General features: G+C 41.1%; 1 long non-coding RNA gene across 1 annotated transcript; it reads left to right on the top strand.

Moving 5' to 3' along the window:
- The first annotated feature begins 40,814 nt into the window (after positions 1 to 40,814).
- LOC116793551 lies at positions 40,815 to 47,736 on the top strand. The gene is made up of 3 exons (XR_004359524.1): positions 40,815 to 40,922; positions 46,544 to 46,667; positions 47,651 to 47,736. It is a non-coding gene; the product is annotated as an uncharacterized LOC116793551 (long non-coding RNA).
- The last annotated feature ends 24,353 nt before the right edge of the window (positions 47,737 to 72,089 follow it).

Here is a 72,089-nt window from a genome sequence, read left to right as displayed (position 1 = left end):
ACAGACAGCTTTGCTTGAATCCCAGCCTTTTCAGAGTCTTGGCCAATGTGTGACTGCTTGATTTAGGGGGTGACTATGGAAGGAAGTGTAAAGAAAATTAATAAAGGGTTTGGAGGACACCCATTGTATTTACCTGGGGGGTAAAGGAGGCAACACTACAAAACACTAGAAAAATAAAAGGCACCTCCCATGCAGAGTCTCTGCCTGGTTTGTCTGCAGTGCAAAAGCTGTCCTGTAACCTGCTTGCTCCTGCTCTCTGGGTACTGCCTGCTGTCTGCCTCCTGCCCTTTCTGTGCCTTTCCCACCATGGCTTTCGAGGCAGTTTGAGTATATGGAACATCTCTGTCACGCAGAGAGCAAGAGCTGGCATGTTCAAATCAGGACTCTTGTACCTCTTCACCAAACAGGTCTTAATATACTCAAGTCCTGACTTTGATCAAGCCATTGATGAGGAATTCCACGATCTTGCAAAGATCTACCCCAAAAACATACCAGGTACATAACCTCTCACAGGATTCACAAAGGGTAGGAACAGGTCCTCTGCAACTCAGTCCTGATGAATGTGCTACTGTCCTTGGTGTCAAAATGATAATGGCACATGCATTATTCTTCCTGAGAGCCCTACAGTTCCTTTTTATCATGTTTTGCACTCATTTGTACAATGAACAATGTCTTGCCTCCCATCACTTACATACCAAGAAGCTTTTTGTCTGTTTATAAATAGGGTCTCACTTGACATAACAAAATTCATGATATTATTTCCTCATCCATAAGCATTTCTGTAGTGCTCATTTCTGCATTTACATTCTGCAACTGTCTTGTACAACTAGGCACCCCAGGGGCCAGAAATTGGGCTTTAGCAGTAAGATCTTATTTTTCTCTTTTTTTGCTGTTCACCTTAACATGAGAGTTTAAGAACGCCGAAGGTCCATGGTGGTTTAATAAGGGAATGGATGCAGGTACCTATTCTAAGTGCAGGGACAGGCAAGTGCTGTCTAAAAAGATACCCTAAACATAGATGTCTTTGCTTTATTATGTTCATCATGTCTAATTCATCCCTCCCAGCACATGGCAGTGGGGAGCTGCTCATAAAGAAACTGATATTCTCATGTATAATGCAGCATTACCTAACCTTCCATATAGATCACTGCTTTAGGATGAATTATCTTAGAGCTCCATGTCCCTGTGTTGCATAGTATGTATCTTACAATAGTTTTGCTACTTATCACAATTGAAACCAAAGGAATAAACTGGAAGGAAATGCACTTTTCTCTTGAGTGGTTCTTGTTAGAGCTTAGTTGAAATGTAGCATCTTACAGAGACTCCATTTATACACAATTTGATGATGAAGGCTTTGCTGCAGGCAACCTGGAAACATGAAATAGGGCTTTAATCATAACACTTCCACTTTTCTCCATTGGGAGCTGTAGGTGTGCAGTGCCTTGGAATAGCAGCCTGTTTTTATTTTGATGCCCAATATGGATTTATGTGCCTGAGCTTAGATATGCAGATTTGAAAGCAATGTCCCTGTGTGCCAGAGCTACCCAAAATCCAGAGGTCTCACAGAAGGACAAGGGGCTCTGGGTGGTTGACAAGCTGAACATGAGTCAGCTCTGTGCCTCTGCAGCAAAGGCCAACAGCATCCTGGGCTGCATTAGGAGGAGCATTGCCATCAGGCTGAGAGAAGTGGCTCTTCTGCTCTGAAACCCTCTGCTCAGTACTGGTGAGACACATCCACCGTGTCCAGACTTGGGCTCCCAGGGCAAGAAAGACTTGGTGGTGCTGGAGACAGTCCAGTGAAGGGCTACAGAGATAAGTGCCAGGAGAATCTGACGTGTGGGCAGAGGCAAAGAGAGCTGAGCCTGTCCAAACTGCAGACAAGAAGGCTCAAGGGATATCTGATTGCCAGTTTCTATCAGTATCAGATGGTGGAGGGTGAAGGAGGCAGAACCTGACTGTTCTCAGTGCTGCACAAGTTGAAATACAGGAAATTCGGTTTAAATGCAAGGTAGTTTTTTTTTCAATATGAGGGTGGTCAAACACTGGAGCAGGTTACCCAGAGTGGGCATGGAGACTCCATAATTGGAGATACTCAGAACACCTCTGGCCATGTTCCAGAGCAACCTGCAGTAACTGACCCTGCTTGAACAGAGAGGTTGGACTGGACCAAAGGCCCCTTCCATCCCCATGATTCTGTGATCCTGTGGTTTCCCATGCAGCTGGAAATACATCTCATAGGATGGAATAGTCTTTCCACAAAAACCAGGCTTCTTCTAAGGAGAAGTGCATAGGTGGTTATGTCCTGGAGCAGGAGTAACTTCCTCATAACTTGTTGGCAGATGCTTGACACATCTGTTTGCTTTAGACTTCCACTGAAAAGACATTTCTGTTCCTGCATCACATGTGTCAAATTCAGCTTCTGGGGAAATGTACAGATGTTCACACACAGAGAAGAAAAAAAACATGCCACAAGAGTATGTCATGGTCGTTGATATATCTTACAATGTATTAATGAGGGAAATATGTTTCCTTTAATTAAAACGTTTTGCCTGGGCTTCAGATATGTTGTGATTTTAACAGGCTTTTACTTGTGTGTGGTTAAATAAACACGTTGGATGTGTGTGTGCACAGTGATGCTCACATGCTGCTCTTGCCGTCCAGCTGTAGGGACGAGCCCAGTGTTGATGGTGAGGGTGTTGTGGGGAATTTATTTTAGGAAACTGCTTGCCAATACTTCTCTTGCCTTTCATCTGCTGCTTCTTTGTGTGATTTTACTCAGGAAAATTGAGTACTTATGAAACAGTCTGAGACTTTGTAGGAGTTAAAAGTGGCAGATATCTGAAGAACGGGGAAGTGCTACAAGTGCCAGGAGGGCTGGGAAGCATTGGGTATTTGGTGAAATAAATCGAGTGAGAAAGGGCTCTCTCACTCATCTTCACTTCATCGTTCCTGTGGAGCTTAAAAACCAGTAGCTATTCCATTTGATTTCCATATGTTGGCCATATGATCGTGCTGTCTGTGCATATCCTTTTCCCGTTTCCCCGTACTTGATTTCTAGACAGAATTCTGTAGGTTTGAAAGGTGCAGTAAATTTTACTGTTAGTGGGTTTGAGAGCTTGAATCTTCTCTATCAGAGTATATAATCTTTTTTTTAACCTGTTTCCAGACCTGATGTCCTCTCCTGTACTGACAAGTTTTCTTTTTCCATCAAGTAGGACAAAATGTGTGGTCTTGAGTTATGTGAGTGGGTAATCTGTGATTGTTCTGCTCCTGCAGTCACATCATCATTTGGGGATTTTGTAGTCTCCTGGTGCATATGGGGCCAAAAGAGTTCCAGCTGTGAATAATTCAGTCTTTTTCCAGTATTATTGAGGCTGCTGCTACCTAGAAAACTCCAGGTGCCCTTGTGGTATCTGATTTTGACCTCATCTGTACCAGAAGAGAAGGGAAGCTGTGTCTCAATTCTGGGCTCCAAGGTAGAAATCCAAGCCTGAAACTGCTCCTGGACATGACTTGTAGCCATGTGTAAGAGCACATCTCACTGGGATATTACAGATAAATCCTGTTCCCCCCCGAAAGACAAACATTTGGGCATTTCAGGTGTCACACTTTGCAACTGCTGGCACATACATTTCCCTAAAAATTTGGTCGTGTGTTACGCAGGGGGGACAAAAATCTCACCGTTCAGGGCCCACATCTGCTCCCCAGCTGCAACCAACAGCAACTTTATCATTGGCTTTTGTGATGCAGGGTAAACTGTGGCAAATATTGTCTTCCTAGCTAATGAATTGAATGGTCTTGGGAATATCTCAGTAGGAATGTGGGAATGGAAATAGGGAGCAACCGTGGAAATTTTTTTACACAAGAAGGAAAAACTGAGCCTTAGTACCCAAAGAAAGACTAGAAAATAGATTTTCCAAAGTTCTTTTAGAAAACAGAATTACAAAATCAATGGATAAAAGGCAATTTGCTGGATCTACAGATGATTTTAGTAATGCACTTGATGTGGTTTCTCATTACATTCTTGCTTGCAAAACGAGTTTACTCATTGGTTTGGGTATAAACAATGGACTGCTGAAGGATAATTATTAGCAGCAACATACCGTGTTTTGGGGAGGTGTTTAGCAGAGATTGGCACCAAGACGGGATTTGTGTTGATTCCTAACTACTGTGCTAACAAAATCTTTAGAGGGCAGTCACTTGGGAGGTGGCATGGACAGTGAAACTGCCCAGATATATCCAAATAGACCTATAGAGGATGGGCACATGAACAGGAAAGAGCCCAATGCCATGAAATGTGGGAAATGAGAAGCTGATACATGAGGAAAACCTCATTCTGAGAGAGAAATCTAGAAGAACACTTTGCTGACAGAGACTTGAGGTGATAGGTAACAAAAAAATGAAATACAACTTCATGGTGTGATGACATCGCAATAAGAAATCCCTGAGCAGGAATTTTTGACCAGAATGAGAACCTCTCTCAGGACAGAGTGCTGCATTTTGGGAGCCTCAGGTGAGACTGGGTGGAATTTCAGAGTAAATCAGCAATTTTGTGTGTCCATGTTTGGATGTGTTTATGTGCACCCAAGTGACAGTAGCTCAGTCTCTGGGAACTGCTGAAAGTGAGGGCGAGGATGTGACCGTGAGTAGGAATGTGAAAGGCATAAACACCGTGGCGTTAGAAAAAAACAATGCAGGGTTTTTATTAAGGTCTTGCTAAGAATAATACAAACGAAACTATCAACTGGAAAATTGAAGCAGGATATAAATGAAAACATCCTGAATGAATGAGATCATTTAGGCTGGAACTTTCTCCTTTGGGTCTTTTAAACTCGGTTTGGGGACCACACTCAGCGCAGTGCTGTGGGGGTGCAGTTCTGCCTTCTTCCCGAAGGGTGGGCGAGCTAAACTGGATTGTAGGTTGTACGAGCTTCTCAAGTCTGAAAAATACTGTGCTTTTTCCAGATTGCACTGTTGGATTGCTCCACAGAGCAAACCCCACACCAACCACAAGTGAACAGTCAAAATTGTCTTCACCCTTTGGCCCGAGCGGGTCACCCAGGGCTTCGTTTGGTTCTGTTCTCAGCACCTACAATCCAGGGGTCTGTGCAAGGGCTCAGTGGTGTAAAGTGTGCAGGGCAGTGTTGCCCTTCTGCACGAGGGTCTGCAGGCTCAGACATCACAGTCACTGTGTGTGGAAGGCTCAGTCTGTGCAGACAGGGCTGAGGGGTGCGGACAGACAGATTAATGTGAATTTGTGCGGTTCGTTGGCCGCGCGGAGCTTGAACAATCAAATCCCTTCAGTTCACTCCACTAACTGGATTGCTTATGACAAAATCACAGCTTTTTCTCCAACCCTTTTTAATCTCCATTTTGAAAAAAATTGGAAATGACATGGTAAAGTAAGACCAATTAACATTAACAATTGCAGTTTATTTGCTTCCACTGTTTTACAGCGTGCAGTCTGGTAGGGCAACATGCATTGCTATTTTGGAGACATCAAAATAAATAAGTAAATAAGTACATAACCCCGTGGGCTTACAGATTGAGTCAAAGAGCAGGAGATTATTCCTGGCACTGCACTCAGAAAAAATTGTTCCCTTTGAAGACACCAGACATTGACAGTTTTGCATCAGGACAAAATTAGGATGAGGTGGAATCTCTCCATTCACATTGTGCCAATTCAGCAGATGTTTCAGGCAATTCTGGAAGGTGAAAAGAAATGAATAGAGACTAGAAACCAAAAGCAACCCCAGGTCCCTTGAGACAAAGGCTACTATTTCTCCCCTGACCAACTCTCCTCTACATGTAGTGAGATAGTGTTATCTAAGTATTTACATTTGTATTTTAGTGCTGTGTAGCACTTCTATATAGAAGTGATGCCAAAGCTTTATAACAAAGAGGGCATGTGTCATTATCTCAATTTTACAGGTAAGGAAACAGAAGCACACAAAGGTGCTAAGATTTGCTGGCAAAGCACTCAGTAAACCACAGCAGAGCCAAGCACCTGACAGATGATCCTGTGTGTTTGCCTTTGGGCCTTGTCATCTGTCATCTTAATGGTAGAAACATTTTGGACTTGGTCACACTGGAAAAGCAGAGGACCTAGGGAAAAAAAAATCCAGAAATTTGCCAACTAAAATCAAAACATCCAATTTAAAAACTTCCAAGAAATAAATGTTGTGTTATTGTTCTCTGTGAGGGAAATGCTCTCAATTAGAGCTTTATAAATGTGAAGCTATGCCCACCCTCGTTCCACAAATTAAAACCAGCTACACTTGAGAGAAGCTCCTAAGAAGAGCTACTCAGTTAAAACACCAGTAATTATTCTAACATCTCATATTCTTTTACCAAAACAAAATAACATAAGCTTGGAGACTGACTGACTTCTATCATAAGCATTAACATGCTGTGCTTGGACCTCTGGAGATCTGTCAAAAACCGAAATGTTTTGTCTCCACATAGGTTTCTGCTAATGGATTTTCCATGCATCCCTTGTTTCAGTCTCTCTTACCACGTGTGGGACTCAGAAACTCATTGCTGCTCTGGGCAGTATCAGTTCCTGCTACTACCTTAAAAGCATCAAGGGCTGATTGCACATTACATTTTTTATTATGCTCTGTGTATTTTTAGAGGAGAAAGGAGCACTGTTTTCCACCAATTTAACTTAGTGTTCTGAGTGAAAAAGATATCAGGCAGGGGAAAGAGCAAGTATATCTTTCAATCTATTACAATGTGTTTTAAGTATGTTCCTAGTGGTGGATTTCATATTCTATTTTAATTGTATTTAACACTTTGATCCCCAATCCTTGAAGAGTACTCCACTGCACAGGCTTCTGTGCAATGAGGGATGGGTAAAAACAAAACAAAAGGAGAAAAAGGGAATCACTACCAGGGGAACTTGGCTTGTTATTATGAGCATTGGCCTGGCAGGAGAGCTCATGGGCAGAGCAATCTGAACATAGAATCATAGAATGTCCTGAATTGGAAGGGACCCACAAGGATCATCAAATCCAACTCCTGGCCCTACACAGGACAATCCCAGGAATCCCACCATGCACTTCCTGAACTCTGTCAGGCTTGGTGCCATGACCACTTCCCTGGGGAGCCTGTTCCAGTGCCCAACCACCCTCGGGGTGAAAACCCAGTATGTTTTCTTGCAGATCCTGTGCAATTCAGCTGAGCAGTTTTCAGATGCTGCTCTTCTCATTCTTCATTCGTTTATATTTAAAGTATTGCTTGTGTTTAAGAAGCTGCAAAGATTAAGCAAAACATCTGCTTACTCATATCCCATCTGTACAGCACAAGGGACTGGACAAGAAGGTAACACAGTAATTGTGAAACATGGGATAAAAATTCTCTTAAAAGAAGGAAAAATCCTGTTGCTCCATCCTTGCCTTCTTTCCAGCCTTGCTGATTGTATTGCAGTTGCCTCTGATTTTCACTGAGGCAGCACTTTGACAGCTTCAGCACTCTGTGTTTCGTTAAAGTTTCAGAGAGAGAGGTAGGAACTCATTTTTAAAGATTTCTTTATTATTCCTTCTATTTGAATTTAATGTTTGCCTACCTCTAACACACAAAAAACACACACCAGAGATATAATGGATAATGATTTTGAGATTTTTTTAAAAAAATCGTTTGTTCTTTTTGCATAATAGCGCTCACCTAACATTTTCTAGTTTTCCTTTACATCCATATGGACTAGAAATTCAACCTTAAGCAAAAGCCAACACAAAAATCGCCCAAGCTTGAGTTCTTGTGCGGTCTCTTGATTTAAGCAACACTTTAAAAAACATTAGCTGTTGCAAGGCTCCATAAAAGAGGTTGCAACATAGAGCGGGGGCAGTGGCTCAACATCTATGAATTTGCCTGCTTTCCTGAAGTCAGTAGAGGTAAGACTCTGCACCAGCTGACATGTCTGTCCCAATGCATTTTGACTTGCAATTGGGTTTTTTTATTATTTTTAATTTTTTTTTTAATTTCAGGGAAACGGTTAAAGTGTGGCCATCTGGCTCCCACTGAAACTGGAGAGGGAGTCTCTTTGGCTCTGTTTCCTGTACAAATAAGTCAGCCTCTGAAGCTTATTAAAAATATTTAAAAAACAACACACAGATGAATACAATGAAATAAGAAACAAATGCAGAATGAGACCCTGTAAATGTTGCATGATGAAGTGCTTGTACACAAACTCCAGTCGTAATTGTGTGTTAGAGCAACATATCTTCTTCCTAGAAAGATGAGTACTGATGAAAATCATCCTTGACTCCAGGGTAGGTCTTGAGGATGATCCAGAAGAGATTGAGCTGATGCTCTGGGAGCCCTGGTACAGGTAAGAAAATATTTCACCTGTAACTGAGCCAGTTTTTATGGTGACCACACTGTGGAACATAGAGCCCCCACATAAGGGAGGGATTCCTTATGGGATGAAAAGCGTGATCTCCACAGCCAGCGACTCACTGACCACTCTGTGTGATTAGATCAACCTCTCACTTGCCTATGGCTGCTTCCAAATACACATAAAAAGCCCCAGACTTCACCTAAGCAGTGAAATGCACTGATGCAGAAAGGTGTTTTGGTAGAAGGTTCAGGTGGAAGAGGTGTGAGTTGTCATAGTTACTGTTTGGTAAAGGCATAAACCTTACTTCTTTTTTCTGTTTGGATTTTGACTCTTAGGTGTGGTTCTTATTACTTGGTGTAGTTTTGTGATGACTGCTGCTTGCTCTGAATTTCTCTTTGTGCCAGCATTCACTGTACTCTGCTTCAGAATGCACAAAGTATTTGCAGCATGCAGAATGCTGTATGTTCTTGAAAAATTATATGGCCCTGTTTTCCTGTGAAGTCTGAGATTTTCACCTACCACAAGTGGAGAATAATACCAAGATAAGCCCTAGTTAGTTACTGCCACATAATCAAGTATCACAGGTATATTTGTCCTATAATTAAGGGTAGATTTTGCCAATCATATTTTTATCTGGATTTCCTTACCCTGTGAGAGATCTCATTACAAGAATTAAAGCTTCTACTGGCACATGTGCTAATCTATGCTAACAGGAATGCAAGAATGTGACCTTTACTGCTGATACTTTCATGTAATTTTACTGGTGTAGAAAAAGGTCTTAATCTGTGAACACAGCAGTGGTTCCAAGAGAATTGTAGGCAGTACCAGAAAGGTAATTTGAATCTATTCCTAAATATTATTACTTTGATGAAGTTGAAAATACCTCCAGTTTTTGTTTGTCATCATTGTCAGCAGTGATTGCACCTGGCTTCTGGTGCTCCAAGAGGAAAGCTGCTCTACTTCTTTTTCTTTTACTATTTTTTTTGTTTGTTTTGCTATTTTTAATGCCTTTTTGCAATAACAACCAACGAGCTTCTCCTCAGCAGTCCAAGCACAGCGCTGTGGCACCCCACTCACTGCTGCCTGGCGATGTGGAAAGAACAAAAGCCAATAAGCAGTGATGACAACCATGTAATCCAGTGTTTCACCGCTCTCTATCTCAGGGAAAAAGCTGCATTCCAGTGCCACTCCGACACAGGTGAATGTCTGCTCCTGTCTGAGACCCAGCAGGAGGCAGAGATGCTGCCAGGATGAGTCTTTTACTCTGCTCTTTACCTGTAGTTGTGTTCAGGCCCTGCAGCACACTGATATGCTGAAGAGTGTTAGTATCCACATCAGAATATTAGTCCTTTTCCTGATGCTATTCCTCAGTCAGAGGGGGAAAAGAAGCATTGGGATCACTTTCTGGAGAGCACATGCAAAGCAGATGTGCCACATTGCTACTTAGAGTAGTGGGAACCTGGTTTTTCCTGGTTGTTGTGCAATCAGTTGCTCTTCAGGGCAGAGCACAAGCCTGCCTAGCACCCATTACCAGTTGTGAAAATTCAGATATAGGAAGAACAGATGTCAAAGGGAGTCAAGGGAATGGAGCAGGGTTCAATGCAGAGACTTTCTTGTTTATTTGGGATGCATGAATTGCTTCTTCATATATTGCTCCCTAAAATACTGAGCTTCTCAGGACAGTTGATAGTTTTAAGTGTTGAGTTTATCAAGGGATGCTGTGGAGAAGTGAAGCAGAGATCAGACGCAGGTGAAGCAGAGATCAGACACGATACCATCCAGCCCATGCTACACAATGAGATTACAAAAGCCAAATTTCAGTGAGATTTCAAATTTTCAAAAAAAAATAAAAAGGATATCAGCATCCTTTTTGGCCAGCCCAGAAGCACTTGTCCTCGTTTATATGAGAAACCACAAGACCCCTGAGAACAGCACAGCTCAGAACCTCAGTAGCAGCAAGGTTAGGTGCAACTGTATCTGAAGGGTGATACTAAGAGATCTTTCATTCTCTGTACAAGCAGCACTGAGGTGGTTGTATTCCCATCGATTCATAACAAGGTAACTATCCTGCAAATGGTTTTCTTTAGGGTAGAGGTAACTCATAATCTACTGTCACAAAGGTACTGTCCATGACTATTCCCAAATGTGTTTCTTGCCTTTCCCTAGAGCAACAAAGTTGATTCACTTGGAGAAAATAAGAAGGTTTCATAACTAGTGTGTCTCCATTGTTTTTGTTTCCCCCCAGAGACTGAAGTTACAGGTTTCTTCCTGCTGCAGAAAACTGGCAGCAGCAATTCTCCTTTTCTTGGGTGATACTAATGCCTCATTTCCACTTATTTCAGTGGCTCTGCTGCTGGGGAGGTGTTTCATTGTGTATGTTTCTCTGCAGCCATTCTAGAAAGCAATGCCTTCTTCTCTGTTAATCCTTCTTACTGTTTCCAAATTTTTTTTGTTCTCGTTATTAGCGCAGACCATTGAAGTGCAGCCCTCAGCCAACATCTTAAAGTGACCCAAGTAGTGGTGTAGACACCTTAGTCTTTGAAAGAACCATTCTGTTTTCTCCTGTGATTCTAACTGTAGTTGCTAATGTGTTGATCCATAAGAAAAAGGGTGCCACGTAGTAACTGTATGGTCAAAGCTGCAGAAAGGAGTAGCTGAGAGGAAGATGTTCTCCCTTAGATCAAGACTTGTACCACAAAGAGATCTCAAGCTCCTCTCTGTTCTCTGTGTTGATGAATTGCTGTTAGGTCTAACAGTTCTTCTTTGTATCAGCCCATAAATACAGCTGTGTCTACTGGATTTTGCCCAAGGGCTTATACATCATAGTTTGCTAAATTTTAATCGTGCTTATGTTTGCATTTGAGTGGAGTTCACATGTCCTGTAAAGCCCTTAATCCTCAGTTTGCCATCCCAGGCAAAATGCCCAGTCTCAGCTGAGCCCTTCCTAGCAAACTGCTCTGACTCCATTGACTCCTCACTGTGTCCTCTAATGCATTTATGGATCTGGTAAGAGCTGTGCTAGAGATCTGCACTCCTCAGACCAGCAATACAAGCTGCTGTTGATACCCTTCGTTAAGAAATAACATACAAGCGTTCTGTCAAGCAACTGAAATTCATCCATCTCTCCTGGTGACTTAAAAAAAAAGAAAAGAAAGTATCTTTGTATCAGTGTGCAGGCACACTGACAGCTGGAAAATATTTTAACACAACTGCATGGAAACACCGAGTATGTTCTAAAAAGTTTGAAGAGCATGTTGTAATTATTACTTGACTCCTCTGTATACAGTGTTGCAAGATTACTCCCTTTTTAAAAACCAAATTAACTGCAGTTTGCATCCAATTTCTGCATGCAATTGCCATGATTACGTGTGCAGTTCACATAACTGCACATAGAAACTGTCAGAGTTGTCTGTTCGGATATGTGAAGTGGAAAGGCTGTTGTCTTTTGCATGCATTGGTTTGGCAGTTGATTTGCAAATCTGCCCCTACTTGTGGTCTGCTTTCCAGAGCAAAATACTTGTTTCAATTTAAATAAGTGGCATCTCTCAGTCATTCCTTAAAAATGACAATTATAGGCTGAGGTGTGTTCATTTGACAAGGACAGATCTTCTCCTAGAACAAATTGTTCAGAGGAATTTCATTTGTTGTTTCTTTTTTTCCCCCTCTTTGATGTATGGTAGTACAAAGGAATCCAGGACATGGCTCTTCAGAAAAAAAGACTTCTGAAATATCCTATGGGCAGCACTTTATTCCTGTGTAGTTCTACCCACAAAAAACTTCTTGAAACAGTTGCAGATATGCTTGTTAAGATTTAAGTGCAGTGCATGGAAACTCTTGTGTTTTCAAGTTAAAATACAGGCTCCTCGTGCATAGTGCTCTAAAGAAAATACATGCAAAAATTATGGTGTGCACAAGGCCAGGATCTGTCTCTGAAAGTAGAGCAATTATGAGGACTGTCACTGCTGAAGCCGTTAAAGAATCAAACCAAACCAACCAAGAATACTTTATAGTTTCCATTCCGTTTTGCCTTTATTTTTATATTATGACTTAACGGCTTCAGGCCGCAACAGAAACTGCAGCCTCTCAAAATATGAAACATAAGTAAGAAGAGAGAGCTTTCAGCTTGCTGACATCTGAAACACACCCTTCACAGGGTGTGAAGCTTCACCACCATCATCCAAGGACATTGTGCACCAAGTCAGTGGCAAAGTCAGTGCTGGAAATGAGATCTGGCTCGCTCAGTCTTTTGCTCTTAACATGGGCCAATACAATAATATATTTTTTTTTCTATTTGTTATTATTTATTTGTTTATTTCTGTATTCCTCTCCTTCTTTTCCAAGTTCCTGTAAAAACTTTGGGAACTACTGGCTTTTTCTTGAGTTTCCTAGGAAGCCTTCTCACATCCATTTAAATACCAGCACGTTTCATACTCACATCCTTTGGCCTATGCAAATCCTCTTTATTGTCATCTTCAGAGGGAAATGCTATTCAACTTTATTTCCTTAATTTGTCTTTCTCTTAGAAGCTGACCAAGTTCTTCAGATTTCCTTTATTCTAAGCCAGAATTGGATAGTTCTGAAGCTTCAGAGCTCAAGGATTTGGGTAGTGCAGTTAGAGCAAGCAGAATTTGAATTCCTCAGTAAAGGTAGCACTGGATGAGGCTCCATCCCTGAATGTGATGAAGAATGTACAGAACTTCAGAACTGCCCTGTGTCTGCTGATGCTGCTTAACAGCACTGGAAAAATAGTGTATCTGTTGACTCTGAGCAAAAATGGAAAGAATTGTCTTGGATCCTTTGAGTCATCGTTCAATTAGGGGGGACCTCACTGCCCTCTACAACTACCTGAAAGGAGGTTGTAGTGAGGTGGATTGGTGTCTGCTGCTATGTCTCAAGTGAAAGGATGAAGGAAAATGGCCTTAAGTTTCACCAGAGGAGGTTCAGATTAGATACTAGAAAAAAACTTTTCACTGGAAGAGTGGTTAGGCATTGGAATAAATTGTCCAAGGAGGTGGTGGAGTAACTGTCTCTGGAAGTGTTGAAGAGGCACCTGGATGTGGTGTTTGGAGATAGGGTTTTGGGGTGATTGTGGTGGTGCTGGAACTCGATGATCTTGAAGGTCTCTTCCAACCTTGATAATTCTGTGGTATACCACCAAATTTTCACACTATCATCTCGAATATGTCACGTTGCTCAGAATGAGGATGTAAGAGGCTGACATCAGAGATGGGAATTGCTCCTCAGAGGTCCCTCTGCTTTGCTGTGAGCCCATGATGGTTTTGAGTCCACTGGACACTCAAATGGACCTGGTAATATTGCTCTTTGAGCATCTTTTAACAGTTCTCTCCCAAAGCCGGGGTTCAAAGTGCATGGACACCCTTGATATAACAGAGCCTTGCTGGGTCACACCATGAAGCCCAGAAGCTGCATTTCAGCTGCTTCACAGAGCACAGCTACCACAGGTTGTCCACTTGCAAAATTGGCTGTTGAGGAAAGACAAAAAGGAGCTCCTGGTAATGCTGTGTCTCAGAAATTACTGTATGACTATTTTCTTGGTTGCTAAAACAAGGCACAAAGCCTCCGAAGAAAATATTTATTAAGCCACAGATGGCAAAGCTGAGCCTCTGATTTCCCTAAATCCTTAAGAGGATTGTGATACAGCTTATAGGAGCATCTTAGTGGCTGGATGCTCAGCTTCTTATTAGATATGCCATACATCTATACACCCACAGTGACTTGAGGAGAGAGACAGTGTTTGCCTTCCAGCTTTGCTAATTGCACACCTTAAATTAGGGTAACAGATAACTATTTTTTCTTTTTTTTATGTTTGTGCAATGCCAGGCTTTTGAGGACAATGCAGCAATCCTATTTTGTATGTCTGATTTTAGATATGCAGTATCTATCTTCTTGATTTTAGTTACAAAATTGAGAGCAAGCTGCAATAGAAGGGTGAGTGATCAGGGTAGTCATACCTTTGTTTTGAAAAAAGCACAGAAAAGCAGAGGATCGTACCAGATAAGTACAGAAAAATAAAAGAAAAGATGTAATTACTTTTATTGATATGTCTTTTTGTTTCCTGAGATGCTGTTTTACTTGCACTCCTTTGTTGTTCCCTACATTTCTTGAAATGCCTGTCTCTTGTTCTCCTGCTCTTATTCATCTTTATTTCCTCATCTTTTACAGTTGTAGAGGGATGAGGACTGAAAATGTGTTTGGAAGAGATCATAGTAATCTGTGTCCAGTCTTGGCACAGACTGTATACAAGTCCTATCTCAGCTGTCTTCATTACACTGTCCTACACACTGTTGAAATTCTCCTGGTTTCTAATGCTGTTGGTAACAGTGGTTTTTCAGCAGAATATGCTCAGTCCAGACAGCTGACAATACACCATAATTTTACTGAAAGTCCCCTCACTCAGCCTATGACTTTTCTAGAAAATCCAGAGCAGCTTTTCTAGTGAAGAATGTGGGGAGACAGTGGTAAACGTGATTTTTAAAGGAAAAACCAGTGGAACAGATTTTCAGTTTTCAATTGCCATGATACTAAACCGAACAGTAACAATGGCTGTGAAATGTAATTATAAATACCTGAAATAAAGTCAACCAGTATAAAATTAAGGCACACTGTAAAGTGCACAGAACCACGATTTTTCCACTCCATAATGGAGACACACCTACCAAATTCATAACTACGACAAAGGAAACATCAGTTCATAGAACAAATAATATTTTCTCCTTACTGAAATACCAGACTTCCTACTTCATGCAAGACACAGAAACACAAAGGGGAGTTTTCTGAATGTTGACTTCAAGAATACATCCATTTTTCTTAATCTCTGAAAATCCACTGGAAAGTGGGTCTAACTGTCCTGCCTCAGGTATCAGCTGTAATGCATTGACTGTCTGGAGAAAAAAAGGAAGTGCTGCTTATTTTGGAATGGCGAAGGAATGTTGTGGTTTCTGGGTAGCTCTGAGCGAGTCATCGAGGATGAGTCGTTCCTTAATAGCATGAGGGATTATGTCATGAGAAAATACTCTATGCAGGGCAGAGATGATCTGTGATATAAAGGAACCCTGCAATTGCCTCAATGACCTGTGCTGCCAACCTGGGCCACTGGTCCAGCTGAAGGGCAGAACTGGTAAAGTTGTCATGGAATTTAAAGGCTGACTTGTGAAAGGCTGGAGTCTGATTGCAGACCTGTTCTGTTGGGTAATTTGCACTGTAAAAAAAAAACCTTTGAATATTTATTGGTGGTTACAGTGTTCTGGAATTTTGTAGGAGGATTCCTAGATTAGCTGCTTTTCAAGCTTCATTCCATTTTTTGTCGGGTAGTTTCGGGCAATTGTGTTCCAGAACAGCTGGGTGAAACTGGAGAGCACACAGGAAAGGTTTTGTGCCTGGCAAGGGAGCCTTGAGATTTGCTCAAGACTCTCCTCCCTAATTAAATGGGTGTCTTCCTTGACTTTGATCTTATGAGTCATTCATCTAGAAACTACTTATGTTCTGCAAGACATCCCTGAATAAGTCTCTCAATTTATTTATATCTCTAAGATGATTTAATACTAAGTTAATGATTTAGGGACCTATCTGATTCCCAGAAAATCCAGTCAGAGACTCTCACTGTCCCATCTAACCAACTGGGTATAATACCTACTTACATTTAAATACCGTTTACATTTCCACAAAAGAATTTATATTGCTTTCTAATGCCTTGGATGCAGAGCTTTTTATAGATTACTACCTCATAAATCGTTAATCCTTACTTTTTAAGTTATCTTTCCTTAGAAATGGAACCAAAAACAAAGCTACAAGTACAGACCTAAACTCTTCACATTTTGAGAGGTTCCAGATTCAGGTACCTTGAATATAAACTTCGTTCTGTGGCTTTGAATTCAGACTAAACAGAAAATAAGCCTATTTTCAGGTTCCAATTTGAACATATGGTAAATTCTTAGGAGATTATTTGGCCTGATGGGTTTGTGACACTGGAAGAAGGTTGAAATCAGAAAAGGTAATTTCCTTACTCTTTACTGAAAAGCAGTAAAATCGATTTGTTGCTGATATTTTAGGGAGATTTGTTTCTAGAGACAGCAGAGAAAAGCTAATTCAGCCAGAAAGTCTTCCTGTTTTCCAAGACAAATCTGTCTGTTATTCTGCTACGTCGCCACTGCCTTCAGCAGATGGGGAATTAGTAGCCAAGGAGTACAGGAGCTGCTAAGAAATTCTGTCCTTGACTTTAAGAATCTAATCCATGGAAATGGAAACCTTTTTTGACTTGGGAACTGCTGGTTTAGGCAATCACTGGTGGCACATGCCGGCTTCACGGGGGAATCTGGGAAGAAACTTGGGGAAGTGTAGGAGAGCAGGCTGTGCGAGGCACGTTGGCTGTCGGTGTCACGGGGGAATCCAGTTGCAGGGTACTCAGTCCTTGCCTCAGGACCTCGTGGGGTGGGAGCTGAGCTGGGATGGTGAGAGCACAGCTTCTTGATGAACACATCGGCCGGCAAGATAATAACTGGTGCAAAGGCGTGCGGAGGAGCGTCTGACTCGCGCTGAGGACAGCGCGGAGCCGCACCACCCACGAGGGATCACTGGGCTGATAGCTTAATTGAAAAGAGTTGCTCAAGCACGTACCACGCCTGGCACGGAGTTAGTAACTTCAGCTTCAGGTAATGTTTTAACAAGCTGTTTTCTTTTTTCTGTTGTCACCTGAACCAGAAGATTCTGCCGCCTGCTTATTGCGTAGATACACCTCCAGTCATGCACCAAACCTGTTCTTTCATTGTTTTTTCTTTGTTTTGTTTTTTAAACTGGTTGCATTTGTGTGCTCAGGCCTCTTCAGCACTTCAGGTCCCAAGTGAAACAGTAAATGGGAGGATGCACAGCAGAAAGCCACCATGAGTGCACAGGTGAGAGGTGGAGTGTTTTACTTCATTCCAAAGAACAGGAATCGTATCTGGTCAGTCAAGCTTTTATTCCAGCTCCAATTTTTATAGAAACTATTTGCAGAAAAAAATAAGCATTCAAAGCTAGACTCCTGAATCTAAATTATGTGGGCTGATTTATAACAAGAATTGAAAGCTCAACGCTTCCTTGATTTGATTGTACTTTAAGGTTAAATGCAAAAAAGTAGAAGTCGTATCAATAATACACAGCAAAGTAAAAAGGAAAAATACCCTACCCTACCTGACAGCTCTTCCTCCTTTGAAGACACCCCTGCCTCTTTTTCTTTCCTCCAGAGAAGGAAATCGCTGCATATCTTGAAGAATAACTAATTTCAGCTATTTTGGATAAAGAGGAGAAAACAAATTTCTACGTCAAGCTTTGTCAAACACCGAAGCTTCTAAGTTTCTAATTACTGAATGGGCTGGAGGTTGAATGTTTTGGATGCTGTGGCTCTCTCTGTGGTGATCTGAGAACTTACAGACAGGTAAAAATTTACTCCACTGCAGCTGCTCCATTGCTGGTCTGGTCTGTTCTGGCTTTGCACAGAGACCTGTGACTGAGGAGAGGGTTGGGGCCTTTTGCACCACCTTCAGTGTCTGGATGACTTCAGGATAGGACTCTTGACAGGTCATTGTGTGGATCTTGCTATGATGGCCAACAGGATCTTGCTATGATGTCATTGTTGGTGGAGACAGGTGAATAAAAACTGTGAGAAGCTGGTTGTCCAAAAGATATTGGGAATCTTGTCAGATTCTGTGAGTTGCAAAACTAGTGGCAACCAGCTTCCAACATCTCAGGTTGCTGTTCACAATCTGTACCACATCCAGACTTGATCTTGCCCTGCCAGGTCAATAAAAGACACTCTCTTGTCATCCTGATGTCATCAGAATTGATGCTGTCTCACTCCTGATAGCCTTGTGTGTGCATTTAATGAAAGGAAGCATAAATTAGGACTGCTTTGTAAAAACAGCACTTAGAGCAGAGTTAATAATGGTGACAGATAGGTACAAGTGACCTGCTAATGTTTGGATATCAGAGAGTGAACATCTGGCCTTTTCTTAACACTGCCCTGAGAGATCCTCAACCAGCACAGTCAGCACAGCCTGTACCATGCCCATGCTGGTGCTCAGATTGACAGAGATCAAGCTGATCCAAGACCCTGGAATGTTTCGATGTTTTCCATATGGGGAAAGAGAAGAAAAAGGTTTAAAGCAAACATCCTATCGTCCCTTATCTACCGCTTGCCCAAAATGAAGTCGCAGACTTGTTTCTTTATGGAAGCACCCGGGGTTTCATTTCAGTGACCCGGCAGCCTCCTGACCACCAAGCCTAATCCCCCTGAGCCTTAACCACTTTTGGGAAAGCTGAGCACTGCTGAAAGCTTCTGGTGTTGAGTAGGGAGCCTACAGCCATCCAATAAAACCCACTAAGCACAGAGACCTCGGGGGTCTGGTTGCAGCCCCTTGTGTGCTAAAGCTGCAAAGTCTCTGAGGACTGTCCAGTTGGATGTAAACAGCATTCCTCTGCTGGGGTGGCAAACGATACCTTCCTCCCTGCTGGGCCTCAGGATGTAGCCAAAACTTGTTTACTCTGTAATTTAGAGTTCATTGTAATCTAAATAGGGATTTTTGCAATGCAAATAGGGCTGTACAGAATGTAATACATTTTATTTATCGCTACTCTTAATTATGACTATATCGCTTATCACTCATCACATAGACTGGATTGCAAAACACAATGTTTCAAACACACTTTAGCTCTCAGATCATGATCAGCAGAGAGAATATATTATACTTTTATATGCTTTTTCCCCTACAGTGTTTTACAATAGCCTGCATAAACCCCATTTTGCAGAAAAGGTTTCCAAGAAATTAAAAAAAAAAAAAAAGAAAGTCTTGATTCATGTGCAAAGGTAGTTTCTGATTGCATAGAGTGGCCAGAAGTCTAAGGGGTCCTTTGATTTCCTGAAGTGCCTGATTGTCCTGGTTGGTACACATAAGCTTGCTATTAACTCCAAAATTCCAAGTATTAGAAGATCATTCCAGAATGATCTAATGCAAACATAAATAATTGCAGTTCAGCATGGCTAGAACAGTCTGATGGACTCAGCGCTCTTTAAAGGAACTAGAAATGCACTGCAGAGATTCAGGAACAGCAATGTTCATGTGAAGGAAAAGTCTCCTCTCTCCTTGGCCTGTAGGAGGTGATCTAGGTTTGCTTCTTCTGTAATTTACACCTGTCATAAACTGATAATCAGGCTCAATAAAAAATGAATTTAAAATACTGCCCAGTGCAGAGGGATGAAGTGGTTAATGTTTGTTACATTCCCTGATGCTGGACCTTGATCTTCTGACAACACCCACCATTCTCCAGGTGACACTGCAGATAAATGATTCTCTTCAGCATGGAAAGCAAGTGATAAAAGTGCTAAATGCTTCACTCCCTGCCAGTGGAATACCATCCTCTAACCCAGAGGTTAGAAAACTTTTATTAGCTGATTACTCTTCCAAGTAAATGTATTTACACCAGGTCTAAGAACCCTGGCTCTGTGAGTACTACTAAACCATCCAGCTCCTGCTGTACCCTACTGCATTTAAGAGGGTAGTGTAGCTGGGAACAGGTAACCCAGAGAGACCTGGAACTCCATCCATCCAAGGGGGCTTTAGGACCTGACCAGGCAGAACCACGTTTGATCTACAGCTGGCAATATCGCTGTGCTGGAAGGAAGGTGGAACTAGATGGCAGCTATAGGTTTCGTCCAATCTGTCCATATCCTTTCAAGTTCCCCACTCCAATAATACTGTGATAAATGCTGATGTGTTCCAGCTCTTACACAGCACTCATTGCCATCACATCTGAGAAGATGGTCTGTCCTGCAAGGACTGCAAAAGCAAGAGTGTGCCAGGAGATCCCAGTGCCTCAGGCATCTATCTAAGTTCCCTTCCAGCACGTGCACCTGGGCTCCTTCCCATAATAAATGAGCAAGAGGATTAGGTTGTGATGTGCTTCTGGATTTTGGCCTAAAATGGAATTGAGAGCATGGATGAAGAATTTGGGTAGATTGAGGAGATGCTGCATCTTCTGCAGATCAGACACAGCCCCAAGTGCCTAAAAGCACTGCTCATTTTATCTGAATGTTGCCACAGTAAGTACTTTTTCAGCAATAAAATTAGTGATGAGAGTGGCCACCATAAGTGAGAGTAATGCTGGATGGAGATACTCAGAAATCAGTGCAGGTATTTGGCAAACTGGAATATCTGACAGTGTTGGAATTAACAAAGCTGGGTTAGCCTGGCAGTTTCCCCTGCCAGTATCCACTCTTGTAAATAAGAATTTCGTTTTTGTTGATATAATTGCAATTAGCAAAATGTTTTGTAGAGAGAGAAGTTCTGTGAATCGGGCATTTCTGCAGTATTTTCTGTGATACCTCAAGTTCAGAGTGGACATGAGATATTATTCTACTTTGACTGTCATTTAATTTGAGCATTATGATAATGCTGAAATCACGGCTAAGTGATAGCAAGTAGTCTGCATTTGAATATATTATCTTAGGTCTCACCAGCAGCAGAAGTTGCATTTAGATAGACAGATGGTAGTGTAAGAGCCACCATTACTGTTCCATAACATTAAGGAGTTTTTCAGTCTGTGCAAGTGCTTATTATGGTAGAAGTACTAGCAGCAGCCTGAGTTTTCTTCTTAAATAATCAAAAACCCTAACAACTCCAAAAATAGTAGTCACCATGGAGTAGCTGGTGTAAAGGTGGAAGCAGTAAAATTGTCGTTTTTGAAAATGCTATTTGGGAGCTTCCACAATTTATTTTCTGAATGATTAGGGAGACTGTCACAATGTAAAAGACTTGGAGGTAAACTGTCCAACGTTCAGAGGTACAGGGCTTGTCACAAGAGCAGTTACACTGCAGCTAAATCCTTGGTGATGTAAACAGCTGTCAGCTCTCAATTAAAGAGGGATCACTCTATGGAAGGGTTTTTCCCCTACCTTTGGAATAAGTGAACCTGTTGTCTGAATGACAGAGCATCTACCTGTGCGTGGTGCTGCTCAGAGCCATGGCTGGTACTAGTTTTCAATGCACAAAGCAGTGAGTATTAAGAGGAAAGAAAAAGCCTGATACTTCTTCCTCTACGTGGGGTGCATTGGTGTACAAGGGTGAGGACAAATCCTCCTGGCTGAAGTGCAGGCAGGGACCAGCCCAGCTCCCTGTGGCCACTGACACAGGGTGGGTGTGTCTGGCACTGATGGTTCCGTGGCCTCTGTCTCAAGTTTACTGTCAGTCATGGTAGCAGTAAGTAGCACTTTCATGATCTTGGTTGGAAAGAGGCAGATTTGCCTTGTCTTACTGCTCTGTCCTCTGCTCTCTCCCTGTATAGTGTGTCTGATGTAGTCACGAACATCATTAAATATTTGCAACCACGTCCATGGGCGTGGGGCAGTCTGGATTAAAGCATAAACTGAATGAGCTTTACAGTATTTTCTCCAAGAACCCAATTAAAAAAATATGCTTTCCATCACAAAGATGCTATCAGCCCCAAAATCATACTTTATATTCCCAGGACAGATCATTAATAGTATTTCAATCAAAATTTGATTATAATAATCCTAACCTGTTTAGTACAAGCCCTGCAGAGCCTTTTATTTTTTTAACTGGATGAAAATAATAACAATGCCATCATCAAAAAAGTTAAAAAAAAAGATATATTTGATACTGAGGTAGTTTAAACTCATTTCAGCAGAGACTGTAGACCAGGGTCAAATGTTTTCTATAAAGCTGCTCTTTCTGAACACCAGCGTTTATGAAAGTCACATCCACTAAATCAAAGGGTCTTTCTTGTGAATGTTTTATCTAATTCCAGTGTTACTAGCACGTCAGAGAGTTGTGCTTTTTGGGAGGTTTCCAGCTGTCTGGTAGAAATCCAGTTGCTTATTCATGGAAGAAATCTGATCAAGATGGAAGATACTGCAATGAGTGGAATTACCTTTTGGCTTTGATGAGCTGGTCTGAAACTGGAGAGAGAAGCAAAATTCTATTATATATAATTTTCCCTCTCTAGTTTTATTTATTTCCTTTCCCTCCCCTCCATCCTTGCACTTTTCTCTGGGCACTTGGCAAATCCACAAGTGCTGTTAACGTTGCTCTTTGGCTGAAAGTTAAATGTGTATTTTTGCACACAGCTGCTGACTCCTCCCTGTCTTGCACCTCACTGACATGCCTGGGTCCCGTTGGCTTGGTGCCTGGGATTGTGCTGGTTCTTGGAATATCCCAAGGGAAATCCCATCAAATTTCTCCTCTTCACATGACCTAATGATTGTTTGAAAGCGCCTGATTTTGCAGCTTCTCTCTTTTAAAATCGGAGTTTTGAAGTTTATGTATTATATTGGACCTTGGAGAACTTAACTTTGAGCCAGGTCACTTCTTTTCACCAGGGCATGAAAAACTTTACTGGAAATTATGTGATATCCATGTAAATACTGAGAAATACTTGTGCACTGGACATTTGCCTTCAAGACACAATACAAACAATGAAAATAAACCAACCTTTAGCCCACAGTCATTACCTGTGGTACCTTCATAACAGATGTAATGCCTTGTGCAGAGTTCAAGGCTCTCGTATTTAAAGACTGAGGAATTTTGCTCCCCCAGAGTTAAAAAGAAAATGTTACTGTTGCAGCTAAAGACAACATTATTTTGTCAGTTTAAAATGTGTTGTGAATAACATAAACAAGTACAAAAAAGCTCACATGCGTACCAGTCAATATAGGATATTTTTATCTACTATTGTAGTCTATACCACTTGTGGATTAACCATTTTAAGCAAAAATACACCAGGCCATTTGGGCCTTAGCATAATGATGTTGTGATTTATTACACTCTGCTTTCCATCCTGCAGCAATTACCAGAAGAGCTGATAATGGTCTGCCATTAGTTTTCCAGAACTGGGAGTAGCTGCCAGCAAGAGCCGCTCTCAGGGAAAGGCAGTGCCTGTTTACCTGCCCTGCTCAGCCAGTCCAGGGAGGACAGGTCAGTGAAATCCTCTGGGAATACATAACAGAGGACCAGCCTGTTGGAATGAGAACAACTGGTTCTTCCAAGGTGGTGCAGTGGGACCCAACAGTATAGAAATGGACTTGTTATTAAATTTCTATAAAAAAATATGGGACCTGACTAAAATAATGGGTAATGCATCAGTTTTTCTACCCTGCAGTTCACTCACATCAAATTAAGACGTCCTTTATTCCAAGAATAAAATGACACCACCCTGTTTTTTAAGAGCTTGCAGCTCTAGATACTGGTGCAGGTTCCTTATACTGGAGTTTACTGTAAGCACTTGTGATAGTTATAAGGAATCTTTATAATGCACGGGGTTAGAGATATTTCCTGTTTTGAACTGGTTTCTTGATGACCTTGGTGTCAGTGTATTGAAGCTCAACACACATTTTTTGGAACTTTATCCTGCCCAGCTGTGACAGCTGCTTGTCAGCTGCCAAGAGATGAGACCCTGTGGATCTCCCTGCAAAGGAGATTCGTCTTCAGATATAAGATAATTTCATACTTCTTGAAAGCTTTTGGGTTTCCATAGCTATCAGCAGGGTTAGTTTAGTTCTCTTTTATAGGAAAGAGATTGTAGGCTGCAGAAAAGTAGTTTGACAGAAGATGTCATAGCCTAGATCTTGCTAAATATGCAGAGTAGGATTTCAGCAGTTAATGAACTGAAAACATCAGGTGATACACAAACATTTTGCAAACTGGGAAAAAGCCTTTTTGTCTTCTCTAAGAAAAGGAAAAAGTTGGACTATGTGTTGTCACTGGAGAATGAAAAAACTGCCTTTTACTTAGTCTGTATCTGTCTCCTCTTCTGCTGGTTTTCTCCTTGTTTGTTTTGACTCTGCTCTATCTGTGCTCAGTCCCTGGTATTTTTCATGAGCAGTTATATGAGTAACTGTCTGTTACTGGAGCATAGTAAGTACAGATTCTATGATTCTGACTTCGTTAGGCTCAGTGTCCAAAGTTTTAGAATGGTAAAATGGACTTGTAATGTGCTTTATTTAAAGGAGAGCAGTTACATGGTTTGCCTTCCTCAAAATGTACCGTTTTCCTGTAAGATGTCTGAAAAGAGAGAGGGGAATCCTGTTGTCATTCCCATTGGTGAAAATCAAATGTAAGGATCTGGATGACATCCAGTAACAGAACTAAAACCAGTCCTGTGTCAAGACAGTTTAACCACCAGGGGATTGCAGATGCCAAGCACAGGTAAGTAAGAATTCTGCATTATTACTGCTTTCTCCTCTCTGCTTTCTTTCACACATACACTCATGTTTGTGAGTGCTCTCTCTCCTGCAATCTCCAGAGTCAGTGGGATTCCCAATGAGTTTTCAACAAGAACATGAATAGCAATGACTGTAGGCACTTGAATGCACTTTGGCAAGGAGGCATAAGTATTTTCCCACCATCCGTCTCCCTATTAGCAGCAGCAGCAGCAGCATTTTTTTTTTCTCCTCATTTCATTTTACTCCTAAACACTTCTGAAGGGTTATACTGAAGTCAGTTATCAGTGAGTAGCAAAATAATCAGGTATTAATTATGGCTAAGAACAAGGTCCAAAGTGTGATTCATAGTTCTTCAGTTCATCTAGAGTAAATAGGACCTTATCTGTGGGGCTGCTTAGGTTTTTTACTTCAGTGATACGTGGAAACTATAGCTCAAGATCTTAGAGGAAACTTTGAACCCACTACACCAGTTTAAACAGGTTTGTGGCCTTTGGCTTTTTAATCTTGGTTCACTGTTAGATTTGAATGATTGCCAAACAGTGTAAAAGCCTGGAAATTGGATATTAATCTTGAAACTCTTCTTCAGATTCTTTTCCCAGGGAGGATGTTACACATTAAACATTGCCCATCCATCTGGACACGGAAGAGTGTTTTACACTTGGTTTCAACTCTTATTCTCAGTGAGAATAGAGGAAACTCAGTATTTTGCAAGAGTAGGCACTGGAGCCACAAAGCAATATAAAGATGTTCTTGCTTAAATGACTGTATGGTTATTCTCATTAATAATATGACTTTGCACTCACATTAAACCTTTCCAGTAAAGGTAGCAAAGTATTTTGCAATTTATAATTCACAAAGAAAGCTCATACTTGTATCTTATTTTTGTGGCTTCACAGAATAAGCTGTGCCAGGGGTGGGAAGAGTTTATGATATTGAAGTGCCCCAACTAGCCTAACAGAAAATATTAACCATTTGTACACTATATTATTTTAGTCATTATTACGTTTTCACCACTTTTTTGAGGAAATAGGGATTTGAATAATGGTTTTGTTTTAATTTGGAATAAATGTTTGTACTTCTATGGAAGAATATTGGAATTAAGAGTACTTTATAAAAAAAACCGAAACTTTTTTATATTGAAAGTTCAGCTCATAATTCACATAATGTTTATGAAAACTCTACCTTGCATGGCAACCTTTCAGTCTTTTGCCCACATAATTCCTGTTGGTTTAAGAACTCCAGCCCGTGCTCAGTTGATATGAAACCCAGACAAATAGAAAAAATGTATAATACGAGTTGTTCTTCCCATGTATATATGTATATATACATAGAACTTAAGATTTATGCCTGGTAGTGGTTTAGCTGCAGTATGTGGAGAAGGTGTGTGGTATAACCATACCCTGGTTCTCTAACTAAATTTCCTGTTTGTGCATTTATTCAAGTGACAAAAATTGGTGCTTCCATTCATCCACAGAAGAATCCAGTATCAGGGGCTTCTCGAGGACTTCATAGGCCTTGAACATAGTCCTGTTCTTAGGACAGTAACATCAATTTTTCTTTCTGAAAGATCTTAAGATGTGAAGTGAGGTGTCCCTGATTCCAGTACATTGAGTTTGTGCCCGAATCAGACCATGATGATCTCGGTGAGAAGGTCACACAGAAAAGCCCAACAGAGATCATAACTTGAGCAGACCAAAAGCAAAGAATTCAGCAAGGAAACCTGTGTGTGTCTTAAAGGCAGTGTCTTCATCCAGTGCAAATCAGAGCAGGTCCAGTTAGGGTTTGCCCCTTGATTTCTTCAATCTGTGCTTATTTACCCTGGTCTTGGTCTGACTCTTTGCCCCTGACAGTCTTGTAAGGAGCAAACTGTATTTGCAAGTCTAATAATGTGGCTGAAACTGGTAATTACTGTACATACTTCCAGAAGATCTATAATATAATTAGCAGCTGCTTTGAGTTGCAAAATGACAATAAGAGAAGATTTATGTGCTTCCCTTTAACTTAAGCATGGTTTACTTCGATAAATACAATTCTGAGATAAGAATAAATGCGTATTGCATTGGGCAATCTTCCCTGTGACACTGAGATATGTATTACCTCTTTGCTCCAATTACCCCAAATGATGTTGCTTTCCCTTTTTCTCTGCTTTGATTACCTTTTTAAGTGTTCTGTACCACCCTTGCCAAAGGGATGCAATTATCCCTACAGGTTAAACCTCTTGACTTTGCGTGGAGAAGTTGTGTAAACGTGTTGCCGGTGTGGCGGCTCTGTGAATCAAACTCTCTGCCCTTACATAACTTCTTTTATTAAGAGTTCCACCTGAGAGCCTGAGGAAGCCTTGGCTGTTTGGGTAAGAAAATAACTGAAGCCAGGGAGCAAGAAAGCTCCTCCTGTCCTGGTCTGCCTGGTCCCTCACCATCGCTGTGCTGCCAAAGCTTGTTGCTGCTCTGCCTTCTTTCCATCGTGGATGTTCCAGTGCAGAGACAGTGTCCACCACTGCAGCCTTTAGACAATCATTTACCACTTCTCTAGACTTCATTAAGCAGAAACTGGCCTGCAGTACTAGTGAATGCACTGTGAGCAGGGCCTTCCTAGACTTTGAAGCTTGAGGAAGGAGCCCAGCTGACAACAAGTCCAGCTGTTTATATCTCAAGAGCCCAGAGAATTCTCAGTTTTTAAAGGCCAGTTCCACCCCAGGTAGGTGTTTCCTGACACAACCTTAACAAAAAGATGTGTGAGAAGGCCCTCACCAGAATTTCATCCCTTTCAGGCATGGTTTCTCCAGCAGGACCAATGACTTAAGTTCTTCTACTGAGGGTTAAGATTGCAGAGCTCATTATAGGGGTATAAACTCCATTGAGGGTCTTCCTTGCTTTCCACCCATGTCTAGCATGGTGAAGACAGATTTGTTCTGTGGCCTTTCCAGCCCTCTGTGCTCAGAAGGGATTAAGATTTAAATCTTCTACTGCCCCCTCAAAGAAGGTGGAGTGAACATCAAAACAGCTTCACTGAAGCTCATAAAAACCTGTTCTCCTGAAACATCCTTGTTGCTGAGCTCACTGCATGAGGAATCCTTCTGTAGCCTGCCAGCCTTCAGCTCCATGGCACTGATGTTGTGCAGTTCACTGATGAGGAGCAATACTAGATGCATTTATGATAAACTCTTTGTTGGACCTCTAATCTCTGCATGGCTGTGCTCATTTGAAATGGGGAAGCAGACTACGTGCTGTGCAGCACTGTACACCCCGCTTAGGTAAGAGCTAAAATGCCAAAGAAAAGATCATGACAATAATAATAATAATAATCATGATGATGATGGTGATAATGATAAAAATAAAATGACGTAATTGGAAAATCTCTCCTGTTACCTTTGCTTAGTCTGAGCAATTCGGAGGAAAAACTCCCCAGTTCCCAAATCATGGATTGGGAAAGAAACTCCCAGACAGCAAAATTAGAGGCGTAGTTATAATTTGTTTAATAACGGAGTGGCTTTTTGGAGGAAAAAGAGGAGATGCTTGAGATTTAAGACATAAAGTTGCCTAAAGCACAGAGTGAATGAATTGATGGTAATGTGGAGCTCTGGTTTGACTCTTCAGAGGTGTAGGGGAAACAAATGCTTGCTGTTTCAGCTGTTTATAAAATAATTCCTGGTTTCTTCTTGAATGTTTACCCATTGCCACAATTTCCATCCAAATTCAGAAGGATTTTAACTATTTTTCAGAAAGGGATTAGACCTAATGAAAGCTTTTCTGCTGATTTTGACAGGATTTTGAAACAAAACCCAAAAGATAACAAGCTTTAACATCTGTATTTTCTGGTTCACTCCTATAGTAGTAGTGCTGCTCTCCCTAAAAACTGCAGGATGATCTGGGACCTCATCCAACTCGTGCTGAAGTCTTTCCACTCAAATAGAATCCTTGGTGAAAAAAATTAGAGGTGATTCCTAAGTAAATACAATGCACTGTCTGTGATGGGTCTTGCAGTTACTCTTGCATTTGTTCCAAAGCCTGGTACAGGACGTGTAGGAGAACTGCACAGTATGTCAGACCTTTGTTTGAATTCTTTCCTTTTTATTTTGCAGGTTTTTGGTTTTTTTTTAATATAAAAAAAGGAGCAGGAAATTTATGAAAATACAGGCTGTGTCAACACAGTTCAATTTCTCAACTTGTCATCTTGTCTCAGTTCTAACTGGAAGAGCCTGAAGAAGGCCCTATGGCCAACTTGTCAGCTCTAATCTCCCCTTCTACTCTTAGCGGATATTTTATTAACACTTTTTAAGACTGTTTTTTATTTATTTTGTGGTCTACATGCTGAGGCAGCAGCCAGTTTGGTTTTCTTCATCTTACTCTCTCTTGCTCTCTGCTGCCTGAGAGAGAGGTTGGCTCTTCTGCCACGAGAGTCCACAAATCACAGCAAAAGGGGTTGTTGCAGTTTTCATAAATGTGGTGTTGCTTGAAAATTATAGACTGCAACTGCTTATTGCAGTTCTGTGCAATGGCTGTAAATTGGGCCCTGTGTCTTTCTGGTGACAGTCATTCCCGCAACAGGCCTTTTAGGAAATTGGAAGGGAAATTAAACAAGAGCCAGGGGTAGCTTTCCTTTTATCTTTGACATGCCTTCCTGAAATCCTTATCTATCATATTCAGGCAGAGATGTTGCTGAAATGGTGGTGGATTTAGATGTTTTCTGCTCCTGAAGCTGCAGACTGCCGACCCTGCGCGCTCTTTGAGGCACATCTGTGTGTGGGGTCTAGATACACATGAAATGTTGTGAATGGTGGACCAGGATGACATGGCACCAATGCAATGTATTATTTCTCCATTTTCACTGTTCGTTCATTTAAAAAACCAGCTTTCTCAAGGCCATTTAAAAGGTTTGAGCTGAACACACTCTGCCCATAGGTAGGGAATGGTTTGCAGAGAAGGTTGAGTGGTCAGTAAAGGAAGGCTAAATGGTGACTTCTTTTCTCTTGCCCAGGAGATAAAGATGAATGAACTGAATACTCGGCATCCCCTTTGTTGGCTGTCTGGGCTGTGGATTCAGGTATGCAGGAGTAAACAAGTCTACCTGTTTGGTTGCTCATTCCTTGCAGGATGTCCATGGAGGCAAGGAAAAGTATGATTGTCTGTTCATCTTATCCACTGGCCTAACTGCCTGAGCCAGTGTAAAGGGTGGTAGGTAGTGCATAGAAAACTAATATAATCTCCTATGATATAAAATATTATTTTTTTATATATGTACACATATGGATATGTATGTTATATACAATCTATAATGAAATAACTGTACGATCCCACCTTCCCATCCTGAATAAGGAAGGAAAGTGCAAATGCAAGGTGCATTTCTGAGACTCAATGCCTTCTTGAGGTGATGCATCTTACTCACCGCCCTATGTGCTGGGATGTGCCCAGTCCTAATCCAGCCCTGAAGTCCTGGCCTTCCTTCAAGTTTGGTTTGATGGGAAGGGCTCCTCACCTAACCTTACCTTTCTCCTCACCACAGAGCTTGCCTGAAATGAACTTTGTGTTGACACTTGTGCAGGCAAAAAGCCTCTGTATGGAAAGGAAAGGCCTTTTTGGATCTGTTTAATAGAAGAAGAACACATGTTAATTCTGGCTATGGCAGGTCCTCCAGGCTCACACCTCTGACACACCCAATATAAAGGGAGTTTAAACAAGCACTTACCCTTAAGGGTGGGAGGGATGCTCAGTTTTATCACCTCACCACACCCCAGCCCTGGTTCCTCCAGGCCCTGTTAGAACAACCTGTGTTAAGTGCCTTCCATGCTGAGTTTTGTGTCCCTTGGTGCTCCATGATACTGCAAGGAAATGGTCAGGTACAAAAGCACCTTTTTTTGCACAGATTGGAGAGAATCAGTCAGTGCTAGGAAATGATGGGTTTAACACCCTCAGCCATCTCAAACCAAACCAGAAACGTGACCTTGAAACACCTGTGCCTCTCCAGCACTGCTGGTGTTGGTGCCAGTGGAACAATGCCTTACCTGAATCTTCAGGCACACCTGGTGGGAACTGGCACAGGTCTGTGCTTGGACTCCCCACTCTGCCAGGGCAAAGCCTTGCTCGCTCTCTATGCCCTGTGTAAAGGAGCATGAGCAAATTAACCGGCACACTTAAACGCAGTGATCTCCTTATCTTTGCTCTTAGTATTGCTTTTGATTATTCTGAGTGATAGATCCCGAGAAACCAGATTTGCTTTTGATCTTTAATACCACATATTTGCTTTTCACTAAGCCCAAACAAGGAAAAACTGTAACTCAATTTCACTTTCCCCTGTCCCTTATTTGTTTTCATGTATGAGCACAGTGCTTCAATGTTCAGGCTGTAGATGATGCCAAGGAAAATTGAAGTCCAGACCAAGAAGCTGCTTTCACTGGAATTTAGAAAAACAAATACAGAAAGCTTTTCTGTTGCTCGTTTTATTTCATTTTCAATAAATCTAAATTTTGGGTCAACTCAACCTGACAGTGTTTATCTAAATAAAATGCAATGGTTATGGGAATGAGAGCTGAACCTTAAATCAGAGGAGGAGGAGATTTTTATTAGTATTTGGCTAGGAAGAAGGCAAGTGTCTAAAGAAGAGGATTTGAAGGCCTTGCCATGTTCCTCTGAAGTGGGTATAAATTTTATCAGTACCTTTGAAGCAAGTAGAATCGGACTCTAAATTAGTGATTCTGCATTACTTAATAACTCTTGCTCAAATATAGTGCTTCTGGCTAACTTCACTTTTTAGCTGGAGAGCTAACTGGAGGGGTTATTTGGAGTTGCCTTAAACCTATATGCTGCTAAATGATTTACTGGATATTTAGATACCTATAATCCTGGAATTAGACCTACTGGGATATAAATCCCTGAAGCTCACAAGCAGTTAAATAAGGACTAAAAGGAAAAAGAAAAACCCATCTAATCCTTTCCATGCTAAGGTATATAATAGCACAAAATTGGAAAAATCCATCTTCCACACCGAATAAAGAGTGATTACAAATGAAGGCAAGAACATTATCCAAAAATATTAGAAGCTGTAGAAGTGCTATGATCAAATAGAACAACAAACAATTCCTGAAAGAAATGGAAGCTGCATAAATGTTTATGTATGTGTTTTAGAGGGTCTGCACTGATGCTAAGTAGAGTTCCTTCTGCACGCAGTTTTATCAAAATTTTAGTGAACCAAATTCCATACTTTTATTGCAAAATTTTCCTTTTTCTCTGCCAGGATAGCATATCCAAAGCTCTCATAAGGAGATGAAAACCATAGGCTGGGTTTGCTGAGGTCTTCTGCCTTCTTGGGAACAAACACAGACTGAAGTGGCCAAGATGGAAGTTTAGCTGCCTGCCTTCGAAGTGGGTATCCTTCTTGCTCTGTGAGTATCCTTCTTGCTCTGTGTTTTCCACTCCTGATGAGTTAGTAATGCAGTTTCATTGTAGACAGGCAAGATCCACAGTTTTGTTTGCATTGTGCCAGAAAAACTGGTTTTGAAGGACTTCAGTGGGATTCAGTGCTGATCCAAAGTACTGCACAGTGCTGAAGAAACAAGGACAGAAAACTTAAGCTCAGAGAATGGTCCCTGTTGCTGAAAGGGGCAAACTGTTCATTTGATGGGATGTTTGAGTCTTTGGGCAGGGCAGTATCTCTTGAACTGAGGGTTGTTGTATGCACTGCAGTGATCCTTTGGGAAAGGAAATAATACACTTCCATGCAAATTCCCCAAGTGTTCCTGGAAGAGCCAAGTGCTGAACTGACTGTGGTGCTTCCAGTACCTCATCTGGTCATTCTCAAATTGATTTCACAAATATTTCATGTTTGTCAGGTGGGGCGATGAGAAAGAGAGGAACTCCAAGAAGGGTTGATTCCACCCTTGCTCTGCTGTAGAGCCGTATCACCTTCATATTGCAGAAGTTGAGCAGCATCCTGCAGTCCTGGTGCTAGGAAATTAGAAGCAATTCCCTCAGTATGGTGACTTAATGTGAGCAATGACAAATACTGCAGGATCTGGCCCTGCACCACTACTGTATAAATGTAATTTTGTACAAATAGTCACATTCATGTGCAACCAGTGGATGGGTTACTTTGATCATTTAACAAAACGAGCAGAGGCAGGTATTCAGAAGCAGGAGCTGATCATGGTTACTCTGCCTCTGGGGCTATCTTCGCATAATTTCCTTTGTTTGGTAACACAATGTGCATTCCAGATGTTGGGGAAGAGTCATATAGTCCCTTTATGGTGGAATCTATATGTTTACCAGTACCCATGTACAGTTTGTGTGAACGTATTTGTGGCCTGTCTCTGCCCACTGACCTGGGTTGTGGATCCATTTGGCAGGACCAGTGGGCAGTAATAAGCCTTGGCCAAACGTGGTGTGCTATAGTCATGTGTTTCCCAGACTGCTCCAAATCTCAGGGCAATTTTACGTGTTTTGCCCTTCAACATATGATTTATAGCAGTGAGTCGTGGAGTCGGTGTTTCCCTTGATGAATTTTATTCCACAATAGGCATCATTGAAATGAAGAAGTGTCAGAGTTCACAGAGCAGAGTTTCTCACGTGCAGCACTGCAAGGTGCCTGTTCTCCTTCCCTGGCACCTCAGCATTAGTCATTAGAGACTGGCTGTTTGATGAGCCTGGAGGATATGTAGCAAAGCAAAACTCGCTGCTGGGGCAAAAGAGCTTCCTCAGAGTTTGTTTTTTTTTCTTGGAGATGCACTTTTTAGGAGCTCCTCCAACAAATACCAACAAGGGCAGAAGCAGATAAATGCTTAGCTTCCTTTGCATTCCACAAGAGGTCCCAGCTGGTCTTTCTCTTCTAGCAGTAACCCTGGGGCAGAAGGCAATGCTTTTTATTTCCTCTCACAGTATGCAAACCAAAACCTTGGTAAGGCTTGACACAGCCGTTCTTCTCCCTGTGTAATTCAGGGGGGTTCCCTAAAAATTGTACTGGATGCAGGGTGGCCTAAGACTTTCTTAACACTTTGCCTGAAATTCTATTCAGTTTTATCACTGGGCTTTGCATGTGGATGAATTTCAACCATAGCTTCTATTTCACCTGTGTTACTGATTTTTAAGGCTAGCAGGAACCATTATAAAAATCTTGGCTGAATCCCATAAACCAGAGGATTTTGCCTAGTGATTCTTGCATGGAGCTTGTGGTAGAGCTTGAGCACATAGTTTAGAAAGGCATTCAATCCTGATTTAAAAACTCAAATGACAGGGACTTTGCCCTCGATAGTTTACTATCCATTCTGGCTTGTTCTTGTGGGTCAGTTGTCTGAGTTACAGAATTTAGGCTGTACAAGAAAAGGAAGCAAAATATAGCAGTGTCTGCCTTCACAACCTTAGTCTCAGATGAAACTAAGAATTGCATATATTGAGATTTACTTTTTAAAAATCAGTACACTAGTATTTTCAGTTCTTGAAAGAAATACACATTGAGACAAAACTACCTGAAAGCTGAAGCTTTTTGTTTTTTTTTTAATATTTGTAGTAAGCCTCCTGTATGTTTTTAAACCTGTCATTTTTCTGGCAGTTGAAGTGTTTATTTATGTACTTGGAGGCTTGATTCTGGGAGTTAGGGAAGTTGGAAAAAAAAAAAAGCTGCTCTTTAGCAAGCCAACAAGGAACTAAGAGTTTACAATTTGTTTTCAAAGAAAAAAAAATGTGTATTGCATATGCTGTGAAAGTGTCTTGATCTGCCTTGGTTGTGCTGCAGTCAAGCTCTACCTAGTTAGACCTTGTGTTCCAGTCAAACCCCTGTGAGCTTGTCCTGAAAGCTTGCTGAGTCCATTGCACTCATTTCTGGGTTGACAGATGGGGTCCCAATATTCAGATTTCATGCCTAACCCTGTGCTTGTTTGATCATTCCAAGAACACATGGCATGAGCTGTAGAGCAGCAGCCTCAGCCTTTGCTGACCTCTTGGCAGGGGTGTTTTGTCGGGGAGCAACAACACCTTTTGCCTTCCTTGTTGAGTTGGACCATTGCAGGAGCGGCTCCTTTGGTGGCAGGGAGTGCTGAAGGGCTCCTTGGGAAATTGCTGGCTCTGAGCCATGACAGAAAGTCCCTGCTCTCCCTGCCAGGCATCTTTCAAGAGGACAAACAGAGGGCAGGGTACTAAAAAGTTATGTAACATTAGGCAAGTCCAGGTTAAGGGGTTAAGGTCCTGTGATAATGAAATAAATGTTGTTCACTGGAGCAATCATCCTCTTAGTTGTTTGGGGTTTTGTTTTGTTTTGGTTTTTTTTTTTTTTTAGCTTTGTTTTGTTGTTTTTGTTTTGTTGTTGGTTATTTGTTGGGTTTTTGTTTTGTTTTTAGTTTTTGTGGTTTTTTCCTTACCCTGTAAATGTCTCTTCAAACTTCATAAAGGAAGCCTACACTAACAAGCATGGGGAAGGAAGAAAACCTTATCAGCTGAAGCCCAAGTTAATTCTTGCCCATTTATTTAAGACTTTGCTTGTGGATGAGAAGAATAATTGCATCAACACTAGTTGATTAGCCATTAATATCTGTAGCAGCTGCTAAGCCACTGGGAACATATAATTTGGGTAACTGGTATAAAACTGGCCAAGTGCTACTTGACTTCAACAAACCTTAAGGAACCACCAGGAGTTGGTCAGGGGCACAAGTGTTCTGAGGTGTTGCCACTGCATCTGTGTGACATCCATGTTCTTGACCCTTATTATGGAAGCCAAGTAACAAGTGGTTTACTAAATTTCTCCTCTATCAAGTTTTAGAAATCATAGAAAATTTGTGTTTACAGGAAATGTTCTGAAAAAAGTTACCAGCCTCATTTTTGGCTGGATCAGTTGTAATGATTTCTTAGAGAATTTTAGGCCTCTCCTCTGCTTTTTTAATCCAGTTTTTATTGAATGAAAATTACTTTCTTGGTGAAAAATGGAACATCTTTGGACTACCTCGAATTGAATTTGAGTATCTTGGTGTTTCATTGTCAATAAATAAAAGGAAAAAAATTACATCCTTTCTAGGCTTATCCATCACCTAAACATCCCATCTGTCAATATTTAGCTGATATTGGGATTATAATGTTTCGGTGTCTTTAATAAGGAGCATTTTACGTGTAACATGGAGTACTTGCCTTAAAAAAATACCTGGTCTAGTGAAAGGTGTCCCTGCCCGTGGCAGGGGTAGGAATGAGATGATCATGAAGGTCTCTTCCAACCCAAACCCTTCTATGATTACAGGAAAATGTTGTCATTTAGCAATATAGTTATGCTCTGTGCTTCTGTGAGAGAATATTTGAATCACTGCGTGACCCTAAGTAATTTTTAAGTATATGTAAATTCATTATAGTACCTACATACATGTGTACAAATGAAGTCTCTGGGACAGAGAGACATATTTACTACAGCTGACTGGTCAAAGTAAGAACAGTAATCTTCATCTGTAAATAAGAAATCAGTGGGAAAAACCTCTGCATTTAATTTCAGGATTGCTATATGTCCTAGATCGTGTAGAAACGAGTTCATTGCCTCTGAACATGTTCTCTGCTGGCAACAGATATCCTCAGGTTCCACAACAAAAGTCCCACTGATATTACTGGGAATGTGGTTCTTCCCAGTGTGTGTTGGTCTGTGAGATACACACTGAGCCCTTCTGCAGGTGTGATTCTCTCTGACCCATTCGGAGGACAATGAGTGAGAACTTTCTCAAGGCTCCAGTTATTTCCATCTGGTAAAGGAAGGATGCACCTGACACAGGTGTCTGCTGGCCTTTTCAACTCTAAATGGCCAATCTCCAACTGGCTCAGTGGTGGGACAGTTCACAGAGGAAGGGGAAACATCCCTGTGTGCACACTTCCTTTCAGAGCAAATCTTCAGGCCATGAAGAACCTGTTCAAGGTATTTCAACGTGCTTTGGATTGAACTGTTTATCTAGAGAAGTTTGATGCAGATATTTGCTGCCCATTATTTTCTTACACAGCCTGGAAGAGCTGTTTATCGTGTGCTCTAGACTCTGAAATCAGTAGTCCCAGAGCAATGCCCTCTGTTTTTTAATTTTAAACTGAAAAGACCCCAGCATGCTCTAGCTTTGCTTCTCGGGTTTTGCCTTTTCATTTATTTTTTTCCTAACAGGGACAAGCCTTAAGCACAGGTGGCTGCTGTGGTTCTTTATTTCTGCTGATAGCTATTGACCTGCCAACTGGCTATTCTCTTGGTAATTGTAAACAGGTTCCTAATGGTTAAACTTCCTTCCATTTAAATTCTGTAGTCCAAAAATAATCTAGTATTTTATTAACCAGGGAACATATTATTAAACACATACATCATTCTTACCAGACTTTACCTCTGTAAACCTAAGTAGTTTCAGGACAATGTTTTAGGGGTTTTTGGTGTTTTTTTTGGTGGTGTTTTTTTTTTCTTTTAAAATTTTTGGGATAGGTCTCTAAGCAATTGAAATTAAAAAGTGAATTGAGTGAGTGGTATGTAAGTAGAAAGCCTGGGAGCCAGAAGCTATACACAGTTTTGACAGTGTGTTTGAAACTCCATGAGAAAGAGTATCTGACAAGTAGCAGACTCCTTGCTGGTTATGAGAGACTCAGAAGTCAACAGTTGATTTCAAGGAGTATATTTCTCTCACTTATCTTGGTTTAAATGAGTTATGACACCTAGATTTTTTTATTTTATGCTATTTACATAACTTGTTTGAATTGCAAAAATCCATTATACTTTCTCAGCTATCAAAAGAAAGGGAAGACCTTCCTGGCATCAGCTGGGTGACCCCTTGAGTTAGCTGATTATGAAAATATCAGAGCTTTCATATGTTAATGTGATCCGGGCAAGAGCCCTTCCGGAACGGCCAAACCATATGGAGTTTATATCTCAGTCGGTACGTGGGGAAACGAATCCAAAGTTATTTACTGCAGGACATGGTGACTTGCTCCTTGACTCTCTGAATCTTTGTGAAGGAGTGTTAATGCTGGGGGGAGCTGACAGGCTGCTATCACAGGCTCGGCCGTGCTACAGCGCAACGAGCTCTGCTCAGGCTCTTGCACACGCTGCCCTGCCAAAGGACTTCAGCCTTCACCTACAACATCCTTGTTTTTCCATTACTAAGACTTTCCTGAACGTAGGGAGCCAAAGAGCCACATTAACACGGGCCTGCACGCCAGAAGGCACAGCGTGTCTCTGGGACCAGGAAACGCGCTCGTTGTTTAACAATGGATGGAGTTACCCGCGTTTGTTTTTCACCTGAGTTCATCTTAACCGCCTCGGGTAACATCATTTAGGTCACCTAATAGGTTATATAAGTGAACTGTGGCTGGCCAGTGTGTCTAAATTTCCTTTTCCCACAGTAATTGGAATAGACAGCTTTACTTTTCCTCTCGTTGCCTCAGTTGGATGTCACTTGGGTACGATCCTGTTGTGCTCTTCTAGAAAGGTCTGTGGGTTCAGCATCGGTGGTGCAACTCATCTGGACATCCCTTTGCATGGCTAAAAATCAGTGTGTTACTACAATCAGTAGCTTTTACCATTGGCATGGCTGCTGCTTCACTTCAGTGAAAGTGTAATTTCCTTTTTTTTTTTTTTCCAAATATGTCCCTACTCTGCCTTGAAGGATGTGTATTTTTCTACCTTTCTACCTAACCAACCAAAAAAAAAAAAAAAACAATATGGGATTTTCTGGATTTCTCAGTTCCTGAAACAACTCATGGCCACAAATGAGTAGTCTCAGTGGAGAAGAAGGCAGAAGGCTAAAGAGGAGATAGTGAACTAAATGGCATTGAAGATCCTGTGGTCTGGGCCAAATTGTGATTGTGTCTCTTTTTAATATATTTGGTAATTTTTAATGACAAAAGTGCTTATTCTATAATATTTCCTTATTTTTCTGAATAATTTTAATGTGTTTGAACATTTTCTTTTATTCTAAAATATTTCTTTATTTTTCTGAATAATTTTAATGTGTTTGAACATTTTCTTTGTTTTTCTTCAGGAGGTGTTTTTGAAAATTCAAAATCTTGAGTCATTTGTGATATATATCCCCCTCTCAATCCATATAAGATTTTAAAAGTGCATTTCTGGTTTTTTTTAGTATGAATATAAACTTTTCAGGCCGCATAAACTTTTCTTGTGAATCATGAAAGCCAAACCCAATGGGAAGAAGTAGAAAAGAGAGAAAACCTGGGCATAATTGGTTCAGGGCTGGGAGAACAGTGCCAGAGAAGGTACTTACTCCAGAAACCTTCCCCTTGCCACGTGCCCCTGTAGCAGGGCTCTTCCTCCTGGAGCCATCCATCACAAAACACTGTTTTTCACTGCTGCTCTTGCAGGGGTCGTGCTGGGAGGGTCCCTCCCAGCTGACTTGAGCAAAGTAAACGCGGTGTTGAGTTGCTTGGCGTCCACCTTAGAACTCAGTGTGGAATTTGGGAGCTCTGTGGGGCCCCCAGTGCTGCTCGTTAGCCCGTCCTCACATCTCAGCAGCAGCCTGGCCAAACCTCTGCTCTTCGTGCCTCTGCTGTGCCCCGGCACCACAGGCACAAATAATTTTGGATAAGACTGCACTGAAGTTTGATTTAATAAATCTCTCTAATAAGTGCAACAAAGGAACAGAAAAGATCCCTTTGGTGGCTGAGCCAGCTTAAATGAGCAGAATGCTTCCTAATTAACAATCCAGTGGTTCACTTCGCGTGCTCGGCTTTATAAAGAGCAAAGTGAAAAATACTTTAAAAGCGTTCAAAGACATCTTTGTTTTAAAGGAGTAAAGAAATGCTGCTCTATCCACTGACCACCACCATGGACCATAAGGCCATGCAGCTCTAGGTCACTCTCACAAAATGGTTGCCAATATTTCCTCAGCAGACCCTCTATTGATTGCATAAATACAGTACAGTACCCATGAGGTAGCGTTGACCTGTCACATAGTAAAGATGTGGCAAGGCCCATAATTCATTACCAGTTGGAAATAGAACATCATTGGAGAGATAAGGATAACAATGACTTTCCATCCAATGATAAATTACTAGCAGCTGCATTATTTTCCCTCACTTATATATGGCTCTCTTTATTGAATTTAGCTTGAGATAAATAAATGATCTGCCAGGAGCCTGGTTAATATTACTTCTCTGGGACCCATTTCAGGCCCAACTAGGCTTTTGCTGATAATATCTTTAAGCTTTTCAGTAGGGAGAGACATAACATTTGTTTCTGACAAGAACCCTATGTCGCCTTATCTGTTTCATTTGAGAGGCCGTCGACCTCAGCTTCTTTAGTTAAAATGAGAGCTTTACTGTAGAGACTAAGTTCTTGAACTTGACTCTCTTCTTACAATGAGATTATATGTCCTGGTTGTAAATTCAAAGCCACACATGATATACAGTTATTCTTAGCATTTCCTGTTGATCACAGGGTGGTATTGATTGCCCCTGCTTTTGAATCTTTCTCTGATTTGTTTGAAAAGAAATTCCATCTTTTTTTGTGTTATTATTTTTCACGCCACAGTAATCTGTGAGCTTGTTGATGCACACTCGTATTTAACTTCATGCATTTGTTCCACTTGAAAATGACTGTGTTTTTTACAACCTCTCCCTCCTCCTTTTACCTTAGAAAAGAAGGCTTAACAAATATATCCACTTGATTAAAAATAAAAAAGTCAGTTGAAGAACAAAAGATTAACTCTTTCTGTGAACTAAGGTGCCAGAGAAGGCACTTGAACTCCCAAAATTCTTTTTCTTGCCATTAATAATTGATGTACTGCTTCAGTGATCCAGGCTTTGCAGGTACTGTTGGAAGAGAGAGAGCAGGGAGGGGATACAGTGAAGGTGTGAGGCAGCAGGCAAGTTCAGCCTGTGCTGCACTTCTACAGTAACTGTTTGGATACCTCCATTGTGGTATTTTTGTTATTTCTGGGAAGCCCTCTCATCAGGTTTTAGATTAAAATCAGACAGTTGCCATTTTTCATACAGCGTGAATTAGAGGAAATTAAACCCAACCACTTCTGATAAATCCTCTCATAAATAAACTGGCTGGTGGTGTTAAATAAAAGTCCAGCCACAGTTTGATTCACATTGCAGAGAACAAAGAACGAGTTCTGCCTATTTTAACACTCCATCATTATTATTGTTATTTATACTATAGGAATGCCTAAAGGCTCCAGCTGAGTTTGGAGCCCCCATCTGCTAAGTGCATAATCAGGCTTGCCTGGAAGAATTTGCAATAGCAATAAGATGGGAAAAAAAGGGGAAGGAACTATTACATCTTTCTGTGCCTTTTTCTTTACAGTTGGGAAACTGAGGCATAAAGAAGGAAAGGAATCTGCTCAAGGCAGTGAGGAAAATCTTCGGCAAGGTTGGCAACTTCCAAAAGATCGTCTGAGTTTCTGCCAACTCTCTTGATGTAAGATCCTTTCCTACAGTCTTTTTGGGGGGTCACCTGTCTCCTTTATGGTTTCCTGTCTCCTTTATGCTTTCCCACTAGGCAAAAGTTAGAAGATAAAATGGCAATATGACAATAAATCTCTTTTATCTGATGTTAGAAGAATTTGCGGTTAGAAGAGGCACACCCTGAATGGCATCTTGCATAGATTTGTGTAAAAGGAGATATAATCTGTGTGCATTTTAATTTTAATTTGAACAATGTCTTGTCTTGAAATGAAATAACGAAAATTTGCCTTTTTGTATAATAGGAGTAGTTTTGGCATGTACTGGCTATTTGCCTTTTCACATCAGAAGATAAAAAAAATCTTGCACAATGCTACTAAAAGGCAGAAAGGTTAATATTTATTAAATCAGAAAAATAGGATAGTCATGTGACACTCAATCTGTGTCAGCCAGAACCAGTTCTTGTTTACCTTGAGAGGCTGACAGAATCTTCTCACCAATAAATATTAGCTAAACTCTTCAGAAATTAATTTCCCTTACAATCACAAACACAGGCAGCAGGGGAAGGGAAAAAAAAAAGGATGGTGGATATGAAATAAATTATTTGCTGCCAAAGAATGAGAATGCATTTTCCATTTCTGCTGTGCTGCCATTCTAATGTTTCCCTGAGAACCCGGAAAGTATCAGGATGAGATTCACACACACACACAAAGCCAAATTAAAGTGGCTTCATGCAGAGCTTTCCATAGTAGAATGAATTGACTCCTGTGCCCTCTTGTACACACAAGATGTGTGAGCAGAGGGAGGGGAGGAGGACTGCAGCAGGACACTGATGTTGTAGTAGTCCCCAGAGCAAGCTGGGGCAACAGTTCCAGGGGGTTCTGACCACAGATTCCTGTAGCTTTTTCACCAGATTACTTATCTCACCAGATATTCTGTGTGGTGATCTGTTTGGGCCTGGGGATGTATGGATTGCTTCTTGGAGGGGTGAAGTCATCAGACCTCCCCACTTCTATCCAGACCATGTCATTGCAGCAGGAAAGGGAAATATATAACACTGGAAAAGTTACTCTAGCGAATCGTTCTTACTGAGATCCCTGTGCAGTGGTGAGTAAATGCAGTGACTCTTTTCTGTGAGACTTGGAAAGTGACTTGACCAACACGTGGGGAGGCTCAACTGGAAATAAAACCCTTTTGGATTTGATTATTAAAGCACCCTTCCTTGTTAAGAAGTGACTGCTTTTTCCTGCAGTATGGGGAGTGCCTCTGTATTACCAGCTATGTGGTGTTCCATCTGTTGCATTGCTCTTTCCACAGAATTAGTTTTTCTTTTTTTTTTCTACACGAGTCATGCCTATAACAGTTTCTTTGTCTACTGTGAAGCTACCGTAGAGTTTAATCTTCAGCAAGGTGCTGAGAGGTTTTGCAGCATTGCTGTCAGTACATCTTTGACAAGAATCTTTTGCAAACTTTGGCAGAGGAAGTTTAGCTTCTGTATCTACCTCCAAATCTAGTTGGGTTCAGCTGAGCCACAGACTCCTTGTCTTTTGATGCTTAGTCAGCCTCCACTCCGACCACCTGTGTGCAGGAACACTGCAGTGACTTCCCTGCTAGTTGTCAGATGCCATCTTTGCAGGCAATTAGACCCACCTTTGGTGATGATTATTATCCCTCCCTCTGGATCACCACCTTTACAGACAATTTACAGTAACAGATCACACCAGTGCTCTGTGGTTCACATCAGTGTCGGGTGTGCAGATTTAACCTGCCTTCTTCAGTGATGGTTCAGGAGTGGTGTGGTGTTAGTCACTTGGAGTGTTATTCACAGGGACCTGGGCCAAGGCCAGCAACTCAATTCACATTATTGGCTGAGCAAGAAAAATGCCACTGGTGCTGACCTTGTCATAAATCCCCAGCCCCTGTCCCCATGCCACCAGCTCTCCAGACCAACCTTTTAAAGACTGATTGTATCTGCGTTCCGGTTGCCAAAATTGTTTGGGATTTTTGTTATTTCAACTCTGTGGTCTCAGAGGAGCAAATTCCTCAATAATTTTGCTTTCTCATCAGCCAAAGGCGCCACTCTGTGCTATGTGCCAGCAAGGCTGGAGAACAAGGCTGTCTTTAAATGAAAAAGCCCTGCCTTTTTCTCCTCGCATTCGTACAAGTTAAACATGACTTCTTACTTCTGTCATTCATCCTATTAAGAAAACCCCAGACTGCCAAGTGTAACCTCATTTGCCAGATTCCAGGGGATGGCAAGCATTTATACCTGAATCATAAACCCTGAAGGAAGGGCCTTATCTGATGTGGTTCACCAGGCTTAATGGACTGGTCTATGCAGCTGCATCACCTTGGGTAAGAACTTCAACAGAGCCTCTTAAAAATAGCCTGCTTGATGTTACATGCATTGTGCCCAAGGACACAGGTGTTTATATTTACAGACTTTGTACTTGACTGCTTTAAGTGGTTCTTTGGTGGTTGGATCTAATTGAGCAATATTCTAAACTGGGTTTGATTCAGTTTGGAATTCCAGCTCTGCAGCGAGATTTTGGATCAAATGTGGTTTGACCAGTTATCATCCTCTCTCGGCCTCACTCGTAGGATGGAGATGCATTAATGTTGTGATTATTGCATTAACGCATTAGTGTTGATGATGTAAGACTGAAGGAAGACTTTCTTTGCTTGTAGCCATTACTGCTGAACCAGTTGTTCTGATGATTTACCCAGAAAGCCCTAACTGTCCTTATAAATGTAAAATTTCTTTTTTTTTTTCTCTTCTTGAGCAGATGGAAGACTTAGATGGAAAGGAATAAAAACATAATTTGCCAAAGCCCTCAATTAATCATAATCAAGTTTGTGCATGTTATACTCTACAAGGGTAACAACAATGAAACACAAGGAGAAAAGGATGCTTTCCTCAGGCAATTCTGGAGACATAAGAGCAATAAAGAAGCATACTTCAGAATAATGTGGAGATATATGACTGCACTAAATAAAAATGCTTCTTTAACGTACTGTAAAAATAAAGATGTTTAGTTAGATTTATCATTCATGTTACAAGCACAAATTGATCCCCTGGACTACGCTATTGGCTCTGAAAGTATCCAAGGGATGGTTTCGACCCACTCTTTTCTGTAATTACTTAAACATTGTTTCATTTGTTAAAGAGACAACTCGATTATTCCTTTTTACTCTGAGGTAATAAATATGGGGCACCTTGATCACACAGATACGGATTTTTGACTTTTACACTATATTTAAGCCATCTTTTAATTGGATATAGTGAGAGGGATGGCTTACTTATTAGTTTCCACGAGTCACATCCAAACTTGTGAAAAGGCATTTTTTTAAACTAGTTTTACAAATAGCAACATGTTAATTGAAAGCAACCCCACTCCCCAAATCCGCTCTTGATTGACTTGAGAACATTCAAAACCAGCGAGATTCGTTTCTGCAGCCTCATTCAACCCTTGCAATGAGCAAATGAAACAATTGTTTTATTTGTAAGAGGAGATTATCCCTTGAAGGCAGATAGGAGGATACTGCCTACAGAACCCCATTTGCAGGCACAAAGAGCGCTTAGTCAAGTTTTGGCAGTGATACTGAAGCTATTAGTTTTGGATATGAGTTCACTGATGTTCAGTGCTGTAGATTTCCAGTTAGTTCATGAAGGGCCTTTAAAAATTACACACAGAGCTTCATTAATTGCCTCAGAAAAGAAGCAACAAATATCAGGCCCTTAAAGTGTGTGTGCACAGAATGGCCATTGATTTCAATGAATATTCCCCACTGGAGAACTGATCCTACGTCCTGGGAAGGCAATCACAGTTTTTACAGTGGTTGCATCAGTCACTGCCCCAAAGTGCAAGGGCTTTGGAGGATCAGGCCCCAGTAGCTGCTGTCTTCTATCTATCTCTCTATCTAATTTATCTACACATCCACACACATGCATATATATAATCCTGATTCACTGTGTTAAAAGTGTAACAGTGATTTTTTTAACTCAAGTTGGAGACTTGAGACAAGATGCCAAACGCAGGGTCTTTCAAAAGAAAGAAAGAAATAGAAATCCAGCTCTGTGGTCTTGAAGGGTTTTTTTGTGTCTGTTATTCCATTTGATAGAGAAGTGCCTTAACATTTGTTCTGCAACCAGCTATCCATAAAGGAGAATTTCCTATGCCTACCTTGCAAATGGCACAACCTCATGTGATCCCTGATCACAACAAATTGATTTATTTAAATAAAAATAATGATCTTCTTTGCTTTCTCCAGCCCCAGCAGCAAAATCCCATGTAACCCTGATCAGCAAATTGATAGTTATCTTCTTTTGCCCTCCTTTCTCAAACCCAAACAATACCACCCTGATCCCCAAGTAATAAGAAAATGATTTATGTAAACAAAAATAATTATCTTTCTTTGCTCTCCACCCTCTGACTGTATAATCTCAGCAGCTCCTTGTTTAACAAATTGATTTATTTAAATTAAACAAATGGTGATCTCCTTTTGACCTCTGTGGAGCACTTCTGTGGCAAACTCCTACCACTGCCACCACCTTACCCATATGCTTAGAAGGATGTATTTTAAAATATAGCAGCACTTTAAACTAACCTTGATACTTTGTGATTCCTTTAATCAAAGCTCATGGAAGCTCTGCTTCTGTGCAATGAAATTAGGATGTGTGTCATCTGAAAAATAAGAAAAGTAACTTAAATATACCTTCCTTCATACTTTTTATGGCAGAGATGGTTATTAATTTAATTTCCCAGGTGAAACTGTACAAAGGGTGGCTGTGTGAGGTTTGTCTACACCCACCTCGTCCTCAAGGTTCTTTGCAGACAGACTTTAAAGCACTGACAAACTCAGTGCACAAATATGTGTGAGGCCACCTCCCCTAAAACACTGACAGAGCCATCTAGTGCCAGCCTGCTCCCTGACAGACACCACCAACAGCTGATGGGTGAAAGCAGGAGCTCCAAGGGTTTCATCCGTTATGTTTTATGGTTCTGTCCAACCACAGTTTGTGTTGTAGGACTCGGCCTCTCACTGGCAAAACTTCCACAGGCACGAGGAGAAGCAGAGTCCTGCTTGTCAATGGTTCCAGTGATGTGATCTTTTTGTTCCACATTCAACAGTCCTGAAGGTGTATAAATACATATAGATGTATATGTATCTGTGCATTTTTTACTGTGCTGGTTTAAGTTTGCATTTGCTGTGCTGTCCAGCCAGTATCTCTGTTTTGTGCAGCTGCTACTTAAACAGTCATTTTGGCATTATACAGAATTACATAATTATATGTGCCATAAGCAAAAGTGCAAATAGTCCCACTTAACACCTAATCATGTGATATCTGTTGTGAAATGCTGGTGAAGTAGCCAATAGATGTGACTGTTACTTTGCTCTTAGCTCTGGTTCTTTGGAGGCGAGTACGGACTGCAGCTGGAATTTGGCATAGATGGAAGAGGGATTAAGTGATAGTGGGAGCCTGAGTGTATTGTATATAGAAACATTCTTTCCTCGACCAGTTTCTGTGGTGTGTAATACTCTGAGCAGGACATTGGTGTTAACCAGTCTCCCAGATTTGGAAATACTTTGCTTTTTTAGCAGTTTGTTCACACCAGGTGTCTGCTTTGGTTTCAGACCCACGGTGCTCTCTGACAGAAGACAGTGACATGACAGGAATGGTGACACAAGGCTCTTACTGTTACATTCAATAATTGATTCTTCTGGATGGATTGTGACTCCCTAAAGGTTGCAAAGAGAGGTAAGAATGATTGGACAGCTTCAAAAACATTGGTTCCTTCCAAAGTCAGGAAGTTTTCACTCCCTTGAATCCTTCCCCTTCACGGTCCAGCACTTTTTGTGACTCTTTGGAAATACATGGGAAAATCATTAAGAGAGATTGTTTTTATCAACCAGTCATTTTCTTCTTTCTTTTCCCAGTAATTTTAAGTGGGTTTTGTAATGTTGAACACTGAATTGGGAATCACCATGTGAAAAACGTGTTTGTGTCCATTTTTATGGTTGCCACAAACTCTCCATAGGAAATCCAGATAAAAGGGAAAACATTGCAAAAACTGGACAAGAAATTACAAAGTAAAAATATGGACACTTCTGAAGTTTTTCAAATCCCACTTTTTTTAATTTTAAATATATTTTTTATTCTTCCAAATGCCGAATAAGTGAGGTTTTTGCATCTGAATACTTTTGGAGATACAGTCTCAAAATATACTTGGATATTTGTTTCAGAATATTCAATTTCAAAATTCAGTCCTTCCCTTGCATCTGCATTACCTGTACTCCTGACTTGGACAAGTAAAATGAGGTGAGACTCAGACTAGAAGATTATGCAAAAATGTTCCTATAAAAAAAATAATAACCTTGTTCTGAAATTATACCTGGAAGATTAGAGCTGCAGCCTTTTAAAAAATTCAGCCACTCTGTATTGACTTGCCAAGAGAGGCAAGTATTTCTGCAGATGGCTTGGAATTAGTAGAACATGAAATAATGTCAATGGTACTGGTAAGAGGATTAACCAGCAGTTCTGATGTTATTGAACGGTTTGCAGAGACCATATTAAACAGCCACATCAGTCCACAGGTCAGCCCTGCAGTTCTTCTGCTAAGCAAACACAGATGTAGAGTTCCCTTTTTCGTGGCCATCATTTCATGCCTTTGACATATGTGAGGCTCTTGGGACTCAGTGGCATATTTACAGCCTGGACATTAAAGATTCCTTTTTTTTTAGATGATTAGTGGACATCGACATCTAAATCAGTAGTAAAAAGAAAAGCAGGAACCCAGGACAGTGGGGAAGGACTCCAGCAATGCAAACATGTAAGTGAAAGATTAGGCTGCTAGAAAGTTCCCTGACGAAACACCGGGGGCTTTTTCAGTTGATGACAAAAATTCTCCTTAAGAATCCAGTCAGTTTTAAATCTCTTTTTCTTTTGGGTTGATCTTCTCTTTATTTGGCCAAAGCTGCCTATGAAGTTGCAGTGGGTGAATTTCACAAGGCGAGAGGAGTTCAGCTCATGTCAGCACTGCCAGGCCTCTGTGCTTGTTCAAAGTTTGTGCAGATCTCCTGGGGCTACAAATTGGCCAGAAGAAATTGAGGGAACAGTCTGTCTTACAGTATTCCCGCTCCCTTTCTCTTCCAACAGAAACTTTGGCAGTTCTTTAACATTTTCCTCAACTTTTTGTTTTTCTGAAACTGGGAGTCAGAAATTAAGAAAATGAATAACACAGCTATGTGATAAACAGGGGTTTTTTTAATGCACACAAAATACATACTTACCTGTGTGTAGCGAGGACATGGTGGGACAGGTTCTTCTTTTATCTGGATGGTTTTACGTGTCTCAATCCTGAAAAGTTGTGCGGTTTCCAAATAAACATATAGGTACAGACAAACTGTGTGTCAAGGCAGAGCTCCTGAATGTAAAGGTTGTTGACAAAGAATTCGTTTAGAAAGGAGGAGATAAACCAACTGATAAATTACAGAGCCTTTGGTCAGTAATTGTTTAATATGATGCAAATTTTAAGTGAAATTTCCAGCATACAACTGCTCCACGTGTAGCCACTTCTTCCTGTGAGAGGAAATAAATATGCAACTGGAGAGTGTAACAATGAATTACATTCAACCTCAGAAGTGCTTTAGCATGTCTTCAAGAGCTGCTGCTGTCTTCAGTGATGGATTATAAGTTAGCATGAGATCCCACAGGCATGGCAAGGTATTTATGTAGTGTTCTGATTGCTCAGACACCTCCAACAAATGTACAGTCAGTGCGAACAGAAATCAGAGTATCACTATCTCCCACTTTATTTCATTTGTTTATATTTCGCAAGTGCTGGAATATTACAAACCACTGAGCCCAACTATAGTTGGAATATAGTTTCCAAAGCTTATTTACAGTAGCTTTCAGTCACAATGGGTGATGGTATATTAATCCAAAAGTAGTTCCATTGATTTCAGGAGGTCCAGTCCTTGTACAGCTGAGTATATCTAGATTTGGTCCCATGTTTGAAATGTAGAAAGAGCTCATTTCCTGCCATGTTCTTAAATGCATGAACAGTTTGAAAAAAGCCCTACCCTGAGCTCTCCCCAAAAAGCTAGTAATAGTGCAAAATACTGACAAGGCTGGTGGGACGCAGGTTTTGCAATATTTTATTGTGTTGCAGAAATGGTGATAAAATGTTCCTCAGTTATACATAGATGGATGTGCGTTCCATGTGGTGTTTTCAACTGTGTACTTACACCACTCCAAAATCCCAAGGAGAAAAGGAAAAGCTGAGATTCACATCAGTAGCAAAGAACATCAGGTGATGTTGATTTAAAGAAAACATTAATCAATCCAGATTTGCTTGGAACCGGGCCCAGGTTCACTCAACAGGTTGGTGAACCTTAGCAAATGTTTCTGTGAATCTGTTCTGTGTTTTGACTTTGTAACGTGATCTGAAATCATCTGAGTTTCATGTGGTTTTGTTGTGCATGTTTTGGAATGCTCCTGGGGTGAATCCAGGGAAAGACAGGGGTGCTAAATTTTGCATGACGCATAAGGTAAGCGGTGTTTCACTCTTCCTGACACCCCCTGATACCAAAGTGAACAACAGTTGATGCTGTCAGCAGAGTTTTGAAAGAGGAGACAATCACTGTCTGTCAGGCTTCTTGTGTCTCCAACAGTCTTTATTGTGGAGCCAAGAGACAGTCTTCAAATCATACCCTGAAAAGCGTTATCATGAGTTTTGGACTGTTATTTTCTTTTTCTCTGTTTCTGGTAAATGTCAAAAGTTTTACTGTGTAGGCAGGTACTGGAGTTGTGAACAGTGTGTTAGGCTTCTTGATGTATACTGGTTTGAAGAAGTTATACAGTGCTAGGTTTTTATACTGACTCCGCGGATGAACAACTTGTGTTTTAACTTCATTCGGTTTGGATGTGAATTCATAAATAGGTGTACTCAGCCTCTGTATAGCTGAATATAAAGTATTTAAGATCCATCTACACCAATCAGGTAAAAAATATGATGAGGTGACAGTTTCTATTAATTTTATTTTTAGTCCAAACTAGAGCCCAGAGCAATAGAGATGTGAGACACTCTGCAGAAGAAACAAAATCTAATTCATCAGAGGATGCCAAATTTTTCATTCTGTTTCAGAGTGAGCAACAGAATTTTGCTGGAGTTGGGATTTTGGAGAGAAAGGCAGATGGGAGGAGCTGTTTATTTTTTTTACACTGATTTACTGCCTCATAATTGAGACCCATTTGTGGATCAGTGTTATGACAGAGAGCTTAGAGAAAAGGAGGTCAGTGAGTTTAGCTTAGTGGCCTGGCATATATACAAGGTCAGACTAGATAATTTAACTGTCACTTCTGGCCTTAAACTTGAGGAAACTGAAGATGGAAAAATCAAAGTCTGCAGAGGTAATAAGTAAAAAAAAAAAAAATGTAACAGGCTGGAGTGTCCTTTAATGCCCCGGTTCAGCATTCCCTAACCCACCAGGTGCACTGGGGGACAGCCACAAAGTGGAGTGGCCCTGTCGGTCCATTTGGAAGCACAGCAGGAAGGAAGAACAGTTAGCCCATAATATTCAGGTTGAAGCTGATGTCTTCATTCTCCTCTAGAATAGTTGTGTTTGTACCCCCTTGTACTGTTGCATTTTTCCCCTAAGGTTGTCTCACTTATTTAACTCGACACACGGAGCACCCCTCTGAGGTCTTTGGGACCCGAACCAGCATTGGAAGCGACAGCCCAGATAACACAGGTAATCATATCAGACCTTGTGGGACTGCACTGACTACTTTTTAATTGATAATTCCAATTTTCTGCAATAAATTTATTTCTTAATTGCATACATCATGTCATACATGGTAGCTAATGATTACCACTAGTTAAAGTTTGCAACCTTCAAGACATCCTCCTCCCTTCCATATAACCGTAATTTTCCTTCCAAATTAAGATTTTCTCAGAAAGAAAATGAACAAAACCTGCACGTTATATCCAATTCCGTCCAAATAAAAGAAGGTAAATTTAAGGTGCTAAATTAAGTAAGTGATTTTAATTAGCGGATCATTTCAGGAAGATCATAAAACATTTAAATAACACTGAAGTTATGTATATTTAAGCAGTTTTATGGAGAATTAAAGTCTTAAATGGTAAATTTCAAATGTAAATACGAAAGTTGATGGAGGAATGTTAATTGCCTTTCCTAAGTTTCTCACATGGCCTAGATGTTAGGAGAGGTATCAAGAATTACATTCACAGTAATAATGTGCCCAATCCAAAGCTTATTAAAGTCCTTGGAATTTTTCCATGGATTTTAGAAGCCATTGTATGAAAACAAGAAATGCTTTTAAATGTCTAACCCCCAGTGCTGTGGAAGTCACTTACATGCCAAAAATCATATATGTGATGTCAATAGTCTAAAATATTGGTTAATTTATAGTTTAAGATTCCTATTCATAGCCAAGAAATTTAAACTGACCTTAAGAACTTATCCAGTTACCCTTTTGAACAAATAAAATTACGTTTGCAGCAACAGACATTTTACACCAACAGATTAGTTTACATAAAAGGAAAACTCACACACCAGGAGAAGCTGCTATGATTGGACAACAAAACGTGCCAACAAATTGGATTACCAAGAATGTGAATTCTCACATGCCTGTCCATAGCTCAGCGGTACTGTTACATTATTTTTGATTCAACTAGATCAAATTAAAACTTAATTTTTACAGTTTGATAATAATGAAATGCATAATGTTTGAAAAACTAATGAAATTCAAATCAGGGGTAGTAAGGCTGAAAAGTCACGATGTGTACATTTGTCCAAATTCCCTGTTGTAAACCACTTGGAAATGAATATCCCATTGGAAGAGGGAGCACAGAAAGTGGACCTCAGCAGAAGGTTTCCTTGATTCCCTTAAACCATTTGGTCTTCTGGGAGAGCCTGGAAGAACTATGGCCACATCTCTTCCCATGTCGGTGTCAGGATGCAGATGGAAGTGGTAGCATTCCATGCAATCATTTTACTCCATGTAGACGTAGGAATCACGTTGCAAGGACAGCTGTTCCACCAAAAAAAGTGGTGGAGTACCACCATCAGAGTCTGCTTGTGACTAAATTGTTGTAACTGTATGTGCAAGGAACAGATTCTTTAAGGGACTGATAGTTCCCAGTGCCCAAAAAATCAAGAAACAGTTTTTTTCTCTTCAAGATTCACCTCAAATTGCTGGAATGGCTTATTTCAGAATTATGTAGTACCTTAGAGGAGTGAGATGTTTGTTTTTGGTTTGTAGTGAGACAAGTCCCATTGCTTTTCACAGTGAAAGCTGTGCTGGTACAGAGGGATGTGCTGCTCCAGCGGTGCCTCCTCTCCCGTGTTTCGGTGTCTACAGAACCTCTGTGAGCATTTCTGGGAGAGGAACATGAGTGTGTGCTGACAGTTCAGCCTCATGGAGAAGCCACCCTGCCAGTCTGCATGACAGAAGGGCTGAAGGCAGCGTAAACCTGCTCTTTTCTTTCTCTTCAAAGCATTTTTAACATCCACCTTACGTACAGTCCGAGGCCTGCGATCCAGGACGCGGCTGTGCCTCTGTTTCTTCGGCTGTTGGATGGGGATATTATTATGCTCTTGTCTCAGATGCTGAGAGGGTTAATTAATTATGTTTATGAAACCCTTTGAGATTCTCAGATGAAAGGTGGCTTTGGAATTGTTAGGTGTTATTATAAGAAAAAAGAATGATTTTATTGCTTCATGTTAATGGTTAACATCTGCACCACAAAACCTGCTTGATCACATAAAGATTCTGCTAAGCATTTAATCCTAATTTGCAGGCTGATGCATATTCATTTTATTTAGAAGATTAATTTAGTCATCAAAGGTTAATCTGCCTCGGGTTTGTAATTAGACAGAGCAGTGACTTGGCGTCTCTGGGCTCACCCAGGTTGCACTGGGTTTTCTGAGTGGGCAGGGCTTTAACTGTCACCACTTTTCACTTCCAGCTAGTGCTTGGAGAAGGCTTAATTTCTGGAGAAATGGTGAGTGGTAAAAGCTTTGGCCAGTTCGAAGATTAAAAGTAAAAGAAGAAGCATGAGCCAATGAACAGTCAGTGTATTGAATCTCAGAATGCTGCTTTAATTCATCCCTGGCAATGTCAGGGCAATAAGCAAGGGATTTTTTTTTTTTTTTTAATATGTATTTGTAAAAATGATTAAACAGATTTCACAATCTTTGATGTATGAATCCTGCCCCTCTTTCAAAATTACTGATTAGCAGTTTACAGAAAGTGTCTGAAATGAAGAACTGTGAGGCTTTCTGCTGAAAATATCAGATTTTAACTTTTAGCTGCTATTAGGCACTGTTAGAAGGTTATACAATATGACCTGTAGTTGCTTGTATCCCTGGAAATTAAGCCTTTAGTGCTCAAGGTCGGATCCTTTAATCAGAAGTCACTAAAGAAAGTGTGGTCCTTGTGGAGAACAAAAATCATGTTTCCTTTGCAGGTACACCAGAAGGCATCTTTAATTACTGTTTATAAAGCTGGCTGTTACTAAGTGTGAGGGATTATTAATGCCATGGTGTTGTCTTTTGAAGTGAGGAAGAACAGTGGCTGCTTCTCTGTCATGTCCTCATCTTTTCCCTGTTGCAAAGCAGTCAGGAGGGTGATATCAGAGGGCGTGTGCTGCACAGTGCTGTGCTTCAGCACCCTGTTAGGCAGTGAGGTGGCCTCCAGACACAAACTGGGTGATGGGAGGCCAGGGTGGCATGGGACGTGCTCACCCTCACTGTCAGTGGGGATGGGGTTGTCAAAGGGCAGCTGTGTGACTCGGGGATCCAGCTCAAACTGGGTGGGGTGTGGGAAGTTCACTGTGGGACGTAGGGCTGGGAAATGGCAGATGAAAACCTTGCGAATGGAAAATTTGTCTTAAAAATGGTGGCTTGCCCAATGTGAAATCAATATGGGCTGCAGAATAAGTACTGTAAATGAAAATCATGATACTAGAATTTAGGAATTTGGCCAAAGTTTTACATTTCATTGCAGCTTGGCTTTGGTTTAGTTCAGAATCCAGATTCTGGGGAGGGGGGGGATGTTGCTTTTTTTTCCCCAGTACAGTTCTCACATCTCTGTTTTGATTTGCCAGTTTTCCCCTCCTCTTTCTGGTGCAGAACCTCAGAAGCATCCAAGAAGGGATTTTGGAGACCATAAACAGTTCTAATTGAGAACAGCCGCAAATCAAGTTAAGTGCCAGCTTGACTATCAGAATATAAATGAAACTCTTTTATTAAAGCATTGTATTTTAATTATTGTGAAGAACAAGTGGCCTAACGTGAAAAAGCTTTTAACATAGCAGTTATTTGCTTGATAGCTGATAACTTAATTTTGGATTGATGATTACAGGTATGGCTTTTTGTCTTCTTCACTTTCATTTTTACTTGATCTAATGACTGTTCACTGATTTTCATTTGGACTTGAGGTCAACTTCTAATTCAGTTGCTAATAAACTCAGATTGGTTGAGGCCTGTTATTGAAATCAGGTTTTCTATTTCCAGTTTAAAAGGCCAAGGAAGTTTTGTTGGTGTTTTGAAAGAAGTTTAGAGTGTTTTGGGCTGATGATTTGCAAACACAGGAGCTCTTTGCAGAGTGACCCTTCTCTAGTCAACTGTAAGAACTTGTCAATTTGTTCTCTAAAATGAAAATAACCTGGCATGCAATGAGAGCGTGGGATGGCAATTCACTACAACTGAGGGGAAAAAAAACCCCAAACAGCAAGAATACATGTCACCCTAAGCAGATACTATAAAACAGTTACTGTTACATCATTCGAGCCCTTCCTTTCTAGCCAAGAGACTGAGTGGAATTAAACACACACATTTGCCACAGATTTTAGGCTATTTATGCTGTTTTAGTTGTCTCCTCAACCTGCACCTTCAGTGTCTTCACTTGCATCTTAATCCTGAGCTGATTTGTGTGAATGGTGGATAGGTACCACCAAAATGGGGATCGTGAGCTTCATCTGTCATCCCTGCTGCTGTACCATTGACTTCAGTGAGCTTCCAGAGGAATGAGTCTGGCCCACAAGAGTATGTGAACTGTCAAGAAGACAAACCTCTTTCTCATCCACTTGAAATGTTTGTGGGAAAGAATGCCCTAAATATTTAGCAGATTTTGTAATTTGAGAGGCAATGCAGGGTTGTTTTTTTTTTTTTTAATTTTAGTTTTCTCCCTACCTTTCCATTTTCTTTATTAAGTAGAGGAAAACCTTGCCTTAGGCCCAGTGTGCTTATGACAGGGAAAAAATATCTTCCAGAATCTCCATTATTGCTTGGGCCTGTATATATTGTTATTGCTCTTGTATTTGTAAAAGCAAAAGGTGACTGTACCTCTTATGAAAAATTCTGTTGGCAGAAAATACCTTCTTGCCCCCACCTTTTCCAAACCCAGCACGGTGCATAAAGAATCCAGGGGTGTTTATGTTGGTTATGTTAATGCAGCAGAGCTCAAAGCAGCATATATGTAAGGACTGGACATGTGTGCCATAGCTGGGCATTGTAGTGATGTACCCAAGTGATGCAGCTCATGGAATCAGGGGAAGCAGAGATGCTTAAAGCTAGTTTAACTTCCTCTCCCTTGCATGTTTGGGAGTCAATGAAGCTGCACAGAGAGCATCAGTGAATCTACTGCAACCCACCCTGGTTTCTGGTGGACAGAAGACCCAAAGTGGAACTTAACCTCAGATGTCCCCAGTAAGGTCACCTGCTTCAGCACTTCCAAAAGGCAGCCAAACTGATTGCTTGCATCAACCACCATCAAAGATCTTGCCCCTTCATATTTCAGCTGCAGGGAGCTGCAGTGAGTCAGGCTTGGGCGGAGGGGGGAGATCCTCCACCCAGATTGCCAGCTCAAGCTTGCCACTGCTTTATCGTGTGGTCTTAGGCAATGTGTTGAGTTTTGCTTCTGGAAGACCTCGGGGTTAAACTCTCAGAGAGAAAGCACAGCCCATCACCATTATGTGCAATGCCTGACTGCTGCCTCTTCAGCCATGTACGTACTAGGAGACCCCAGAGACACCCGTGTCTGCGCGTTAACGGAGCTGTTTTACATTTGATACGCAAAAAGACATGGCACAACACTCCTGAACAGTGCTGAGTATGGGAATATCCTCCCTGGGAGCGGGGCCATCCGTGTGTGTGCGTAATTACAAGTTCCCAGTCTAAGTGTGTATGTAAAAGTTCACGTTTATACACCATTGGATTTGCATAACACTGTCCACAAAATCAACGTTTCAGAGCTTTCAGAGCATTGTTGCAATCCTTCCCTTGTGCAGAATGATTCTGGAGCAGATTCTCGTTGACCAGGATATCTAGGCAGTAGGTCCCTGGCAGTGCTATCTTTCTCTCAGATAGGTGTGCCAGCTCCAAGACTGGTTACTGGTACCTTCAAAGGGTGCGAAGTCGGCACCTCCTTTGGCTGCCAAGGCTTCTGTGGAACCGAGTGCTCCTCTTTCCCAGCAGAAAGGACTCTGCTTTCTGCCTTTACTCTTGCCTAAGGGTGAGTTGTCTTTATCACGCTTACCCTGTGGGCACAGGAAGTGATATTATATAAGAAATAATTTTGCAACCCTATTTCTACTAATCATTGCCACTCCTACCATAATAACAGACAGATGCAACATACACGATTCATGTTTCTATTATTTTTCTGCTATGGTTTGCATGTGTTTTCCATTTAATTACAGTATATGAATTTCATATCTCTCATTTTTTTCCCCCTTCTTGGATTTAAAATTGAATTTGATATCTGTGATATATAGATAGGGCTGTGGTGAATTGTTTGATGCACTTTACACTGATAGGTCTGAGTCTCTGCAAATCTCTTAAGTGCTCTGAATATCTTCCAGTTTTGTTGGTGATGCAATAGTATCTGGGATACTACTGTAGTAGTTTCTACACAAGACAGAAGAGTAGCTTGAGCATTTAAAGAAACTTTGCTTAACAACAGTGACAACACCAAAACCAATTGTAACCATTTTTAGGTGTTAGAGAACTCTTTGCACCCATATGTCTCATAACAAATTGCAAAGGACTTTGCAGAGGGAGAAAGCTGAGGTGTGTTGTTCAGAGATGAGCAGGATACCGTGAACAGAGTAGTGACAGCACTGAAATAGAAACCAGGTTTTTGTGACTGACCTACTCAATGGGAAGTATGTCTTAAAATAATTCAGGCTTGAAGAACTTGTGGTGTGCTACTCGTTGGATTCTTTCTTTCCCAACCTGTGTTACTGTGTTTGAATTGAGCATGTTACAATACTTGAGAAAAGAGATTTCCGTTTAAGTTCTACATGAAAGAGGCCAACTGAAGTAGAGAGGAACATCACTAAATGTTGGTTCCTACTGTATTTTAACCTGAATTAGTGGAAATCTTACTAACAGTGGGCTTTGCCTCCTCTGTAACTTTCCATGTGTTTCAGAAAGAGTTGAATTATCCCGCTACTTATCAAGAAGAAAAGAAGAGCAAAAGGTCATTGGTTTAATGGACATGCTTTGGATTTACACTGGCATCCTAGAAGCAGAATTGTCCCTGTGGATGTAGAAGTATCATGGTAACACTGCCCAGGTAATATTCAAGCCTTATTTTTTTCCGAGTGCAGGTTCTGATTGTAGTGTCTTCTACAGATTGATCAGCTGTGTAGATGACACATGTTTTTAGAACAATGGTTGAATGCTTACTTAGTTCACACATGGCCCACAAAGATTTTGAAGGCTTGATGTACTCTATTAAGTAAATAACTATAAATAAAACAGACTTAAAAAATCTTTAAATATGCATTATGCCATCAAACTATGCTGTTTGGAAAGAGCTGTGGTGTTTGGGAAAAATTAGACATGTTTTCAGCAACTGTCCAAGTACATATTTACACATAGTTTATGGTGTATACAAAGCTATGTCCGTGGAAACTCTTGGGCCCCAGGAAGCTTTATTAATTATTCTTTGAATACAGTGTTTTCATTCACTTAAACACTACAAATGGACAGGAGACAGCTAATCATGGGGAAACATGCTGATTTCAAAGGAACTTGCAACTTGCTTCTCCCACAAACATCAGTAGAAAATGGCAAAATATTGATATGGGACGTATGGAATACACTGTGTGGGGAGAAAACAGAGATTTGTAGTTCTTATAGGTACATTTTAGTACCTGTTTGTTCAGCCAGGTGAATAAAGAGACTTTTCACTTGCTGAGAACTCTCCTGGTCAGGTCCAGCTAGAGATGACCAGCACTGAGGCTCTTCCCGCTGAAGGTGTTTTTCATTACTTGTGTGCCATCTATGACCTGCAGATATTTTGGTATTCTGGATTCCCCAGACACAGAATATTAGATGCTTTCAGTATCCTAATTCCTGTTCAGTTCATGAGGAGCATAGTCTGTGGGCTTCTGGCTTCGTTGTTTAACAGGGGTATAGTGTGATACTTGAAAGACAAAATTTCTTTAGATAAGAAAATTCAGAGTAGGGACCTTACTTTCCTGCTTGCCTGTGATGTTATCAAACAATAATCCTCGTTAAGTAAGGATTAATGTTCAAACATGATCAGGCTGGTGAAACATCTTTTTGGCTGCAGAAGAGACCTGGCAGAGTCTTGCTTTGCCTGCCTTTGGATCATTTTATAGACCTCGTTCACATGAGCCACTTTACCTGTGAGTGGGATCATCAGCTTCTCCCACTACCACTGAGGAACATCTTGGACTGAGGTCTCACCTGCATCTAAGAATAATGCCCTACCAAAGCATCTTTTAGTTGTAAAGTTCTGGGACCAAGTTCTCTGACTCTGTATCAGCTGGAAGGTTGTTTTGGATTTCGCCAGGTTGTTTTATCACGTGCTGGAGAGCGCCTGTCTTAAGCAGACTTGTCCTAAGCAATCCTCTTAGTGTTCCTGTGAGAGGTGGTTATATTTTAAGTACTGTAAGTCAATCTGTTGTCCACCTCTCATGGACAACTTGATCAGACCCCATGGGGCAAAGTTAATAGAGTCTGGTAATACCTAAAAAGCCCCTTTACAAGCAGCACCATTTACTTTTCAGTTGTACTGCTTATTTGCTAATTCCCATCTCCTCACAAAACTTTCTAGGTACTCTGATTTCTTTATCTGACTTGTTAGGAGCGAGCATGGCCCTTAAGGACTCCTTTATTTTTGGATAGTTGTCAATTTTACCAATTAAAAGAACGCCTTTGGATAGTTATCAGAAGCTGGAGCTGAAAACATGTTTGCGATTACTGATGACATAGCTGTTTCTATTTGCTGCTCTCTCTTTTAATTCCAAAAAGTGATATTTTTTTTGGCAGTAGATATAAGAAAATATGTCACTGTGTATAATTACAAAATGCTGTTCATTTCTATCTTGTAACTGTGGGGGGTTAGTTGGTACAATACATTTGGTTCAGTCTTGGCTCACTCAACTGCATGACACACGTTTAAGTGTATTATTAATTGTCATGTTAATATTCATTACCATGTTAATTTTCATGGAATCATATAATTCTGCATGCCTCCAAATTGATGTTCAAGGGTATATGCAAGCATGAAAAAACCCACTGAATGATTTCCTAGGACATTGTAATAAACCTTAAATAAAATCACGTTCTGAACATTTTCCTCCAGGAGACCTGGGCTTTTTCAACGGGCTTTACCCCACCATGATACTTGCTACAAAAACAAGATTCATCCCTGGGAATGGGCTTTGTACAAAGCTGCTTTAAATGTTCCTTGTGCTTTCAACCAGATTCAAAATACAAATCCACAGTGCTGGCTTTACTTTCATTTCCTAGGTTGCATCTGCCATCTCATCAGAGCAATCTGACTGTACAGTGCACTGAAGAAGCTGCATAATATTTCTAGTGGCTTGGATTTTTCACTTGATATATAGCAAATATATGAATAATGGCTCAATAAGTATCTGTGAATTTTTCAGTAGAGTGTTTTGCAAGAGAAAGTTCTACTAGAAACAGCAGCTTGGGAACTGCAAATTTGGGGGATGAGAGGTGAACCTCATTCTGAACAGAAATGTCTGTTGCCTGGGGATTTAAAAGAAAAGGATTGATACAAATATTTTGGGCTTAACCTCCTGTTAGCACAGACCATCTTACCTGAAGCCTGGTGAAATCAGTGGGAATTTTTGATTGTTTTTGAATATGAATCAGACTTCCGATGCATGTGTTTGTAAAGGAGAGAGGGCACATAGCACCTGAAATACTCTATTTTTCCAGGAAATAGGCCCATCCAACTCAGACTTACCCATTTCTGAGAACACCTTTGGTCACAAGGCACTGCACCTGCTGCAGTTTGTAGATGGGTGGGTTGTTTTCTCTAATCCTGGTGAAGTTTTAAGAGCTTGCAGATATGTTTATTATCCACTTTTACTTGTCTTAGAGAAAATATAGGCTTAGGCAAGAGAGAGAAGTTGGCTTTAGCCTCTTGCCTTGGCTGGTGTTACTCTGGAGGAGGTGTAAGGGCAATGACATGAAACCAGGGTGGGGTCACAGCACTGAACGTTTTATTGTGGCATAAGAATAGCTCCCTGCCAAAGTCCTTGTAGAGCCATGTATTTCAAGGTCATGTGTTTCACTCCACAATTGTCTCAAAACATGCTTGTAAATAAATTGTATGGGCTTAGCTCTGCTGTCATGACACTCTCCCCTAAGTAAATGCCAAGGCTACTGTGGATAGAATTCCACTGACTAAGAAGGCTCACACCTGAACAGCCTTAGAGCTGCTCTTCTCAGCTAGGATTTAGTAGTCTTGGTTCTAGGTGGCAGCAAAGCCCTTCTCAAGCCCTCTGAGTCGTGTGGGGCACACCTGCCCTCGGAAATGAAGTGCAGAGATATCTGAGCTCCTTGTGGACAGGCCAGCTCTGGAAGCAGAGCTGGAAAAGCAGGGCACTGCTGCACTGACAGGTCCCTGCTGCTGCTAGGGCTGAGCTGCTGGCTGTGCAGGGCTGTGGAGACACAGCTGCTTGGGCAGGAGTTGCATGTTTTTCTGTGCTGCAGCTTCACTTCCTAGGGTAGGACTCTGCTGCACCGTGGCTTTCTGTCTGGTGAGAGTATGAGCAGTTTCAGGCATAGAGGAACTTTTACCAAGCATTTGTGTATTGCCTGCAACAATTAGAGACACCAGCACACTGTTACATCATCATCATTATTATAATCAACAGGTTGTATTCAGAAGTCATGTCTTGTTTTAAAATACCAGACCTGTTTGAACACAGACATTTAATCTAAATTAATGTATTGATAATATGTTAGGAAAGATGTTCTGAACTTCTTTTTAAGCAGAAATTGACATTTTATCTGAAAATAGTAATGGAAAGAAAATTGTATAGTCCAGCAATGTATATCATTTAGACCTGATGATAGAATAATTGTTTTCCATCAAGGAAACCAAAGAAGAATCCATAATAAAATTTTACAAGTTAGCTGCCATCAAGAATAAACTCAAGAGCACTATATGAAATGAATTGTGTGTTTTAACTGAATCTTCTCTCAGGACAATAACTCTAATGTAGAGCCAAGGTCTGAGGAGGTCACCTGCAGAAAACCCTCCTGGGGCATTTCAGAGGAGAAAGGAAATATTCTTCTCCCTGTCAGGTTCACTTCTTGTCCTAATATGTCTGAGGATGTGCATTGAAAACATAATACACAGCCACCATTTCGAGTTGGGGTTTAGATAACAAGGGTCATTAAGAAATCTCTAAGGATGACAAACTTAACCCTGTATGAACTTAAGGATCATATCCTGCTACTAATGCTAAGAGTAAGTCTGGTTGATTGTAATTGTGACTGAACTAAAATGTCATTTACCATTAGGATCAATTTCTCTTTTTTTTTTTTTATAGCATTTCTCTAAAAATAAAAGTGTAAGATCATAACAGGCATCTATTGAGCATAGTCTGTAGTGATCTTTTCCAGAACGATGTGAGAGAACATCTGGATTTCCATATGTTTCCAAATATTTGCCATATCTCAGATTATGTTTGCAGGACCGGGATGTGGTAATTCAGTGCAGGATCCCAAATTAAAATACCTATTGAGAAACCTCAACATTTGTCATCACAGAGATCTAACTCCACAACTTCTGCTGAGGCCCTTCGGGTAAGCCAGGGTGTATCACGACTCCTCCTGAGTTCAAAGGATGAGGTGTGCTCTCCAAAGAATGTGCAACACTCCTGCTCTGAATAACCACAGGTACTGCTGGGCTCTCAGCACACTGGCTGTTCCGGGGTGAGGTGCTCCAAAGGTGTTTTCAGGGATTCCCATGTTAGCTGTGTGGGAATGTTTGGATGTTGGCTCGTTAACGGTGGTTGGGCACCGAACGAGCTCCCCAGGGCAGTGGTCATGGCACCAAGCCTGGCAGAGTTCAAGAAGCATTTGGACAACACTCTTGGGTGCATGGTAGAATTTTTGGGGTGTCCTGTGCAGGACCAGAAGTTGTACTTGATGATCCTTATGGATCAGGATATTTTGTGATCCTGTGTGCCGTAGACAATGGAGAGAGTTTGAAGTTACCCTGCCAGTGACAGTGCAAAAAATTCCTCACTGTTGGCACCATAAAAATAATTCCCTGAGCGTTGTCAGACCTTTATCACAATGGCCCAATTTATGCCTGCATGAAGCATGGAGGCCACTTTAAATCCCCTTGCCCAAATCCCCACGCTCCATCCTTACAGGCATGCCTTTGAGCCTTGAGCCTCATGTAATTTTTTATAGCTCCATTAACTGGGATGTCATCAATTTGAACAATTACAAATTACAGTGATATTAAAGTATCCAAGCAGTACTAGCCAGAAGTCAGCAAGGATGGGAATTATCACATTCCTTGCTCTCCAGTTGTGCTGGGGCTCCTCACTTGGTTCCTGTGCCCCTTGCAACAGGGAGTCAGGGTGTCAAAGATCTCATTTGTTTTAGCTTCCTTGAACTCCAAAAAGTGAAGGAGCTCGTCTAAGCACAGAGTTTCAGTATATTGTGTTTACTTAAAGGGATTTAGGCACTTACAGAAAACACTGGGTAGATAGACACTAACTACAAGGATTATGGGTGAATTTTCTTAGCTCTACTCCTAACTCAGTCCCATTCCATGAGGCTTTCTAATCTCTGCAAATCTTTTGTTCTTAATAAAAAAAAAAAGAAAAGAAAGAAAAAAAAAAGATAGACCCCTTGGGTATCTTTTCTGGGCAAGAAGGATAGAAGGAGCCTCCTTTACTTTACGGGAGACTCAACTTTTTGTGCCCATGTGTCAGTAGTGTCCGTCTCAGCATTGCTAAGCTGGTGCTGTGTACAACAAAGCCATCCCTTTTCTCCTGGGATCAGGATGAAGTTTTGTCTCATCAGATTTTTTTTTCTCAGAAGCCTTTTTTGATTCCTGATGATTGGATGTACTGGCTTTATAACCTTTTTTCCCCCCACTTCCTTATATGTTGGTTTGGTCACAGGACACAGTTATGTTAATTTTTGGAGTGGTCCAATTTGTAGTATCTAGCTGAAGGCACTCTGCAGCATAGTTTCTTTGGGATGTTAATAGACACATAGTCACCAGGGAGGGACAAATTTGAGTCCCTGGGAGACAGGAAGCCCTGCTTTATGGAGGACTTGTGGTCTTGCAATGAGACAGACTCAGACTAACCCTCCTCTCAGTACGATAAATCAGGAGTGATTTCCTTCAGCTGAAAAGGGGTTGCAAAGAGATAAAAGTAGTGACAGAAGAATCATTGCCCTTCTCTCTTAAGAGCAGGCAGTTGGTTAAATTCCTTTGCTCCTCAGATAGTGTTGAATGTCATGCAAGTGATCATTCAGCCTGGGGGAGTGGGATACAATCAGGATGCTAATGTGCTGGGAGTGCAGCTGTTTCTTCCTCAGTGTCGTCCACGCTTTGACTCACCTTTGCTGCCAAAGTACTTGCTCACTGCTCTTCATTTGTAACTCAAATCGGTACCTACACACATTTGTGACTGAGATTTGTAAGAGACAATTTTATGCTTGAAAAGGGAGAATTACTTTACAGCTATACCTGTTGTCTGTGCAGCTGCTTGACAACCTCGCAAGAATTCCTTTCACTCTGTGCCTCTAGTTCTCTTTGTCAGTAAGGAACAGAACATGTATAGTTCTAAGTGCTGAAAATCAAATATTGACGTGATATATTAACTTCTTTCCCCCCCCCCCCCCCCGGTGTTCTAAATATGGCTCTACTTTGAAATTAAGTGTGCTACAGAATATTCGGTTGCAGCACAATGCTGGCATACAGTTTATAAATTGTTAGTGTTTGGCAGCCCTTGGTTTTTAAATTCCTACTGATCACAAGTAGCTGGCACTAATCAGCTCCAATAGAGTTATGGTACTGTGTACCTTCTTAAATGGCTGGAGTGGAGATATACATCTAAAACCCCATATATAATAGCCACATGTCAGAAACACTTTACTCTGAGCAGGGGTTTTATTTTACTTTTTTAGATCTCTCACATTTTACATCTGGTTCAACAGTTCTGAAGGAAACTACATCTGATGTGATAGCAGGAGATCTATATCACACATCTCAAAACCTGCCAGAAATGCAATTTAAATATAGTTTTGGACAGAGTAAAAGAAGTATTATTGGTATCAGATGTTTGGGCAGTGAGAAGTTGAGCTCCAGCTCTCTGCTTGATTTTTTTTTTGTACAGAAGGAAATCATAATGTGAAATCCTAGTTCTGCTAAAAGTTGTGAGAACTTTGCCATTGATTTCAGTCACCAGTTTCACCTTGCAGCTGTGAAGTACCTGCCAAGTTCAAGCAAAACTGTATAGCTGGAGCAGCAAAGGCAGCCCTGGATGTGCTCTTTTGCAGAGATGAGCACGGTTGGGACTGGTTTCAGTGGGGATAACAATCACCTGTACCATGTCACAGACTTAAGACATCTTCTCCAGTATTTGGATCCACAAAAAGTTTGGGCAGGGAAGGCTGGTTCTAGTGGTGCACGGTCACTTTATTCTGGTTTATTTTCACAGTGCAAGTTTAGAAATATCTGAAGTTTCAGATAATCTAATTCAAATTAGTAGAAGTTTTATGCCTCTGTCGTCTGAGAGTGCACATACCACCTGAACTTCTGAAGTTTGTGGGAGTCATCCATCAGTAATGGAGGGAGAACAACCTGCGTCTGTCACAAATTAGCACCTCTCATGGCTTGCGTCTGAAGGGGCTGCCTGCACGTCCTCTGCACATGGCACTGGGCTTAGTTGCTTGGAAATAAGATAGCCTGTGCCTTAAAGAGATGTAATTTTAAGGCTGTTGATACTTAGGGTTTGCTGAAAAACAGACCTCAGTGATCCAGGGCACTGAAACCTGTTAATAACAGCTGTCAGTCACAGGCTGGGGAATGCATTCAGCCACTCGTGTGTCAGCAATAGGCCCAAGCACCTCTGCACGTAGCACAAATGCGTTTTGTTCTTGTGCTGGGTGTGTGGGATATGTCATTGTGCGGAGTCTGGGACTGTCTGAACAGACAAACCAGGATTCACTTTGTTATTAGGATCCTAATTGTTATTATTTCATCACTCCAGAGCCCTAACGAGGGACAGGGGCCCCGACGTGATGGACTTGATAAGAAGATGAGCTTCAGCTCTTGCTTTGGAGCATGCTAGTTTTTGTCTCATTACTCCTGATCATAATCCAGCACCAAAAGAAATCAAAAGCTGTCTCTGAATTCGGAGAGAGCTGAGGGCACACGAAAGCTCTCAGGAAATGCTCAGTGTGTTGTCAGGATCAGGCCTGTAATGTGTAACTCCAGCCTAGAAAACTCATTTCCTTTGAAGCTCAGTTGAGTGTTACTACTACACATCAGCATGTTGCACCACACAGAGTATATCAAATTTGATGTCATTTTTTTTTTCTTCCTTTTTCCCTGGGAACCTGTAAATATCCTTTGGTAGCAAAACCAGAGAGGAATAAATTCTCCTCGATGTATTTACAAATGTGAGAAGCTTTTCAAGTTGTATTTGCAATTCTCTTTCTTGCAATGACCTCTATTTTCATAATCCTTCATGGAATATCATGGTTTAAAGAGCTTTCTCTCCCTGCTGTTTTTGTTAAAAGGTTTTTGGTGTGATATTTGGAAAGTCAAATTCTGCATTTAAATGTTGTGTTTTCACAGATATAAATGAAAGAGGCCATATTTATCTTTTTTTCCCTCTTTTCCCCTTTTCTGAGAACACCAAGCAATTCCATTTTTCTGCATGTATTGTTAACTAAACCGTGAGAGCATACAACAGCTTTAATAGTAAAGCAATTGTGATTACATCTTGCTTGTAATTACATTTATTTCCTCACATATGTCCAAAAAAGCAAGCATTAGTTTGGCCTGTATAGGCATGTGCTAATGGCAAGAAAATCATCTGGCAGCTTGACAGCAAGGAAAGTAGCTTACAGTCACTTAAAGTCTCTCATGTCATGGACACTTGCAAAGACTGAGAACTCAGCCTTTCACTCGCATGCTTTTAAAATCGATTGCATTTTGAGAGAGGGGGAATTTGCTATGTGCCATGGATTTGCATCTAAATAATCAAAATAGGAAGAGATACAGTTGGCAAGGTATGGGTATGTGATCACAAATTTGAATAACCCAGTCGTGGCACTCTACAGGACTGATCTGCAAATGCTCACGGGCCTTGTGCTCTGCTGTGGGTTATCCTGGCAGGAATGCCTGCAGCTGCCCACGGGAAAAAGGTGGGCAAATAAAGAGTCCCTTGTTACAAGAAGGACTCTGGGGCTCACTTGTATCCCACATAGCATCTCAGTGATTTATTTGACTCTGTATGTACAGGACAGTGCAACTCAGAGTGACCCAGAGGGTCACGGCTTGTTCCTGTTCGAGCAGGGCTTTGCCAGCCCTGGGGTTCCTGGCACAAGGTGAGCACACTGGTGAGTGTTCTTTTCCCTTTTTAACAAAAGCCTGCCTAGAAACTTTTCAGACAGATTTATGACAAAACTGAAATCACATGCATATTCTCAGTGAAGAAAAGTTTCTTACTGGAAATGATACACGTTACAAAGTTCTTCAGAAGCTAAATATGACATTAAACTGAGCAGTGTCCCAAATGCTGTCCAGGAAGAGTGAGAATTTTTAAAGGTTAATATAAGCCACAAACTAAGGCAACTTGCAGCAAGGTTTTCTGAAATTGGAGGTAGATTTGTATCTTCAGTCTGGTCTACTTGTCTGCTATGGTGGCTTAACAAATCTTAACAAACTCACTGTTTTCTCCATTGGAATAAGTGAGTGCCTGCTAGAACAAGAACACTCTCAGAAGGCATGCCTTGATGCCCATGTTAGGTCTTTCCCAGGTTTGTGGGCACACACAGGACGTTCGATTACCAATATTCATAGTCTGTGAGTACACAAATTATGGCCACAGCTGTAGAGGTCATTGCTGAAAATTGGGTCAAGAGTAGGTAAATACATGAACAAATGTTAATCTGCATACTGAGCTCAGCAACTAGCTGCACAGTCTTGCAAATATGTCCAATTTGATATTTTTCTTGCTTAGCTAGAGAGGAGCCACTGCATTAATCCTGTAGCCCTGTGGCAGGGGATGAGACAGGAAGACAGACAGACAGACAGAGCTCGACTGGTATAAATGCACCCAGTTTCACTGGTGGGGGCTGGCGGTCGCTGAGTTCCAGTTACCAGATGAGGCATCAGCCCACTGGTTTTCCCTGAGTAATTAGGCTGGGCAGCCAGGGGAGCCAAGCTAATACTCCTACAAAGCTGGCTCTGCCCTCCAGGCAGCACGGACAAAGAAACAGCAAAATAATAATACAGAGTTGTTTACTGGGTCTGTTGCTGCTGTCTACAAGGGTCAGGCATGTTCTGGTTTTCTTGGGGCAATAAAGCTCCCAGTGAATGCTGGGCACACTCCTGGCATAGTCCTGGTGGTCTTTGCAGACATCTCTCGTCCTTTAGGTGCTCACAATATGGGCAGTCATTAAAGTTTTTAAAATGGAATTTTTCAGGGTAGCTAAGAGCCGCTATAGGACTAAAACTTGGGGCTTTTTTTGTTTAGTTTAGTTTTTGGCTACTTTGTAGCTTTATTGTGTTTATTGTTCCCTGTCTCTCAAACCTCCCATTGAGCTAAAATCTTTCAACAGCAAGAGTACAGAGTAACTGTAGTTAGTAAATATAATTTACCTCCTACAAAAAGAGCATATGCTTTCTCCTCCAAGCATTGTAAGCAAGGTAGGATTATTATTTGCCATGGAAATGGCAGAACAGAGGAATTAGTATGGATAAAATGATAAAATAAAGGTGCACAATCTGTGCTATGCTACAGAAATGAGGCTTGTCTTCTGGCTAGAATTGAGGTCAAATTACAGCATCTGAACACTGGCTGAGGAAAAGCAGAAGGTTGGACTGGAGTTTTGGTCTGTTCCCTGTGCCAGAATTTAGGGAGTGCTGAGAAATCTGCCCTTAGATCTATTTCTGGATTTGTATGCTGTGGCTCTAAGAGTTATATTAGCTTTTTCCATTCTGCCATCTGAAAATGTTAATATTTAGGGGATTTTTTTTCATAAAAACAGCAACAACATGGAAAATATTAACAGGAAACATTTTAGATGCTACAGGAAATTACAGCTGTGAAGAGTGTTTCATATTGTATTAGCAGGAGATTGAATGAGACTTCTCCCCATCCAAACTTCTGAATCTGTGAAGAGGAGGAACGTCTCTGATTTCATGTACCTGCTCCGAAGTAACATGAAATCTATGAAGAACAGGTATTATTGTTTGCTGTGCTTTCACTGGTCAGGGAATCTGCAGGGAATACCTCTTAAGACAGCTGAGTTGCATAGTTCTGGGAATTGTGAATGGAGTGAATGACATGTCACAGCTGGCAGTCCCCTGTCCCAGTTTGGGCACTGCATGGCAAGGGGTGCTGTCAGCAGGACACACGTGTTGGGTCCTGCCTAAGATCCTCCTTTCCAAGGTGGAAGCTGGTCTGTCCTCTGTCCCTCACCTCAGGAAGGGCAGTTGGTGTTTCAGAACTGCTCTCATGGGACAAGGGGGCTGTGGAGCCACCTGAGACATCAGCTCACCAGCAGCAGAGACCTGGCAAGGTCAGAGTGAGGAGTGAGCTGCCGGTGAATGAAGCAATGCTGACCTTTGTTTTGTTAGCTAGCATAAGTCTAGTCTGGTTATTTCAATATTAAATTTGCAGTTTCATAGTTTATATCCCTCAAGCATAATGTGACTCACATTGGGTGACTGGTTTACTCTCAGATCCTGCCCGTGTTCCTACATATGTGGTTTATTTTCTGACTTGGTTGACCTAGAGAGAACATTGCTGCTGGATGAGCCTTTCCATGAGGAGATGATGTGCTCACTTCATCCTGTTCAGAAGTCTCCCTAGACTTGATGCACAGAAATAGCAACAACAACAAAAAACAGTTCAGGTTATCTCAAGAGACATCCTCTGCTTTGGAAAGTGCATAAAATCAGAGATACCCTCTGCTGTTGATGAGTCTGTCCTCAGTCCTGTGTGTCCGTAGGGAATCACCAGATTCCCAGTGAGCTTTGCTCAGTTTGTAGTCTCAGCCCAGCAGTATGGGAGTGTGTACTGTTCTCCCCAGGATCTCCTGCCCTCCCTGTATATCCACTTTCCACACCCACAGGATGGCATCCATTCTACATGTACTCAGATCCACAGAACTGCTGTGCTCTGCAGTCTGCGAGGGGCGGATATACCTGATCTGCCTCAAACTAACAAATCCCCCTGTGCTTGGAAATAAAACAAACCTCAGAAGGGGGGAAAGTTCCCTCTTCTGAGATGATCAGATGCTATAATATGGTTTCTTTTGAGCCGTATTCTGTTGGGCAGACAGCTATTGATGTGGTCCCCATTGTCACTTAGGTATTTGGTCTATTCATTATTTTCGTTTATATTGTTTATGTAGAGCACCTAGAGGCCTGTGATAAGCAAATTTCACCAAATAAAATAAGCCAACTTTAGTAGGTCAATTAGCATTCTCCAAAGATCATGCATTTTAGCAGGGAGTTTTACAGTTTACTCTGTTGTCTAAGGAGAAAATGGAAAGTAGACCCCTCCCCTCGTATACAGTGTCAAATATCAACTCTAAATTAGAATGTTACTTATTCTTACTGAAACTGGGAATTCATTGTATGAGCTGAGTAATCACAATGCTGTGCTCTGATTTCATTTCTGGAGATCATCCAATGAAAACAGCCTGTTGTTACCTACTGGGAAGAAATAGGCAAATACAGTCATGTCTCTAATATGTGTACACAGTATATCAGTGCTTTCCAGGTTGCTTGCTAAATGCAGCTTAAGAATGTTCTAAGATACAGACAGGGAGATTTGTAATGAGACCTATCCAATGTATTTCTAGAGTCTGCTGTTTGCTTTATAGTTCTAAAATCAATAAAACTTAGGTGTACCAAAGAATATAGCTCAGTAATACAGCAATGTAGGCTGATGGAAGTTGTTCTGATGGGGAATTTATTTTAGATTTGAAGATTATAAGCTTCCTGCTTTTCCTACTTATACAACAGCTGGCTGTTTTATTGCCCCCTTCGCTTCACTTGGTTGTCCCCTTTAAGGAGTCCTTTGAGATGCTTTTTCTTCTGCTTAAGTTTTCGTTGTGCTTTCATGATGCCTCTCTGTTTGGAACTCCTTCCTCATTCTGGAAGTATATTTGACTGTGATTTTTTTTTTCAATACTGAGAGTCCTAACATAAAAACAATTAATTGGTAATACTGCTGCAGCACGACAATATAACATTTATATTTTGTGTGCCATGCTACATTTGTGTCTTTCACCTCCATTTACTAAGGTCAACCTGCCTAGAGTTGGGTATTTTTACCTTTGCAACTCTTCATCTGAGTAAGTGATCTAATTTTTTTCTCACGGTTTTACTGACTTCTAGTTCTTGACTTGAGACTGTTGAAGTGTTTCTGGTTTGCTAATTTGTGCTTAAACTTCCTGCCAGACTCAGCCGGGCCAGGCCGTTTGAGCTGTCTGCCTTCATAGTCTGCCTCGTGTCTGCTCTTCCTGTCGACTGTGTTTAGGAAGCTGACCTTCCTAGGAATCAGCCTCAGGAACTGAATTTTTTTCTTTTTCTATTTTTTGGCTAAGCTTGTTCTAACCAAAGGAGCCACTGAAGAGGTGTACGAGTGGGCAGAACAGTTGGGAGAGAAGTACAGGGAATAGTAGGATTGCTGCTGTCTAGACTCCTGGGTTCAGGATTCATGTTCCTGGGTAAATTCCAGAAATGGAGTGTGGGAGAGTATGGTCAAATTCATGTGCTGGAATTCAGAGATTTAGAGTCTCGAGTTCTGGAGGTTTCCCTCAGAGGTCTTGGGGTACGTGGTCAGCAGGTCTGTGATCAAGGAGACCTTGTTCTTCACTCTGGCACTGAAAGAATGGCCAGTGATTCTGGGGCCTTCAGCCCAGGTCTGAAAGGTATTTACGTTTCTGGCTGCAATTGATTTTGGTGTGTTCAGTGATGATGAAAAATTAATGATTAATGAACCCATGAAGGTAACACAGCTCTTGTTGGTCAGAGTAGGAAAACAAACTGCAGAAAGGAAAGGTGCTCTTTTAAAGATGTCAAGCATGACTGTATTAATGCAAAACGTGAAATATTAGTTTTTCCAAGAAATAAGGGACATAAGTACCTAAAGCAGTTCTCAACTCAGCAAAATAATTTAATTTTTTTCCTTTGGTTGCTGGTGTTGTTCATCATCCTAGTCATACAATGACTGTCTCACTAAACCAGAACTTCTTCATTACAGTCATAGATATTTCTGCTTCCTACCTTATTGCTTCACCCGTCATGCAGAAGTCATCATATACTACATTGCAGTCCAAATATTGCATCTCTAATGAGAATACATAAATTATTTTGATTTGTGATTGTGTTAGATTCTGAAAGCTTGTCCTTTGCTCGTGCCACAGAAATCATCCTTACAGATATTGCGTGCTACGTACAGGTTAGAAGGTCAAATTTGGCAGTGCCTTCAGAACTTAATGATCCTCATCAGTGCTGAGAACCAAACCAAGAAAATCAGATACACAAAAACCAACTCCAGCCTTAGAAGATCAGCTACATCCAGCTGCTAATACTGTATTGATAGACTTTTAATCCTAGAATGTAAAATAC

The sequence above is a fragment of the Chiroxiphia lanceolata genome, chromosome 13 (genome assembly GCF_009829145.1).
Source record: "Chiroxiphia lanceolata isolate bChiLan1 chromosome 13, bChiLan1.pri, whole genome shotgun sequence".
NCBI lineage: Eukaryota > Metazoa > Chordata > Aves > Passeriformes > Pipridae > Chiroxiphia > Chiroxiphia lanceolata.
This window is presented reverse-complemented; position numbering and strand designations above follow the sequence as displayed.